The sequence below is a fragment of the Magnolia sinica genome, chromosome 2 (genome assembly GCF_029962835.1).
Source record: "Magnolia sinica isolate HGM2019 chromosome 2, MsV1, whole genome shotgun sequence".
NCBI classification, from domain to species: Eukaryota; Viridiplantae; Streptophyta; class Magnoliopsida; order Magnoliales; family Magnoliaceae; genus Magnolia; species Magnolia sinica.
In genome coordinates, this window is record NC_080574.1 from 39863427 (window position 1) to 39935515 (window position 72089).

Consider the following 72089-nt stretch of genomic DNA (forward strand, 5'->3'; position numbering starts at 1 on the left):
CACCGAATTCACCTTACTTGCGATTAGGAGGTAAGAAACAAATCCTACTTCCTAACCTAGGTTTTTCTAAAATAAATTACATGAATCTCATATAGTTCTTGGCATTTATATAAGAATTTGTGATTTTCCTCAAATTCCTAACCCTAGGATCTCAAAATCGGATATTCATTTTTAGGGTGCGGATCATTATCTCTAGGTTGTCATTTATTGACCCTTGAGGGTTTCAGTTAATGATTAGATGCTTGTAGATGAATTTGTACATGCTATATGTAAATGTTTTGATTTGTCTATAATATATGCTATTTGTTGGATTTGAATGCTCACGTGTTTGATGAAATGCTTGAATGATGGAATGTAATACTTTTTTCGATGCTCATGTGCTTGATTTAATACTTAAGTGATTGTATTACTTTATGTATGCCCACATGTTTGATTTAATGTCTTAGTGAACGTAGTATCCTATATATGCTTACATGTTCGATGAAATACCTAAGTGGTTGTGTTGTTGAATTTATGTTGACGGCATGATGAATTGCTAAGTTTGTAGTGATGCTTAGGTTGCTTACAATATTGGGTCAGTCGATAAATTGCTCAAACCAAGGGGTGACCCGAATTAGGGCGGCTACCTAAGGCTTGTTCGATTGACCCAGGTTGAACGCGAACGACCGACAGTAGCTAGATTACATGGGCTGCTTGCACCTAATGTCAGTTGTGTCATGGTTCTCCCAGGTCGATCAAATTAGTCTACTAGCTAATTGATCACATATATTCATAATGTATGACACGATTAAATGGAATCTAGGATACTCCATTCCTAATGGATATGTTCATTCATAACCGTTAGTGCGATACGATCCCACTAAGACTCATGAGCCAGGCATGGTGGTATGGGACACCGTATCCAAGCTGTCGGCCTATGCTGGGGTGAAGAGCCTCCCCGTAATGACCGGTGAGCAACTAAGACTCATGAGCCGGGCATGATGGTATGGGACACTGTCTCCGAGCTATCGGCCTATGTTGGGGTAACGAGCTTCCCCATAGTGACCAGTGAGCACTGATGAAGGTGATAGACAATTATTTGAACGACCCCTGTCAAATTAATCGGTCGATGGTTCTGTGCCAAAGTACTAATCGAACAACTCGGGTATGAATGAAATTGGGTGATGAGCCCTTTCCTTTATGTGTTTTGATTTTATGTGACAAGCCTGTACATCGAAACTGAGTGATCATACTCGGTATTGGGTGACAATTCATACCGAGTCGATCCTCATACATTTAGGTATTATACTGTACCTGTAGAATTGTTGATTTGTGAGATAAATAGGTGATACCTAAAGTTGGATCAAGGGACACTAGTAAAGAGTTGCTATGTGCGGTGACGAGCCACGTGATTCGGATAAGGACTCGTGATATAACGCCGGTAACTTAGCTTCACCAATATGCTGGATGAATGGAACTTAATAATTACTAGGCTAACATGATCATTTATTACATCACATTAGTTGAGAATGCGGCGAAACAGGCGTTGGAGTCACATGTTGAGGAAGTGTTGTCATTTGCGAACCAGGTGGTCAAAGTCATGTGTGAGGGAGTGTTGTTTGAAAAGGGCATGCATCATGTCATATCTTCATATCCACATTTAACAAGATTATTTAGGAATTGTTTGATTTCTTGTTTATCATTAACTGCGTTGATTGTGTCGATAGCATGTGTAACTTAGAACTAATGGAACCACTAAGTTAGCTACTCGCTCCCACCTGGGACAGTATTTTAAAACACTAACGAGGTATATTTTTTATATAGGTTCCATAGAGGCCTCCGGCGGGTAGGATTAGATCGGTTTACGCCACCACCGTTATGTTATGGAAGATTTGGAATAAAATGAAACTTTACACTTTGATCATCTTGGATATGTATATTGTGACTTGTATAATCCTCATTAGGGCGGACACCACTTTTCAATTGTACTTTGACTGTTTGCCCTATATTTATTAATTTTTGTTATCTCTGCCTTGCTTTGGTTCCGCTAAGTTGAATTGCGGAACTCTGATTATTCATGTGTGGACTTAATGTGAATTAGAACGAAGACACATGTGCATTTTATTAATTTAACACCTAAAAACTCGAGATCGGGGTCTATGTACTCGGGTGTCGATTTTTGAGACATTACAAGTTAGTATCAGAGCAGAGTATTGAGATAACTAGGACCTTGGGAATGAGGAGTATACAAACTACAATAAATTAGTGTTGAGACACTTAAAATTTGAGGTTTAAACCTAAAAGAGGATTTTCCTAGTTTTAGGAGTATTTAATATTATAGGAAATACGGTAAACTAAGGACAATTGACTAAGGACCAAATTCCTTGCTTGGTTGTGTTTTGAAACTCAAAACTTAGAAACTGAATTCTAAGATAAAATCACATTTTGTTGGGAGATTTTAAACTTAAACTTAGAAATGATGAACAATAGGATTAAATCCCTGACTTTGTGATGCTTTCGAACCCAAATCTAGAAACATGAACATAAAGACTCATTCGGTTAGTTTCATCGCATAAGGAGTGTTTGAATGCATGTATTCCAACTTAGAATGAGTAAATTTGGTAAATTGTCGCTTGAGTGAGCAAGATTTAACATAGGAGTTCAAAGATTCAGTAGGATGAGTGATCTGGGCTTGATAGAAACTCAACAAGGAAGTACAAAGTTAACATTTTACAGAATATGGATAGTTGGGCTCTGTTCCTTGAAGTAATAGCTACGGGTTGTTTAACACCATGGATTTGAAAGGATTTTAAGGGATTTCAATTCTCCTGGTTGTTTAACACCATAAGGGGGCACTTGGTGCAAGGTATTAGATAGAATTAAGTGGTATGGAATTGCATTTGGTCCCATGCAGAATTTTTCTGACTTTGAAATTCACTACACATGTAGGCCCCACATTGATGCATGCATTCGTCCATGCTGTCCATCCATACTCCTGTTTTGGTTTTGGCGGGCCAAGTCATTTCTGCCTTGAGCTTGAGAGACTTCTGACCTACCTGGACCACCAAATGAATGACCTCTTGAATCCAAAAAGGGCTGCCGTCAACGTGAAGTCAACCTTCTCTTCCAAATCCATTTTTTTCATGAGAAGTTCCCTCTCAAAGCTAGTTTTTCAAATCTCATTCCCTCCATACCCATTAACCTTTAGGATCTCCCCTTCCAACCCATCTCCTTCAAAAATCTCACCTTCCACCGCTTTATTCTTGTAAATTTTCTAAGTACTTTTCATATTAGACACAACTCCTAAAGCTCAAAAGATGAAGAGCTATAATTAAACTAAAATTTACTATAAATAATAAAAATGTAAATAGAATGAATTTTTGACCATTAAACTTATGGAATCTCACAAAATAAACTAGTTTTTTTTTTTTTTTGATAAAGTGGCTTCTCCTACCTTAAAATCATATATGGCATGTCTAGTAACTTATCTCGGATTGTGAGATACAATGATTTCAAAAAATAGAGTGACAGGACCATGCCAAATCAGTGCAACCCTGCTGATTTTGGCCAGCAAGCGGCGGTGGGACTGCCAGATCGGCAGTCCGCTGCCGAACACCACAGCAGGCGGCGGTGCCATCCAGTGGTGCCACCGTCAGAATTTTCTGCAATTTTGGGTTGACTTCAAAAATTCATATCTCCTTTTTTACAACTCCGATTTAGGTGATTCAAAAGCCAGATTGAAACTTGATGAGTCTAGTAAAAATAAGAAAACATAAAAATAAAAATTATAATATAGTAAATTTTAAGATGTTTTTTCCAACTGTCCAAAAATTATTAATTTCAGATAGCTGTTACTCCTAGAATTTTAATAATTTATTTACAAATCCAAATGGAATGAAATTTTGTGGTATAACTTTAAACTTAATAATGAAACATTATTAAAATTTTAAAAATAATTGAGTTACCAAAAGTACAAGAAACCTTACAATAAATAGAGACATTTTGCAATCATACAAAAAATCGTTAGTTTCAGACAAATATCACTTTTAGAATTTTAATATTTTTTCTACAACTCCAAATGAAATAAAATTTTGTGGAGTGAGTTTAAACTTAATGATAAACTATTATAAAATTTTTAAAAATAATTTAAATACTAAATATATAAGAAACATTATAAGAAATAGAGACATTTTGAAATCATACAAAATTCATTGGTTTTGGACAACCGTTACTTCCAAAAATTTTTATAATTTTTCTGGAGCTTAAAATGAAATAAAATTTTGTGAGATAAATATCAACTTAATTATGTATTACTAAAAAAATATATATATTATAAAAATAATTTAGTAACTAAATGTGACAAAGATATTATAAACAATAGATGGGTTGAAACTAAAAATTTCTGTAACTTCGAGTTGTCGATAGACCGGACGTATCTTTTTTATATTTGAGTTTTAGAAATTTGTGCCTTTTTAGAAATTGCTTCTAATCATGTTAGGGATCATCCTGTATAATTAAATTGGAATATTTTAGCATATTTTTATACTTTAAATAGTTTATAGTATGGTTGAACTACGGCTCTGCAGTAGAGTTGAGTTTGATTGTTTAATACTCTCTAAGTTCGTATTTGGGGCGAACTTCACTAAAATAATATGAGTTCCTTATTCATTTGTGAATTCAAGGTTCATACCAAATTAAGGACATGATATTCTTCCTCTTTCATTTTTCTTGCCCTTCTTAGTGTCATTAATCCTCCAAACCTCTGAAATATCTTAAAACCCTCGATTCTTCATTTCCTCTTGAAATTAATGAAACCCAAGCACGATTTGCTCATAACTCACTAGCCATAGGATCGAGATGATAATATAAAGACATAATCTTAAGCCCTTGAAATTTTTTTTAGGATAATCGTTTGACCATAGGCATAGTGAAAGATTTATTAATCACTAATTTGAACATTAATTAAGACAAGAACTATCTTTGTACAAGACCCGAATGATAACCTTATAAATAGGAGATCTTAACTTTTCAATGATGTGTGATTTTTCCTAAACATTTAGGTTGATCGGACTATGGAATCACGAGACCATACACTTGCGAAGTATTCGCGGCTTGACTTAATTCTTAATCCTGGGTGACTACTAACGAACTCACTACTTTGACTGAGCAGAAGACCAGGATCCACCAAGACTAGGAAGGGATACAACGAGCATTCTACCCTGGTCAAGTAGATGATCTACGTATCAGTTTCAAGCCCACTACAACTATCTCTCCGTGTTGGCCGAACAACAAAAGCTAAAATTTTTACTCTTGATAGAGGGGAACAGTCGTCACGAATACAATTCTTTTGGAAAATTGTAGTAAATCGACGGTGAACACTTTTAAGGGGAGTTAGATTACAATAAGTTGGGCTAGTATATTTAGTATACACCCTAACACACATATGAACATGAAATTACTGAGACTTAGGTGTACAAATTAGAATATCTTTACTTATAAACATTAGGCAATTTTGGGGATGAAATTATTTTAAAGGGGGGGGGGGGGGGTAGATTGTAACATCTTGGATTTTCACTATTTTGAATTTTCAAAAACCTTTGAAAATCTTCGATATGACTAGCCTACGTTGTCGCTTATTAGCCCTTGACGATTGAAGTGAGCCTGTACACGGGTAGTACAAGTAAAGAGCCGCACAAATCCGATCAATCAACCATAGGAAGCCAACGAATCCACCCGATCACTTAAACATCAAGTTTAGCCTCGGGATTTGTTCATGTAGGGTCCAAATCTAGCTGACCTATCACTGACTAATCGAGACGATCGTAATTAAATAAAGATCTACTAATTAAAAGTCGAGATAATTAGGAGTCAAATCTTAATTAACAAACCAAACTGACCCACGTATCCTTTTAGCCTAAGAACTGACGGTTTAGAGTGATTATAATCGAATCGTCATTTCCATTGATTGTGAATAGGCCACACTATGATGTAACGTCCCGTCCAACCAGAACAGTATCCTGGGGCGTCCACGTAGGAATTGCCACCGGATTGTTCATTTAAGCCACTCGTAGTGATGTACCACTAATAAATTAAACCTAGATTAGCCCAATTGAATAGACCAGATGAGTCCTGATAGGACCTGGTGTGGGCCTCCAAGCTAGATGACTGTTTACACCTAGCAACAACCCGTGTCGGCTATACCGTAACACGGGAAGGTCAGAAAATTATAATAATTTAGGGAAGCATAGATCTCACTAGGCTTGGGGACCATTGTGGACCACGGACCCGGTGGACACCCATAAGTGGAATCTAGCACTTGCTAAATGCACCCCACCAATGTCAGGATTAGAATTTGACACTTTCAAATGAAACTGGGATTTCAGGCGTTTCAGCCGTCGAAACTCTTCTATATTTATGGTAAATGTCTAATGTATTTTTCTACACCCGTCCACAAACTCTGGGACCCGATCATGGAACGGTGACTGTTGATCCCAAATCGGACCCGTGTGACCAAACCCCATATCCGATCGTTCCCAAACTCTGTATGGCCCTTCATCGGGCCATGGAGCATCTATCCTATAAGTTTAATGGCCAGAGAGCTACTAGAACTGCTCCAATCACCGGAATGGACCCCACAGGTCCATTTAAAGATCGGAATCGTTTACTCAGACCCTATAACCGTTCATCCGTTTGTTTCTAAAATTTATATGGCCCCTCATTGGGCCATAAGGCACCTACCCACCAAATTTGGTGGCCAGGGGAGTGTTAGAGCTGCCCCAACACCAATAGAGAGTCCTAGCGGTCTATTTTGGGAACTTGTGGAAACTTGGGGCCAAAGGGCCCAAGTCTAGCAAATAAACCCAAACCCTTATCTCATAACTCCCACCACAACCACCATTGCCAAGGGAGTAAAGAGAGAGCAAGGAGAAGAAAGAGAGAGTGAAGGTAAGAAAGGTGGATCCTAAATCGAGGTAGGGCCCAAAGAAATCACACCCCACAACTCCCTACCTCTTCTCCAAGGAGAAACCCTCCTACTCGACGGCCCATTCGTCCATTGGTCATTTAGGTAAGATCCTTCATCTCTTTTTTCATGAAACCCATGTGTTGAGAAGGGATCGACATGGATTTCTCATATGCAAGAGCTTGTTTTAGGGATTTCGGCCGATCAACTCCCCCAAAGCCCTCATTCCTAGGTCGATTTTTGAGTCTCCAATGACCTGAAAGTGCGGACTATTATCCTTAGGTGGCCTAACACCAATTATAGTAGGAGTTTAATGATTTTGTTCGCTTAGGATGTTGTATAGAAGAATCTAGAGGAACTTAGGAATGGTATGTTGTTGGGATTGTATGAAATTGCATGTTTAGTTCTCCTTGATGTTAATCTTGCCTATCATGATCTCGTGTATGGATGATTACATGCTCATGTTTGTTGATTTCTTTTCTCACATGTGTTGCTTCATGGTGTGTATGATTCACTACTCTTGTGTATTTGATCTCTTGAGGTGTAGGAAGTGCTTAACTTCCTCCCTAATCCACACCACTCTCATACACCTTGTTCATGTGGTTATAGCTTTCTTGTTAGGAATAATCGAACCATATGTGGTGACGTATGTAAATATGATACTATTATGCTAGTTGATAATCTTGATGGTTGGGATGCTATGAAGTAACATTGGACCTTTGGGTTGGTCGGGAACATGAGAAGAGACGGTAGTCCCATTGGTAGGATTGTGCTAGAGCTAAACCCATGGGTTTGGATGGGTGTGTATGGACGACAGTAGTTCAACTACATGGGTCCCTTGTACCCGATGTCGTTCGTCGCATGCTCATCTGACTTGTGCTGTTGAGCCTATTTACTGTCTAACCCTGTTTGTTAACCATGTTTGCTCACTTATGTACGAAATTTGGAACACCCTATCACTGTTGTAGCCCATCGAACCAGATGAAATATTGATTCATAGTCTCGTGAGCCGGGCATGGTGGAATAGGACACTGTGTCTGAGCTGTTGGCCTACGCTGGGGTGATGCGCCTCCCCGTAGTGACCGCGAGCGATCCTTTTTTCTCTGCACTCCCCGTGTGCTTGAAGTCGGGGACGGGGAACCCGATGGGATCAAAGATCGTGGGGTCTTGGCCTCACATGTTGGGGGGTCTTGGTCTCGTAACTCGTTCAGGGCATTTGATACGTTTGGTATATCAGATTCTCCAATCTACTGGATGAAAGGACTTAACTAAGAACTCGGCTAATACTATCGCATTAGCTAGGGTAGCGACTCGGCAGTCGAGGTCGCTCTGAGGGAGTGTTGGTCATATGCGATCGTTAGATGGTGTCGCTCGAGGGAGAGTTGTGGCGAGGGCATGCATCACATCATCCGTCATGCATGCACATTAATAAGATTAGTTAGGTGTTTATGATTGATTGTTTTTCATTGAATTCTTATTATAATTGATGCTTATTACAACTTAAGACTAATAACACCCACTGAGTTGATCACTCACTCCCACTCTAGGGCGATGTTTTAAAACACCAACCAGACTTTACTGTAGCTGCAGGTGACGAGGGGTTCGAGGAGCTTGTCGGAGTGAACTTAGAAAAGGAGGATGAGCTGTCCTACTTTCAGTTGATTGGCGGCTCTCCGTCGATCTGATGGGCGGAGTTTAAATCGCTGAGTTGTGGACTTAGCCTTATTCTTTCTTGGACATAATATTCTTTTGTGATTTTGTTGGGCGATGCCTTGTGCGGCCCATTTGCATTCTTTTGGACCTATATATATTTGATCACCTCATTTCAGTAGACTTGTGTGATTGTGCTTCATGTTCCAGGAAACTCCAGGCTGCGTAATTAAATTGAATTAAATGCATAATTATGAAAAATCGGTTCAGTGACACTCGGGAACTCGGGAGTCGAGTGTATACATGACCCCCAATTTTCAGGGTGTTACAAGTTGGTATCAAAGCATGGTTTGGAAGTAACTGGGCCATGGGTCATGTACTCACTGACACGTCTGTGGACTTGAGAGTAGACGCAACAAAGACTTAGAAATATAACAGCCATCACGGACCTTGAATCGAAAGTCTTAGACGGATGGTAAGACTTACTAGGAATTAGGATTGGGTAGTGAGAGAAAGCAAAGACGCGAGGAAATGGATCCGGGAGTCATACAGGACCTCAACCCATTGATAGGAACGAGACGGAGACTAAATGATTGGATGGTAGAAGCCCTTGTCCAAGCCCAGATGAGCTAATACCAGACTAAACATACTAGTTCCGACCCATTCGGGGGTAATTAGCTTGGGGCGAATGAGAATTTACAGGAAATAGAGAGGACATAGAAAAGTCAGATTTTGGCCCCTAACGAAGAATGATCTTATGAAACTGATAGACCTAATGCGTAGATCAGCTCTTTCTACCCTGAATCCATATATAGAACTTCCCGGGGGACCTTACTGGCGCCTAGGAAAATGCCCAGAAGGTGGACCCCACTAGGGGAGCAACTGGCCGGCGGGACCCCGCACGTCCGCCTATGCCTGCTCGCGCACCCCACCCACGCACGCATCAACCCCGCCCGACCTCCAGGGTCCACACGGGACCCCACCCACCACACGTGGCCCCCGCCTGGGAGTTTAGCAGCTCCGCGGGACCCCGCCTGATTGGCGTGGGCCCCGCCCGACCTCGAAAATGGGGTTCTCCCCTCCCTTGCATTGCACACTCGTGTGAGGCCCACTTTCTTGTTAACTTAAGGGTGTTTAGCATCCTTTCCCCTCCACTCTCACTCCTTCACTCTCACTCTCCCATCCCCAAGCCCATTTCTCCAAGCCTACCCTCTTCCCCTTCACAAACCCAACACCAAAAACCACCTCCACTCCTTCATATCTTCCATTTCCTCTTCCTCATTTTCCAGCCATCTTCCACTCTCTCACTTTCAAAACTCACTCACATCTTCCATCTCAAATCCCAATCTCTATTCAAACCGCATATCCTCAACTCACCATTTATTTCATCCTACACAACCTCATCTCAAACCCATTCCCAAATTTCATTTTCCAAACCCATTCTCAAGTCCATCCACATAACCCCTCTTTCACTCCCAACATCCACCAAACTCATCCTCAACACCATCTCAAGCCCCATTCTTAAATACGTTCTCACCCCCAAATCCATCCTAGTCGGGGGAAATGGCCTTCCTAACAACCGTCATCTCTTTCTTCTCCAATATGACGATCCTTTCCCTCATGGGGAAGAAGAGACCGTCCCCCGCAGAGCCCGGACCGAGCTGAGAAAGGCGAAGTAAGAAAAGGGCTGATCCAAAGGGGCATGCAGTCTCGGAAGTTCGCTCCAAGTGGAGAAATGATTCTCAAAGGGGTCTCGCGATTCAAGCGTCCCAACCACCCGTTGAAGACATGGGAAATTTTTACGTACGCAACGTCGCCTTCGAAGCCTTTGTAGAGGATCACTTGTTCGATGATATCGCCCTACTCGGTTGGTTCATGGAAAGGGGATAGGGGCAAATATTCTATGGAGATTCCTAGGCAGATGAAGGACGGGTTAGAGCTTTCTACATGCAGATCAGAAACCCTCAATTCAAACCCTTAGGCTTTGATCTTGTAGTGGGAAGCAAGAGGTTTCCATTCGGGGCGGCAAACATTGCAGACGTACTTGGCGTGCCACTGGGGGAGGTGCAGATTGAGGAAGGGCACTTGGATACGAGTCAGGCCCACAACGAGCTGGCGCGCTTTCTGTATGGCCAGATTGTTCAATGGAGGCGAGAGGTCGGCTTGAATTCGTCCAACTTGAACCTGGAGTACCATGTGCTTCACCGCATTTGCACCCACAATGTCTATCTGAGGCTAAAGAGGTGGTCGGGACTGAGGAAATCCAAACAGTCAGTAGGGAGCCTCTTATCATACCAGATATACGCGAGCACTTGGATGCGCTCCAGGCCGAGGTAGCGGGGATCAAGGAGAGCCAGGCGAAGATTGTGGAGAACCAGGCGAAGCAGGATAAGTGGAACAAGAAGATGTACCGAGTTATAAAGGGCCTGATCTGCTGCAGCAAGGGGAAGAAGCACCGCCACTTTCGCCTGACTCAAACAAGTAGCGGCACCACCTTACTGATGAATAGTAGTTGCTTTAAGTTGTTTAGGTCTAAATCCCAGGGACTGGAAATAGTTAGGGCCTTTGCTTAATTAGATAGTATTTTCCTTTCGGCTGTCATGTTTAGTAATGCTTGTAATCCATGCTGTAACATGTAATTAGCCATACCTATGGCATTTTAAAATCAATGTGAATATATGGATTGCTTCAAAAATTTCTTGTCACCATGAAAATGCTTGTATGTATGTTGCCTATATGCATAAATGAAATATATATGGTTTCTGTATATGTACGCATGACCTTGGTATGAGCAATGTTTAATACCTAACCTATCTAAGGACGTTCTTCCAGGAAATGCCTCCACGAGAGGAGGGTCGATACGTCTGCCTGCCTTATGGCGGCTTGGTCGAGTGGGACTAACTCCCTGACAATCAACAAGGTCTCCAAGGGGGAACGGTTCCCAGAATACAGGTAGCACTACCCAAGAGGCGGTCTCGAGTGCTTCGTCACCGCAAGCCGCAGCACCCGTACCTCCTACGCTACAGGCTATAGATCGCGTGGACCAGATGTTGCTTCTCATGCAACAATAACAGCAGATGATGGTTACTAATATGCAACAACAACACCAGATGATGGCCACTATGATGGGATCCATGGCCCAGAACATGGGTATGCCGCAACTGGTGCAACCCGGCTTAACTGCGCCCACAAACAACATAAGCAATCTATCTGAGCAGTTTTAACGGTATAGACCGCCTACTTTTACCGGCACCCAGCGCCCCGAGGAAGCGAAATATTAGCTCAACTGGGTTACCAAGTTTTTGCGACCTCTCCATTGCTCTGAAGCGGAGAACGTTAAGCTCCTCTCATACCTCTTTGAGAAAGAGGCAGATTTGTGGTGGGAGAGTGTTCTCCGGTCTATTCCCGAGGACCACGTATGGACGTGGGAGGAATTTGAGGCCCGCTTCAATGAAAAGTATCTCCCTCAGACGTACCAACATGAGAGGAAGAACGAATTCCTCCACCTCCAACAAGGGGAGATGACCGTAACGCGATACGAGAATCGTTTTACCGAATTGTCGCGCTACACTTCTGAAATTATCGCCAACGAGGCGATTAAGATGAGGCAGTTCACGGCAGGGCTAAGGAGCGGCATTCGCTCAAAGATGTGTTGTGCCAGCATTAGAACATATGCCGAGCTCGTTGAGATGTCGATACGGGCAGAGAAGGATGAGGAGCGTGTCTCACGGACCTGTTCACAGCTAGGGCCACGAAACAGGATGAAAGGACCGTCCTCTTCTTTTGTCGGAAAGAGGCCATGCCCGAACTCTCTGCCCAGACTAGTTGTTACACTGGCTCCCTCTACACGACCTTCACAGATATATGACAATTGTAGGAAAACTGGCCACTCGGAGCCGTATTGCTTCACGAGGATGAGGGATCTTAGCTTCATGCCACCTCAGCGCAACAACAGACCCCCTCAGTAGGCACTGTAGATTTCGCCCCTACGGGCAATGGGGTCTAGTCAGCAGTTTCGTCGTCCAACGCTACCTCAAGTTAGGTCGCTACAATGGCCTATGTAGCGGCCGAACTTTCTACAGCAGGCACGGGTACATGCCTTAGTGGCCAAGGGCTAGGATACAGTCATCTCCATTCCAACGGCCTTTGAGGTGACGTCCCACGTACAAGGTACTCCCATATTTTTGCTAGTAGACACTGGATCTACTGCTTCTCTTATATCGCATGCAACCGTCAAGCGTCTAGGACTGCACCTACTCCCTTCGTAGGAGTAAAGATCATTGGTGTCGTCGGTACTTTCTCAGAGGCAACAAAGATATGTCTTGATTGCCTCACTGACTTGGGATGCAAGGTGGCGCTTGTAGATTTGATAGTGACCAAGATCTTCCATTATGACATCATCCTGGGCATGGATTGGTTGACCATGATGAAGGCAGAAATTGACTGTGACACGCTGACAGTGAAAATATACGAAGATAACGGCACTTTCCTCATATTCCCAGTCCAGGTTAGTCACGATTGTAGGATTTTGTATTATGCTTCATTGGAGGACGGTTATGATGGGCCCTCGATAACATACACACCCGTGGTCTAAGACTTTGGGGACGTATTTAGAGCCATACCTGGACTTCTGCCTCGACGTGAGATAGACTTCACGATCGATCTGACTTCGGGTGTCAAGCCCATCTCTTTGCCTACTTACCGCATACCCCCATGTGAGATGGAAGAACTATGATCTCAAATCGACAAATTGCTAGAGTCAGGCTTTATCCGACCTAGCGTATCACCCTGGGGAGCCCCGGTCCTATTTGTGAAGAAGAAGGATGACTCATTACGCTTATGTGTAGATTATAGAAAGTTGAACCAAGTGACAGTTTGAAACAAATACCCCTTGCCCAGAATTGATGATTTGTTCGACCAGCTGAGGGGTGCTCAGTACTTCTCAAAGATCGATCTACAATCAGGGTACCATCAGTTACGAGTCAGGGACGAGGATATACAGAAAACGGCTTTCAAAACTTGTTTTGGCCATTATGAGTTCCTAGTTATGTTGTTCGGGCTCACCAATGCTCCAGTGGTATTCATGGACCTCATGAATAGGGTCTTTAGGCCGTTCATATAAAGAATCGTCATCGTGTTCATTGACGACATATTAATTTATTCAAAGAGCCGTGAAGAACATAGAGAACATTTGAGAGCGGTCCTAGAAATACTTAAGAAAAATCAGTTGTTTGCACAATTCAGGAAATGCGACTTCTGGAAGGAGGAGGTCAAATTTTTGGGACATGTAGTGTCCAAAGAAGAAATATCTGTGGATCTCGCCAAGGTGGCGACCGTGCAGGATTGGAAGCAACTGAAGTCGATCACAGAAGTGAGTAGTTTTGTCGGTCTCGCTGGTTATTATCGAAGATTCAATTGAGACTTTTCGAAAATAGCTCGGCCGCTATCCCAGCTGTCACGGAAGGACCTTAAATTTGCCTGGAATGAGAAGGTGGAGGTGGCCTTCTAAGAGTTGAAAGATAAACTGACATCAGCACCTGTGCTTGTATTGCCTGAGCAAGGGGTCAAGTACACTGTCTATACGGATGCCTCCCGAGTGGGCTTGGGTTGTGTACTCATGTAAAAAGACAGGGCAATTGCTTATGCATCTCGACAGCTGAGGAAGCATGTGGAGAACTACCCTACACATGACCTCGAGCTTACGGCTGTAGTTTTCGCATTGAAGATATGGAGACACTATCTCTATGGTGAGGAGTTTGAGCTCTTCTCTGATCATAAGAGCCTCAAATACATCTTCACCCAGAAGGACCTGAATATGAGACAGCGTTGCTGGATGGAAACGCTGAAGGACTTTTAAGTTTGATGTCTCATACCACCCTGACAAGACCAATTTGGTGGCAGATGCCTTGAGTCGCAAAAAAATGATTGAATTTGCGGCCTCGCTAATGGTGAGAGAGTTGGACATGGTAGAATTTATAAGGGACTTCGACATGAAGTTGACCGTGGAGGAGCCGTACGAGGTCGTAGCCCATCTTCAAACCCAACCAATGATTAACAGCAAAATGATTGAAGCCCAGGAGGGTGATGAGTTGTTGAAGAAGATAAAAGAGAAAATAAGGAATGATGTAGGGTCTGAGTGGAGGATCGGTACCGATGGGGGATTGCGGCACCGAGGCCCCCTTTGTGTTCCAAATCTTCTAGAGCTACAAGAAGAAGTTCTAAATGCCGCTCACAACTCCAAGTTGGCGATGCATCCTAGTAGTACAAAAATATACTGGGATCTGAAGTGAACCTATTGGTGGGACAACATGAAAAAGGAAATAGCGGAGTATGTGTCCCGATGCCTCACCTGTCAACAAGTCAAGGCTGAACATCGCCGACCACTGGGCCTATTGCAGCCCATGCCCATAGCAGAATGGAAGTGAGACTTCATATCTATGGACTTCATTACCGGTTTGCCCAAGACTAGGAAGGGGCATGACTCGATATGGGTGATTGTGGACAGGCTAATCAAATTAGCCTACTTCCTGCCGATCAAGACTTCTCGCTCCGCTGATGATTTGGCCAAGTTGTATATCAAGGAAATCGTGCGGCTCCATGGTGTCCCGTTGGAGATTGTGTCGGACCGGGATACTCGGTTCACGTCGATCTTCTGGACCTGCATCCAAGAAGCCATGGGAGTGAATTTGAAGTTTAGCACTGCCTTCCACCCGTAAATAGATAGGCAAACCAAACGAGTGAATCAGATATTGGAAGATATATTGCGGGCTTGTGTTCTGGACTTTTAGGAGAGTTGGGATGATTGTCTCCCGTATACTAAGTTCGCCTACAACAATAGCTTCCAAGCTAGCATCGGTATGACGCCTTACGAGGCTTTGTATGGGCGTCCGTGCCGAGCCCCACACTGTTGGGAAGAAATTGGCGAGAAAAGCTTGTTAGGACCAAATTTGGTGCGGGTTACAACCGAGAAGATTGGAATTATTTGGCACTACCTCTTGACGGCCCAAAGCAGACAGAAGAGTTATGCCGATACCAGACAAAGGGACTTGGAATTTGAAGTTGGAGACCATGTATTTCTCAAGATATCCCCAATGAAGGGCATTTTATGCTTCGACAAGAAGGAAAAGCTCGCACCACGATTTATCGGGCCCTTTTAGATTTTTTACCGTGTTGGTGTGGTTGCCTATCGCTTGGCCCTACCCACACCTCTTGTCGGACTGTATAACGTCTTCCACGTATCAATGCTAAAGAAGTACGTCCCCGATCCTTTGCATATCATCAAGTGGGAGTATGTTGAGCTTAAGAAAAATGCCACATACATTCTCCAACCCACTCGAATATTGGACAGGAAGGAGCAGGTCCTACGTAATAAGGTCATCCCATTGGTCAAGGTATTATGGACCCACCACGATGAAGAAGAGGCCACTTGGGAGACGGAGGCAGAAGTCCGCAGGCAGTACCCAAGACTTCTTCAGCAATATGAACAGGTATAAATTTTGAGGATGAAATTTATTTATAAGGGGGGTAGATTGTAACGTCCCATCCAACTAGAACAGTGTTCTAGGACGTCGACGTAGGAATTGCCATAGGACCATTCGTTTAAGCCACTCGTAGTGAGGTACTACTAATAAATTAAACCTAGATTAGCCCAATTGAATAGACTAGATGGGTCCTGATAGGACCTGGTGTGGGCCTCTAAGCCAAATGACCGTTTACACCCAGCAACAGCCTGTGCGGGCTATACCGCGATAAGGGAAGGTCAGAAAATTATAAAAATTTAAGGAAGCATAGATCTCACTGGGCTTGGGGACCATCGCGGACCATGGACCTGGTGAACACTCAGAAGTGGAATCTTGCACTGACTAAATGCACCCTACTAATGCCATAATTGGAATTTGACACTTGCAAATGACTGGGATTCTAGGCGTTTCAGCCATCGGAACTCTTCTATATTTATGGTAAAGGTCTAATGTATTTTTCTACATCCATCCATGAACTCTGGGACCCGATCATGGAAGGGTGACCGTTGATCACAAATCAGACCCGTGTGACTAAACCCCATATCCGATCATTTCCAAACTTTACATGGCCCTTCATCGGGCCATAGAGCATCTATCCTATAAGTTTCATGGCCAAAGGGCCACTAGAACTGCTCCAATCACCAGAATGGACCCCACAGGTTCATTTAAAGATGGGAATCGTTTACTCAAACCCCATAACCATTCATCTGTTTATTTCCAAATTTTATATGGCCCCTCATTGGGCCATAAGGCACCTACCCACCAAATTTGGTGGCCAGGAGAGTGTTAGAGCTGCCCAACACCAATGAGAGTCCTAGCGGTCTATTTTGGAAACTTGTGGAAACTTGGGACCAAAGGGCCCAAGTCTAGCAAATAAACCCAAACCCTTATCTTATAACTCCCACCACAACCACCATTGCCAAGGGAGTAAAGAAAGAGCAAGGAGAAGAAAGAGAGGGTGAAGGTGAGAAAGGTGGATCCTAGATCGAGGTAGGGCCCAAAGAAATCAAACCCCACAACTCCCTACCTCTTCTCCAAGGAGAAGCCCTCCTCCTTGACCCCCCATTCGTCCATTGGTCGTCTAGGGAAGATCTTTCATCCCTTTTTCTATGAAACCCATGTGTTGAGAAGGGATCGGCGTGGATTTCTCACATGCAAGAACTTGTTTTAGGGATTCTGGCCGATCAACCCCCCCAAAGCCCCATTCCACTATAAGAAAAATGGGTAAAGGCTACGGCCAAAAATCGTAGCAAAAGCCCTTTTGCTACGGATATAATTCGTAGCACGTCCATCGCTATTGGTGGGATAGCTAAAGGTATAGCTACGGATTATATCCATAGCAATATATACCAATAGCTACGGATATAATCCGTAGCAATCAACACCAATAGCAACGGATTATATCCGTAGCTATAGATACCAATAGCTACGGATTATATCCGTAGCAATACCTTTAGTTACCCCACCAATAGCGACGGACGTACTACGGATCATATCCGTAGCAATAGATACCAATAACACCAATAATATCCGTAGCAATAAATACCAATAGCTATGGACAAAAGCCGTAGTTATAGCTACGGATTATATTTGTAGCTATTTTTTAAAAAATTGTAATAATACGACCTGTTTCTATTGCAAGAACCTGCTATGATTGATAACTCATCTAAGCTTAATGCTGATAGAAACAGTACATAAAATGCAATCAGGGAAAAAAATGATGCATTTATTACAAATAGCAATCAAATCATACAATGCATCCTACATTTACATTTCTAAATAAACAATACTTCACTGTGCTTAACCTATCATAAGAATTACAACTAAGGCGTGCCCTCGTGTGTAAGAAATAAATACACTCTAACACAGTAAACACCCTCCATATGCATTCAATAATGCTTACATTTTTACAGAATTTTCTTCCTTCAGACAGTCAATTTCAGCAAATGCAGAAGATAGAGCTTCTTCTTTCCTTAAAACTGCAGATGTAACTTCTATGGACTTTGACACAAGATCACTTTCAAGTTCTGAAACCCTTGCCTTGAGAAAATGAATTTCATACTCTACCGACTTCTTTAGCTTGTCAGCCTGTATAAAACAGAATTTGTAGATACAATCAAACAAGCATGCCTTTATACACATCTCAAAAGGAAGAAAGACAAAAAAATACTTATATATGAAGAAATAAAAAATGTACCTACAAATCTTCTAAACTATGGCAAAATCCAACATGAGTAATGTGTTTAAACCTAGGATGGACTTTTAAACTCAAAACCTAGGTTTAGGTTAAGGTTATAGGTTTAGGTTTAGGTTTTAGGTTTAGGTTAAGGTTTTAGGTTTAGGTTAGGTTTAGGTTATAGGTTATAGGTTATAGCTTTAGGGAATTGAGAATAGGTTAAGGTTTAGGTTTAGGAAATCGGGTTCGGGTTCGGGATCGGGTTTAGGTTTGGGTTTTCAAGTTTAGGTTTAGGTTTAGGTTAGGGAGTTGAGATTAGGATTAGGTGTAGGTTTAGGTTTAGGTTAGGGAGTTGAGATTAGGATTAGGTGTAGGGATTTGAGAATACATTTAAGTTTTAGGTTTAGGTTTAGGTTTTAGGTTATAGGTTTAGGTTTAGGTTTTAGGTTAAGGTTAAGGTTAGGTTATAAGTTTAGGTTATAGGTTATAGGTCAAGGTTTAGGTTATAGGTTTTGGTTTAGGTTAAGGTTATAGGTTTAGGTTTAGGTTATAGGTTTAGGTTATAGGTTAAAGCTTTAGGGAATTGAGAATAGGTTAAGGTTTAGGTTTAGGAAATCGGGTTCGGGTTTGAGATCGGGTTTAGTTTGGGTTTTCAAGTTTAGGTTTAGCTTAAGGAGTTGAGATTAGGATTAGGTGTTGGTTTAGGTTTAAGGATTTGAGAATACATTTAGGTTTTAGGTTTAGGTTTAGGTTTAGGTTTTAGGTTTAGGTTAAGGTTATAGGTTTAGGTTAGGTTTAGGTGTAGGTTATAGGTTATAGCTTTAGGGAATTGAGAATAGGTTAAGGTTTAGGTTTAGGAAATCAGGTTCGGGTTTGGGATTGGGTTTAGGTTTGGGTTTTCAAGTTTAGGTTTAGGTTTAGGTTAGGGAGTTGAGATTAGGATTAGGTGTAGGTTTAGGTTTAGGGATTTGAGAATATATTTAGGTTTAGGTTTAGGTTTAGGTTTTAGGTTATAGGTTAAGGTTATAGATTTTGGTTTAGGTTTTAAGTTTAGGTTAAGGTTATAGGTTTAAGTTAGGTTTAGGTTTAGGTTATAGGTTATAGCTTTAGGGAATTGAAAATATGTTAAGGTTTAGGTTTAGGAAATCGGGTTCGGGTTTGGGATCGGGTTTATTTTCAAGTTTATGTTTAGGTTAAGTAGTTGAGATTAGGCTTAGGTGTAGGTTTAGGTTTAGGGATTTAAGAATACATTTAGGTTTTAGGTTTAGGTTTAGGTTTTAGGTTATAGGTTAAGGTTATAGATTTTGGTTTAGGTTTAGGTTTAGGTTAAGGTTATAGGTTTAGGTTATAGGTTTAGTTAGGTTTAAGTTTAGGTTATAGGTTATAGGTTATAGCTTTAGGGAATTGAGAATAGGCTAAGGTTTAGGTTTAGGAAATCGGGTTCGGGTTCGGGTTCGGGATTGGGTTTAGGTTTGTGTTTTCAAGTTTAGGTTTAGGTTAAGTAGTTGAGATTAGGCTTAGGTGTAGGTTTAGGTTTAGGGATTTGAGAATACATTTAGGTTTTAGGTTTAGGTTTAGGTTTTAGGTTATAGGTTAAGGTTATAGGTTTTGGTTTAGGTTAAGGTTATAGGTTTAGGTTTTAGGTTTAGGTTAGGTTTAGGTTTAGGTTATAGGTTATAGGTTATAGGTTATAGCTTTAGGGAATTGAGAATAGGTTAAGGTTTAGGTTTAGGAAATCGGGTTTGGGTTCAGGTTTAGGTTTGGGTTTTCAAGTTTAGGTTTAGGTTAAGTAGTTGAGATTAGGATTATGTGTAGGTTTAGGTTTAGGGATTTGAGAATACATTTAGGTTTTAGGTTTAGGTTTATGTTTTAGGTTTTAAGTTAAGGTTATAGGTTTTGGTTTAGGTTTAGGTTTAGGTTGTAGGGTTAGGTTAAGGTTAAAGGTTTAGGTTAGGTTTAGGTTTAGGTTATAGGTTATAGGTTATAGGTTATAGGTTATAGGTTATAACTTTAGGGAATTGAGAATAGGTTAAGGTTTAGGTTTAGGAAATCGGGTTCGGGTACGGGATCGGGTTTAGGTTTAGATTTTCAAGCTTAGGTATAGGTTAAGTAGTTGAGATTAGGATTAGGTGTAGGGTTTTGAGAATACATTTAGGTTTAGGTTTAGGTTTAGGTTTTAGGTTTTAGGTTTTGGTTTAGGTTTAGGTTTATGTTTTAAGTTATAGGTTTTGGTTTAGGTTTAGGTTTAGGTTTAGGTTAAGTAGTTGAGATTAGGATTAGGTGTAGGTTTAGGTTTAAAGATTTGAGAATACATTTATGTTTTAGGTTTAGGTTTAGGTTTTAGGTTAAGGTTATAGGTTTTGGTTTAAGTTTAGGTTTAGGTTTTAGGTTTTAGGTGTAGGTTAGGTTTAGGTTTAGGTTATAGGTTATAGGTTATAGGTTATAGCTTTAGGGAATTGAGAATAGGTTAGGTTTAGGAAACCGGCTTCGAGTTCGGGATTGGGTTTAGGTTTGGATTTTCAAGTTTAGGTTTAGGTTAAGTAGTTGAGATTAGGATTAGGTGTAGGTTTAGGTTTAGGGATTTGAGAATACATTTAGGTTTTAGGTTTAGGTTTAGGTTTTAGGTTTTAGGTTTTGGTTTAGGTTTAGGTTTAGGTTTTAAATTATAGGTTTTGGTTTAGGTTATAGGTTTAGGTTTAGGTTATAGGTTTAGGTTAGGTTTAGGTTTAGGTTATAGGTTATAGGTTAAGGTTTAGGTTTAGGTTACAGGTTTAGGTTTAGGTTTAGGTTAGGTTATAGGTTATAGATTTAAGTCATAGGTTATATGTTATAGGTTAAAGTTTAGGTTATAGGTTAAGGTTTAGGTTTAGGTTATAGGTTTAGGGTGTGGTTTAGGTTAAGGGTGTTGTCCTTGCAAATACAGATATAAACACAGCCTGCTCCAATTGGCCAGACCCTTCCAATGTTGTCCATAGGAAATGGATAGCTTCATCATGGTCATAACAGCAGTTCTCACCTTCTAGGGACCCCGCTCAACATCCGGTAGCTCCGACGCATATCCGGATCTGCTTCATCAATTTCGAGATAATATATAAACATGGGCCTGTCTAAATGGCCAGGCCACCCATATTATTGTTCATAGAAAATGGACAACTTCATCATGGTCATAATAGTGGTTCTCACCTTCTAGGGACCCTTGCTCAACATCCAAATAGCTCCGACGCACATCTAGATCTGCTTCATCAATTTCAAAATAATATATAAACATGGGCCTGTCCAAATGGCCAGGCCACCCATATTGTTGTCCATAAGAAATGGACAGCTTCATCATGGTCATAACAGTGGTTCTCACCTTCCAGGGATCCCCGCTCAACATCCAGATAGCTCCGATGCACATCCAGATCTACTTCATCAATTTTGAGATAATATATAAACATGGGCCTGTCCAAATGGCTAGGCCACTTCATCAGTGAATCATATAGTATGAAGGAAAGAAGACTCACCAATTTAGCAAGCAAGGAGAGAAAGTGTGAGTGCTTGGAATGTCGCCCTTTCTTTGAATAATGGATGCATATTCCACAATGCAATCTGAGAATGAGTAAGTTTTTTAGTTTCTCCGACAATGCATATGGGCACATATTTACAAATAAATAAAATAATAAATAAAATTTAAATCTGCCTTCTAAATTGTACTTACCGATAGTTGGAATTGTGGTAACAATCTCCCCCAGCTGGAGCTTGAGTCTGTTTTCTATTATAATTAGCAAAATCAATACGAACTTACAACAATAGGTAACCAGGTCTTTGGTCCAGGGCTGATCCACAATAAAAGGTACCATTTACCATGAACTAAAACCATATATTATCTATACCTTAATAGGATTCACTACAAGGGTACTCTTTCAATGATGGCCCACTGCTTCTGATAATCACTACAGGGGTAAGAAAATTACAAATAGTAAGACTCATGAGATGACATATGTACAAATAGTGAAAAGACTAGCTGGTAATGACAGGAGGCTAAGACATCAAATTATTTATGAAGAACAGGAAAAAACAAAGATAAAATAAGTAGTTAAAAACTTTACCATTTCAATATTGAACCTTGTAGTGGCAACATTAAATAACTAAGATAGGAAAAGAATATGAACTTTCAACTAAAGGATGAATATGTACCAATTTGAAGCTCATATCCTACACCAACTTGCCAAAAGGAAAATACAAGAGGACATGCCCAACTAGAAATGGAGCATAGATCTGTTATGTTTGTAATAATTCTGAGAGACTGGTTTGCATAAACAGCTTCCTAATCCCTGAAGAGATTTCAAAAGCAAAATTAGTTCTAGCTTGCTAAATTATAAAACATGATATAGCTAAAAAAAAACTTCATAAATGCCCATACCAACACAAGTACCATTCAAAACAATGCAATGCTGAAACCAAATAGAAAAAATGGTGGAAAATATTCACAATCTAACTCAACTCACACAAAAATGGAAAAGTTCCTTAGTTATCTTGGGGTTTGTTGTTTGAATGCTAGTATAGCACAACAATCCATAAGCATGCACAAAGCCACTATAAACATGGCATGTGTACCACATTACACTTTGTAGTTCCTAAAATTGAGCATGGTTGTGCAAGCCACTATAAACAAGAGACCATTGACATTGTTATATATACCAAGGATAGTAGTATATTCAATTCAACTCACAGTATCTTCATGTCTATCATATTCTCCAATGGAGGGAAGCCCAAATGCAATCCACTTGGATTAAACATTTTGTTTGGGAACATAAACCAACGTCCTCCTGATCCAGCTGACATTGTCTAACAAGCAATCTCACCTATGAACCTTCACTAGCTTGCTAGATTCACTTTTCTCTTTTTTCTTTTTTCATTTCTTCTACAATTATAGACTTCGATCCCCATTTATTTCTTCTACAAATCCGACCAATGTTAACAGATTTAGCCAACATGCAGTCTAATCATAAGGAAATGGAAAAAGAATTACTTAGTAGTACACGACATGATAGACACGTCAGGGAAACCTGCTGCATCCAAAGCTACTCGAATTGTTGCAACACATATCAGTGGGACTGACAACATCTATAACTGCTCAAGCCTATTTGAAGCCGAGACATAAAAACAGATGAGGAGAAAATCAGTGTAAAATCATGTCATAAGATTTGTCTTCATAGCGTCTGTTATTACCTATGCAACAGCCTGTTTACAAGCAATTAGATATAAAAGCCTAAACTGTATTTTAATTAACTAAAATGACACAAAACTGAATCATGGAAAGAAAAGCTTTTGACAGTGATACTTACATTCCTTTGGATGAGGAAACATTTGATGATTTCAGTCACTGGAAAAAGGTTGAACACATTATATTTCATTCTAAAAATTTACAATTTAGCTAAAGAAGAAAAGATTGCTCTATAATACATACATCAATACCTTGCTAGGATCAAAACCTTCACTAATAAGCTCCCCCTGCTCCTTATAAAACCTAAAAACTTCCACATCTCCATCATCATATAGTATCTTTAAAGAAAATATCATTCAACAAGTAAGTCTTCAAGAAAGGGGACAATTTGGACAGGGATAATTAAGAGAAGTACACAAGTCTCATGGTTTACCACATGTTTCTTTTGTCCTGGGTTATAGGGTTGCACAACACCTTCATAAAATCTGCAGGTAAGAATGGTAGAGTTTACAAATTCAATTGTCTTCACTGGTTCAAGATTAGTGATAAAAAATACCTGCAAGACATTCACACAATGGTCCTCATCATCAATTGAAAGTTTGTTTTTTTTTTTATATATACTAAAATAAGCAATGATACTAATTTTATGAAATCAATAGAAAACAGAACAGGAGTATTGGCCAGCTTGAAATACATTTCTGTCTAGACATGTTTCCTCTTTGTTATCCAATTCTAATTGGATCTGATATTCAGTTGTCATTAGAGCAATGGATCTGAAAATCGAACCATTATGCCTGCATACCTGAATCCTGAGCACTTATACCTTATGCACATGAAGTAGTTGGTAATTACCAGCTGCAAACCTGTTTCTATTTTCGCATGTTGTCAATTCAATTGCTGGTCATTGCATCTGAATTTGTGTAAGAGCAACCTAAATAACCAAATAAATGATGAGGAGTAGCCAAGGAAACTTTTCTCCAATTAACCTAAAATTCAAAAGGCAAAGTTGCTTATTCATTACTTCAACATAAAGTTCCTATGGCAACCATATATCTAGAAAATGTGGGACAGTTCACCTGTTCAATAGTGGAGATTTAAAGGAGTATTTAAAAAAAAAAAAAACTTTTGCAAGACTTGGAGGAGATAATTGCAGAATGATCCACAACAATCCAAAACTAAACATACATAAGTTTATTGAGGCAACAAGAAATGCATGAATATGAAGTGAACTGCAGCTTCAGATCTAGAACTCATTGGTTGTCATTTTCAAAGCCACCCATTTCTTTAGACATCCATTGCCACCTAATAAATGGACCAACTTGATTCTTGGGGATGAGAGGGGCGTTCGTCCATAGGGGCCACCTTATGAATGTCCAGGGTTGTACATAAATGTGTGTTGGAGACACATCTAACTGATGAGCAATGAACTTCATATGAAATTTTGTCTAATTGGTTGATTAAATTGTGAGATCTCTACATCAAACGATTACCAAAAGTAGAAAAAAAATACAAAGGGCCTATTTGGATGACTCATTGTGTTCCAGGCAAGAAGTTAGAAAACAAAATGATCTGTTATAACATAATTCATTATATATGCTCAGAACAGTAGATCATTGGTTTGTAGGATGTGGACAGTCCAATCACTCTAATGCACGCAACACAAGTTGACAGGGGTAAATGTTTGGTACAATTAGTTCCTTCATTAGTAAAAACCGTGCATTATGATGGGATCCAGATATTGTTAGAGTGAGTATGTACCATATCACGTGGTCTTACGGAGGAAAAGTACTCCAAGGACTGATTTTTAAATTTACATGATATCATACTAAAGCTTTTCAAAATAATTTCCTGGCACATGTTTCAAGAGCTTCAGGATTAATGTCCTTTAAAAATTATAGAGCCTCCTTATCTATTATTGTTGTTTATGTGAAGGGGATTGTAGTGATAGACAACCCTTCATACGAACATCTCTTAAACAATTTTACCTCACCAGTTTTAAATAATTAAAACAAAAACCTTAGGCCATTACCTTATTTTTTTCTGAATTGAAGTTAGTAGTTTCATTAATATTAATTTTTTAAATAAAGTATTGATCTCTTGAAAATCATTGGTATGCTTAAAATGAAAAAGTCCCCGTTGCCTATATGGAATCAATCCTCGACTTCACATAACCTTGTCATTTCCTTTCAACCTATTCGGGGGATGTGATCCAGACCCATGAAATTGTATTCCGCCATCATCACTATGCAAGCAGCGGAACCGTCTGATTCAAGAATCTCACCCGAGTGCCTACAGTGTGAAGATGGTGTGGGACACCGTTTTGAGTTCCCACTTATCAATGGCTCAAAGCTGACCTCAGCTTGGCCACTAGCTGATCCCAACTTGAACTCAGCTTGGCTCGGTTTGGTCAGCAGGTTGGGCCAGTAAAGCCGAGTTTCATCCAAAATTGAGCCTAGCAGCGTTTTCACAAACACATACAGGGCACTTTCAGTTTCTCACTATTTGTAAAACAGCAGCAAGTATTCCTTAAACACCTTATATGCAACATCAAAATCAAGGAAAAATGGTATTTGTTTGGTGTGCATACCTTCCTTGTCACTAGCCGTCACTTCGTTGAGTCATTTCATCAAACACTTGGTGAGCAACATCAATATCAAAATAAACGAGTCATCGAACTTCAAAGAAGAAATCCGGAAAATAAAAAGGAAAGAGAATTTCATTTCTTGAATTTAGCACTATCAAACAATCGTGAATATATTAAAGCTAAGAAGATCAAAAGAATATCACCTTCCAGAAGTGGAAACCCTAATCCGTTGGATTTATAGGCCGATGAGGTGTGGTCGGAGCACCGTTACAATGCCGTTGTAGGGCAGCTGGGTTGCAGTAGAACAGGGCAGCTAGGTTGCGGTAGAGAGAGAGACAGGGAGAGAGATTGCGCGAGAGAGAGAGAGATAGGGAGAGAGAGTGCGAGAGAGAGAGAGAGAGAGAGAGAGAGAGAGAGAGAGAGAGATGGAGAGAGTGCGCGAGAGAGAGTCAAGGAGAGAGAGTGCGCGAGAGAGTGTTTGGGCGCTGATATTTTTAGACCGCGCGCCCAAATTTGGGGCTTTTTGACGAACGGACCAATTAGGGACTCCGTGGGGCCCACCATGATGTATTTCGTTAATCCATCCTATATATAATTTTAATAAATTATTTTAATTTAAGAAATAAAATTTCAGGTATATTTAAGACCCAACTAGACCACACCATAAGAAGCAACTGTAATTTAATATCAATATTTCCTGCCGTGTGGTCCACTTGAGCCTTTAATCTAGCTGATTTTTTTTCAACCTCTAAAGTAATATTTACAAATATATAGACGGCTTAGATAGAATATATAGTTTTTTTTAAGTCTCATAGAGCCCCTTACAACACTATTCATTATTAATGGTGTATCCAATTTTTAGCTACGGATTAAAACCGTAGCAAGTATAGCTAAGGTTTATATCTGTAGCAAAAAGGTAACGTGGTCTGAATCCTTTGCCCCTTTTTTAGTAGTGTTCCTAGGTCAATTTTCGAGTCTCCAACGACCCGAAAGTGCAGACTATTATCCTTAGGTGGCCTAGCACCAATTATAGTAGGAGTTTAATGATTTTGTTTGCTTGAGATATTGTATAGAAGAATCTAGAGGAACTTAGGAATGGTATGTTGTTGGGATTGTATGGAATTGCATGTTTAGTTCTTCTTGATGTTAATCTTGCCTCTCATGATCTCGTGTATGGATGATTACATGCTCATATTTGTTGATTTCTTTTCTCACATGTGTTGCTTCATAGTGTGTATGATTCACTACTCTTGTGTATTTGATCTCTTGAGGTGTAGGAAGTGCTTAACTTCCTCCCTAATCCACACCACTCTCATGCACCTTGTTCATGTGGTTATAGCATGCTTGTTAGGAATAATCGAACCATATGTGGTGATGTATGTAAACATGATAATATTATGCTAGTTGATAATCTTGATGGTTGGGATGCTATGAAGTAACATTGAACTCTTGGGTTGGTCGAGAACATGAGAAGAGACGGTAGTCCCATCGGTAGGACTATGCTAGGGCTAAACCCGTGGGTTTGGACGGGTGTGTACGGGAGGCAGTAGTTCGACTACATGGGTCCCTTGTACCTGATGTCATTCATTGCATGCTCGTCTGACTCGTGCGGTTTAGCCTATTTACTTTCCAACCCTGTTTGTTAACTATGTTTGCTCACTTATGTACAGAATCTGGAATACCCTACAACTATTGTAGCCCATCGAACCGGGTGAAATATTGATCCACAGTCTCATGATCAGGGCATGGTGGAATGGGACACTGTGTCCGAGCTGTCAGCCTATACTGGGGTGACCCGCCTCCCCGTAGTGACCGTGAGCAATCCCTTTCTCTCAGCACTCCCTGTGTGCTTGAAGTCGGGGACGGGGAACCCGATGAGATCAAGGATCGCGGGGTCTTGGCCTCACACGTTGGGGTTTCTTAGCCTCGTAACTCGTTCAGTGTATTTAATACGTGGGGTGTATCAGATTCCCCAATCTGCTAGATGAAAGGACTTAACTAAGAACTTAGCTAACACTATCGCATTACATCGCATTAGCTAGGGTGGCGACTCGACAGTCGAGGTCACTCTAAGGGAGTGTTGGTCATACACGATCGTTAGATAGTGTCGCTCGAGGGAGAGTTGTGGCGAGGGCATGCATCATATCATCCGTCATACATGCGCATTAATAAGATTAGTTAGGTATTTATGATTGACTACTTTTCATTAAATTCTTATTATAACTGATGCTTGTTACAACTTAAGACTAATAACACCTACTGAGTTGATCACTCACTCCGACTCTGGGGCGGTGTTTTAAAACACCAACTAGAATTTACTGTAGCTGTAGGTGACGAGGAGTACGAGGAGCTTGTCGGTGCCAACTTAGACGAGGAGGACGAGCTGTCCTACTTTCAGTTAATGGGCGGCTCTCCGTCGACCTGATGGGCGGAGTTTAAATCGTTGAGTTGTGGACTCAGCCTTATTCTTTCTTAGACATAACATTCTTTTGTGATTTTATTGGGCGACGCCTTGTGCGGCCCATTTGCATTCTTTTGGACCTGTATATATTTGATCATCTCATTTCAGTAGACTTGTGCGGTTGTGCTTCATGTTCTAGGAAACTCCAGGCTGCGTAATTAAATTGAATTAAACGCATAATTATTAAAAATCGGTTAAGTGACACTCGGGAACTATGGAGTCGAGTGTATACGCGACCCCCAATTTTCAGGGTGTTACATATGAATTTACCTAATCCAAACCCTAATAATTGCGCACAAGAAATCTTGATACCAAGAAGTGTTGTCATTTGCGAACCAGGTAGTTGGAGTCGCGTGTGAGGGAGTGTTGTTTGGAAAGGGCATGCATCATGTCATATCTTCGTATCCACATTTAACAAGAGTATTTAGGAATTGTTTGATTTCTTATTTATCATTAACTGCGTTGATTGTGTCGATAGCATGTGTAACTTGGAACTAATGGAGCCACTGAGTTAGCTACTCACTCCCACCTGGGACGGTGTTTTAAGGGCCTGTTTGTTTTTGCAGGTAGGGTGAAATCACCGTGAAATGGCTATTTATGATCATTTCACGTGTTTGATTAATAAACGGGCGGCGTGCAGATGGCAGGGGTGATTTTACATTTCCAAGATGGGGGATTCGCTAGGAAATCACAGCGATTCAGGCGAGATTTGTTTCAAGACTACAATGTTGGATGGAAGGGAGGGTGGTCCGCGAGAGCACGGAACACCTGGGGCTCATCTCCATCTATATATCAGTGTCCCCACCCAAACCGCATATCCATCTCTCGCAACGCTCCCTCATAGGTACGCCTTATTGCAAACCTCATCTTGCATGTACTCCCACTCCGCTCCGACTTCGCATTTGCAATCCTGCTTGACCTATCGTCTTCCTCTAAACAGGTTGCCGTCCTTGGGCGGGAACAAGGCCGGTCGCAACACTGTGTGCTTAGGATTGAGGGAGAGAGAATGTGATAGCAAAATCCCGCAGAGCAGAGCAGAGGTGAGGAGAAAATCTCTTGAAGATTCCTATTCTCATTGGGAAATCAAAGCTTCAAAAACAGCAAGTTGGTTTTTGAAGCTTCATTTTTTTCTATTTCTATTTTTTCATTTGTTTTCTCCTCTATGGTGGGTGGGAGAGTATGGAAATTATGCTCGTTTTTAGCTGTTGCTTTGCTTCTCTCTCTCTCTCTCTCTCTCTCTCTCCATTTTTATTCATTTTGGTTTTGTTGCTGTGAATTTTGAATTGAGATTCTAGATGGGTTTTTTTTCTTTTTCTTTTTGTTTTGTTTTGTTTTGAAGAGAAGGATTACATGGAAATTGTGGTTTTATAGATGTCGGTTTTTAGTTTTCTGTTTTATTTTCTTTTCTGAGATGGGCTGTGTTATCGAGAATGGTGCGTTGGTCTGGTTATTTTGCTTTTCAGATTCTGTTATTCTTATTTATTTATTTAATTTATTTTCTGCATTCTGGAATTTTCTAGGGTATTTGGAGCATTTCTGATGTGGGGTTTTCTTTTTATACTCATTGCTTTTCCAAGTGCTTATTATTAGTAAAATCTTATCTGTGGTTTAGTTATTAAATATCTGTGGTTTAGTAAAATTGAGTCTTTGAGTTCACCCAACCTAACTGGATATCAAGTCCAGTTTTTAAACTATGCTGTTGTGATGTCCCTACCTAAACATCATATTCAAAAGGGTAGAAGATGCCTGTCACGCCCCAAACTCGGAAACCGGGCTCACAAAATTCCCGATCACCGAATCCGGCGCCGACAGCCTCCGTAGAACCCCATTCTCGGCTCCCAGCGCTCATTCGCCAGGTTCTGATCCTGGGATGCTACGAGGAGGATTTTCAACATCAGTTTGATTCATAATAAGCATAACCAAAGGCATAACCCACAAACAACAACCAAAAACTCCATCACATTTCCACTATGATCAAAAACTTTACAAGTACAATGAGCATAAAGGGAAATACAATGATGATGAACAAAAACTCCAAAATGATCTGCTAAGTGCTCCTGCCTCAGCGCTGCTGCGATCTAACGTCACCTGCACGCAACGGTCATGCATAAGCTTATAAAAAGCTTAGAGGGTGGTGTAAGTGTGTACGTAAGGTAGTGGTGCAGTTATGCAGTATTAGAGTAATGCGGAACATGCTGATGAAAGCCAAGAATGCTATTAGTCGTACCAAGGCCATGCAGTGCAAAGCATGAATGATATTGGCCATACCAAGACCATGTAATACGAAATGCAACTCAAGTATATAAATCCTCATCTAAGTCCACATATCAATACAGCTCAAATCTGCAATATCACCGGGGTCTAGTACACTCCAAGCCAGATTGCCGCCCCATCGCGCGCAATAAGTTGGATGGAAAAGACCTCACTATCCGCCTGCCAATATCGGGCTCGGCTCGTCAATAGTGGACCCATCCCTTGAGCTGGTCAGACTCAGCTTAGCTTTGTCCCCTCCTCTCGGGCGGGTAAGACCGCACCCCCTTCCAACCGACCACGACACAGAGGAAAGCTTAACCGTCTGGTAATCGACACTCGGCGCTTATGCACCCACTCAGTCTAGACGTTGGAGCAACCTCTTGATACCATAAGGGTTTAGGGACTTTCACCCAGAGATATCTATAACATCCCATGTAGAACAATATTTTCGGTATCCAATCTTGCCAATCACGATACGTCTGTGGAGGCTACGGCCCTGATGTCGCTAGGGCGTACAGTAACCATATCACATAATGCGAATGCATGAATCACACTATCCAGTCATACAATAATCCTGCACGTATCGTGCGCTCATGTAGGCAACACCCCCTATCCGGGAGCCCCTAAACAATCTGCCCGAAGGCATATGCTATGATCAGTCATTTCTCATATCAAGCATACGTATGATGCATATGATCATGAATCATAGAACTAAACATGTTATAAAGTAATGCACTATCCTTACCACGCAGATGGCCCAGACGGCTTACACACAACAGGTACGGGCCTATCAATGGGCCCTAGGGAGAGTTGTAATGTGGACATTTAACCAACATTATACTTACAATGTGGACGTCAAACCACCATTGCTCTCAAGGCATAGCCCGTCGTAAACATCGTTACATAAACCATGTTGGGATCACACATTGCAATGGACCTTAGGTACATCCCATTGGGCTTTCAATATATCAAATAGGCCGTATCACATGGGCCTTACATTCGTCAAATGGGCCACATTAATGGGCCTCACCAACGAGCCTTAAGTACATTGCAATGGGCCATAACCCATGGGCCTTAAAATACATCACAATGGGCCTAATCACATGGGCCTTATGTATATCAAATGGGCCGCACCAATTAGGCCACATGCACATCCAATGGGCCACAAATAAACTGAGATGGGCCTCATACATATGTCAAGGTGGGGTCTCAATGGGTGGCCACAATTAACTCAAGATGGGCCCCATACATATGACAAGGTGGGGTCCACTTGATCTATAGATTTGACTCAGTCCTTAGCTCATGCCATAAAATGAGCTTCTTAAGATGGTTGGATGGATTGAGTGCAACCCATGCATCATGGTGGGGGGGTGTCCACATGAAGGCCCACCACCCAATATATTATATATAATATAATATATAATTTATATATAGTATATACAACATTATATATAATATAATATTATATACACACACACACACACACATGCACACTCACACACCCACCGTCCCCTGGACGGTGGGGACAAAACACATATATCACAGTGGGCTCCACCGTCCGCCTGGACAGTGGTAATAAAACACATATATCACTGTGGGCTCCACGTGGGGCCCACCATAATGTTGATATGCCATCCAACCCATTGATAAGGTCACGTAGACCTAGATGAAGGGTAAAAACAAATTTCACCCTGATCCAAAACTTCTGTGGACCCCAAAAGGGTTCCAAGGGTAGACGTTTAATCCCACTGTTCCCTACGGTGTGGGCCACCTGAGCTCTAAATCAGGTTGATTTTTGGAGTAGGCCCACTTCAGGAAGTGGCCTACACGATGAACGGGTGGATATAAAATATACATCATGGTGGGGCCCACGGCAGGGGCCATGGGTTCCTATTTTCAGCCCGCCCGCTGGTGCGCAGGCAGCGCCTGCTGCTGCTGATGTTATTTATTTATTTTTTTTTGTTTTCTGGTTTTTCTATGGTTTTGCTCATGTGGGGCCCACATTATGTGAATCTACCCCGTCCAATGGCCCTCCACGGCTCAAAACAAGTAAAACAAGCCCAATATTGGACCTGTTTCGGTGTATAGAAACAACAGGGATATTTCAATGGTAAACCCGCTGTTTGCCATGTTATGGCCCGCCTGAAAGTCTGATTGGTCCCATCTTTCGACTCAACGCCTAAAACGAGCTTGGGAAAGGAATGGACGGCGTGGATTGAATACATACATCAAGGTGGGGCCTACATAGATCACCCTCCCAAAAGTTTTGAAAACAAAGCTGAATTGTGCTTTCCATTGACGTCCAGCGTCCCTGGACGCTGGACGGTCTGGGCAACCCAGGTACATAAGGTGGGCCCGGCTAGGTGGGCCACCAAATGGAGTATGGTGTGGGTACAATACACACAAAGTGGGCCCCACTTGTAGATGGTTTGGATAGAATACATGCCTCACGGTGGGGTCCATTCAAGTGGGCCATACAACCATGTTATGATCACATAAGAAAAATATGAAATAGAGAGGGAGAGAGAGAGAGATAGAGAGTGGGACACGCAAGATGGAGGGACCCCGACACTATGGGCCCTCCCTTCAATGATCTACAACATAAATCAAGTGGGCCATTACATGTGGGCCCATTAAATCGAAATCCAACGGTGGAGATCCCTTCTCCACTAAAATAGACGGTCTAGATGACCCTAAGTATACAAGTAAAATAAACATCATGATGGGATCCATGGAAAATGGCCCTATCATGGAATGATCATGATGATCCAAGTGGGCCATCGGCCATAACTTAGGGTCCAAAGTGAGATCCAAACCATTGATCGGTTGGCCTCACTTGGCCCATCTTGAAAATATTAAAACTACTCTATCAAAGTACCCATCGCTTGATCTTCTTGCTCCCTTGGCTTCCTTAGCTCCTTAGCTTCGATTCCAACAGAGGAGATGAGGTTTGGATGATTGAGATGAGAGATGAAGGGGTAGGAAATGGGCCACACTTGAAGCTTGGGAGGAATGAGAGAGGCTTGGACGGATGGTGCTCTTGGGTTGCTTGGATTGGATTTGAAAATGAAGGAGAGAGAGAGTTGTAAAGAGAGATGGGTGATGTGTGATGGAGTGATGGATGGGAGAGAGAGGGATGGGTGTGTAAGGCTTCTTTTGACTTTTGTGGCAAATGGTGTAAGAAAAGTATGGGCTTTATAAGAACTTTTTAACTTTTGTGGTTGCTTGGGAATGGGTGAGAGGTGATGTGTACTTGACATGATGGGATTGATGGGTTGATTGATTGATGTGACATCTCGTAGAGATTCTCTCGAAATTCACACGCGCGGCATTTTTCTCGCACCGAACGCTAGCCCACATCTCCTAACCACGGTATCGCCTTGGCGCACGAGTCGCGGCATCAGAACCACGGCGATGACGCGGTCGCTAAGGTATCAGTCTCGGGTTAAGTCGACTCGAGTTGACGGCAAGTGAATTAGGGTCGCCCGTAAATACCGGTTAAGGGTCGAAGGTTGCTGAAATTCGATCGAAAAAATTGTGGAAGTCTATGGAACGGTATGGTCTAGGATACGGGGCTTACAGCTCTCCCCTCCTAATAAAAATTTCATCCTCGAAATTTACATAATCATCGCAAATAGACATAACTCAAGAAGAAGAAGAAACATAGCATCACTATATAAAATCAGAGATAACACAACATAATCAATCATCAAAAAGATGGGGATAACGCTCTCGAATCTCAACCTCGCGCTCCCAAGAAGCCTCTTCGATAGAATGGTGACCCCACTGAACCTTCACCAACAGAATGATCTTAGTCCGGAGGACCTGATCTTTCCGATCAAGGATACGGACTGGCTGCTCAATATAGGAAGCATCCTCTCGAACCTTTAACAGCTGCCAGTCAATAATAGGAACGATGTCTGACCCACACTTTCTCAACATGGAGACATGAAAAATGTTGTGGACGCCAGACAACTGAGATGGCAAGATAAGCCGATAGGCTACGACGCCAATGCGCCCAGTGATCTCAAAAGGTCCTATGAATCTCGGGGAAAGCTTGCCCTTCGCTCCAAATCGAACTATGCCCTTCACGGGCGAGACCTTGAGATACATATGGTCCCTTACATCAAACTCCAAGGGACGACGCCGACGATCAGCAAAACTCTTCTGCCGGCTCTGAGCTGTGCGCATCCTCTGCCTGATGATATCAATAGCCTCTGATGTCTCCTGCACAAGCACGGGACCTAGGAGACGACGCTCTCCAACCTCGGTCCAATAACCTGGTGATCTGCATGGTCTGCCATATAGTGCCTCAAAAGGAGCCATGCTGATGGTCTCCTAATAGCTGTTATTGTATGCGAACTCAGCCAATCACAGATGCTCATCTCAGCTACCCTCGAAATCAATCGCGTAGGCCCGAAGCATATCCTCAAGGATCTGGTTAACCCTCTTGGTTTGGCCATCGGTCTGCGGATGGTACGTGGTGTTGAGCTACAAATCAGTACCCATCGCTCTTTGGAAGCTCCCCCAAAACTGAGACGTGAGCCTCGGGTCTTGGTCAGAAACGATCGAGACTGGAACGCCATGCAGTCTCATAATATCCTCGATAAATAATCTCGCAAGCTGGTCCAAAGTACAAGTCGCACGTATCGCAATAAAATGTGCCGACTTCGTCAGACGATCCACAACAACCCAGATGGCGTCATGACCGCGCTGAGTCCTCGGCAAGCCCATAATGAAATCTGTAGATATGTGCTCCCACTTCCACATCGGGACACTGAACGGCTGCAATAGACTAGGGGGTCTCTGATGATCGGCCTTGACATGCTGGCATGTGTCACACTCGGCCACAAAACTGGTGATCTAGCGTTTCATCCCCACCCAAAAATACTGTCGCCTCATATCGCGGTACATCTTTGTCGAGCCAAGATGGATAGAAAACCTCGATTGATGTGCCTCGGTCATAAGATCTCTGCGTAGCTCAGGAATATCCGGGACACATAATCGGCCTCTTAAGCGAAGTCCACCATTTGTACCAATCTGCCAATCAGCCTGACTATCAGATGCTGCCTCTGCTCGGTAATTCTGTAACGACTCGTCTGCCTGCTGAGCCTCGATCACCCTTGCGACAAGAGAGGGTTGAATCGACAGGCTCGATAACTGCACAATGGAAGACTGCAAGCCAAACTCAAAGTCGTACTCTGCTATATCCTTGAGCATCCGCTACTCCTAAATCATCATATGCGCCACCAGGCCTCGTGGCTAACGGCTGAGGGCATCCGCCACCACATTCATCTTACCCGGGTGATACTGGAGATCGAAATCATAGTCCTTCAGGAGCTCCATCCAGCGCCTCTGCCTCATGTTCAACTCAGACTGTGAGAAGAGGTACTTTAAGCTCTTGTGATCAGAAAAGAGCTCGAACCTAACCCCATAGAGATAGTGTCTCCACACCTTCAATGCAAAGACAACTGCAGCCAACTCTAAATCATGCGTGGGGTAGTTCAGTTCATGAACCTTGAGCTGACGAGACGCGAAGGCCACTGGTCTCCCGTGCTGCATCAGGACAACACCCAAACCAATATGCAAGGCATCGGTAAATATAATAAAGCCATCACTCCCAAAAGGAAGAGTGAGGACAGGAGTGGATTTGAGGCGGTCCTTCAACTCCATAAATGCTCGCTCGCAGGCGTCGCTCCAAATAAACTTGTGCCCTTCTGAGTCAACCTGGTCGGTGAGGCTACAATACGAGAGAAGCCCTCAATGAAACGCCGGTAATTGCTCGTTAAACTAAGGAAACTGCGGATCTCGGACGCGGTCATGGGCTGGCCCCACTAACGCACTGCCTCATCCTTCGTGAGGTCCACTGCGACACCCTCCCTCGTCACCACGTGACTGAGGAACTTCATCACCTCCTGCCAAAACTCGCACTTCTCCAGCTTCGCATATAGCTGGTGTGCGCGGAGGGTCTACAACGTAACCTCCAGATGCTGCCCGTGCTCCTCACGGGTCCTCGAATAAATCAGAATGTCGTCGATGAAGACTACAACAAAGTGATCGAGATAAGGGCGGAAGACCTCGTTCATCAACTGCATGAACACTGCGGGCACATTGGTCAGTCCAAAGGACATGACCTGAAACTCGAAATGACCATAACGCGTCCTGAATGCTGTCTTTGGAATGTCCTTCTCTCGGACCGAAATCTGATGATAACCGGAACGCAAGTCAATCTTCGAAAAGAACTGTGCACCTTGCAGCTGATCAAACAAATCATCAATCCTTGGGAGCGGGTACTTGTTCTTGATTGTGACCTTATTGAGCTCGCGGTAATCTACGCAGAGCCTCAACGAGCCATCCTTCTTCTTCACGAAGAGTACCGGTGCTCCCCACGGCGAACTGCTCAAACGGATAAAGCCCAACTCACGCAACTCGTCTAACTGCTTCTACAGTTCTCGCAACTCCAATGGTGCCATACGTTACGGGGCCTTCGAAATAGGCGTGGTACCGGGTACGAGATCAATCTGAGACTCGGTGAGTCGACGAGGCGGTAATCCCGGAATCTCCTGAAACACATTAGGAAAATTGCAAACTACGGGCAACTGGTCAATGTTCACTGCTATGGGTTCCTCTATGGCACATGACATCATATAAGACAACGGCTCTCCTCTGGGCTCAGCAATGAACTGGAACTGTGGCAAGCCGGGTATACAAAACGTGACTGTCCTCGCAGAGCAATCCAATATGGCATGGTACTCGGTAAGCCAATCCATGCCCAAGATGACGTCGAACTCGGACATCGGTAATGCAAACAGATCAGCAGGCAAAAAGATATCCCCAACTAGAACGGGGCAAGACTAGCAAAATCGACCCAACACTGCAGTCTTTCCCAAGGAAGTCGATACTGACAAACCCTCACGAGTAGACTCCAATGGCAAACCAGTCGATCGGCAAAAACTCTCGACCACAAAAGAATGCGATGCACCAGAATCAAACAACACACGTGCAATGCATGCGGATACTGGAAGTATACCCTCAACGACTCCTCCAGATGACTGAGGATCCTACTAAGCCGCATAAAACCTAGCCTGAGCCAGCTGAGGAGGTGCTTGTCCCTTCTGAGAGTGCTATTACTGCTACTAGGGTCGCTGAGGTGGTCGAAACTGCTGCCTCTGCTACTGCGATATCGGAGGCTGGTGCTGATGCTACTGCTGAGGTGGCCTCAGTAGTGGGGGTTGCTGTCGCTACTGCTGTGGGGGTCTCTGATGTTGCTGTGGTAGAGATTGTTGTGGACCTCTCGGCTACTGCTATTGCTGCTGGGGGCGGGGGCACTCCCACATACGGTGTCCCGTCGCACCGCACCTAAAACAAGAGCCGGTGAACTGCCTCGGAGGTGCTGCTGGCGCTCGGAAGGCTAGGCGACCTGTGCGCCTCTGCTGTGGTCGACCCTGCTGGGAATCACTAGAAGGAGCCTACCTCTTCCGGTCCCTCCTCTAACCGCGATCAGACTGAGAACCGTCCTACTTAGCCTCAAAAATCTGGGCCTTTCGTACCACTCCCTCGAAAGTCGAGAGCTCATGCTCAATAACAAGGCCTCAAAGACCGTAACGCAAGCCGCCCTCAAATATGCTATGATCAGTCATTTCTCATATCATGCATACGTATGATGCATATGATCATGAATCATAGAACTAAACATGTTATAAAGTAATGCACTATCCTTACCACGCAGATGGCCCAGACGGCTTACACACAACAGGTACGGGCCTATCAATGGACCCTAGGGAGAGTTGTAATGTGGACATTTAACCAATATTATACTTGCAATGTGGACGTCAAACCACCATTGCTCCCAAGGCATAGCCCGCCATAAACATCATTACATAAACCATGTTGGGATCACACATTGCAATGGACCTTAGGTACATCCCATTGGGCTTTCAATATATCAAATGGGTCGTATCACATGGGCCTTACATTCATCAAATGGGCCGCATTAATGGGCCTCACCAACGAGCCTTAAGTACATTGCAATGGGCCATAACCCATGGGCCTTAAAATACATCACAATAGGCCTAATCACATGGGCCTTATGTATATCAAATGGGCCGCACCAATTAGGCCACATACACATCAATGGGCCACAAATAAACTGAGATGGGCCTCATACATATGTCAAGGTGGGGTCTCAATGGGTGGCCACAATTAACTCAAGATGGGCCCCATACATATGACAAGGTGGGGTCCACTTGATCTATAGATTTGACTCAGTCCTTAGCTCATGCCATAAAATGAGCTTCTTAAGATGGTTAGACGGATTGAGTGCAACCCATGCATCATGGTGGGGGGGGGGGGGGGGGGGGTGGCCACATGAAGGCCCACCACCCAGTATATTATATATAATATAATATATAATTTATATATAGTATATACAACATTATATATAATATAATATTATATATATATATACGCACATACGCACACGCACACACGCACACACGCACACTCACACACTCACCGTCCCCTGGACGGTGGGGACAGAACACATATATCACAGTGGGCTCCACCATCCACCTGGATGGTGGTAATAAAACACATATATCACTGTGGGCTCCATGTGGGGCCCACCATAATGTTAATACGCCATCCAACCCGTTGATAAGGTCACGTAGACCTAGATGAAGGGTAAAAATAAATTTCACCTTGATCTAAAACTTCTTTGGACCCAAAAAGGGTTCCAAGGGCAGACGTTTAATCCCACTGTTCCCTACGGTGTGGGCCACCTGATCTGTGGATGGCGTTGGAATTTGGAGGGGGCCCACTTCTGGTAATGGCCCACCTAAATATACATCATGGTGGGGCCCATGGCAGGGGCCATGGGTTCCTTCTTTCTGCCCGCCCGCTGGTGCGCAAGCAGCGCCTGCTGCTGCTGATGTTAATTTTTTTATTTATTTTTTTTTGTTTTCTGGTTTTTCTACGTTTTTGCTCATGTGGGGCCCACATTAGGTGAATCTACCCCGTCCAATGGCCCTCCACAGCTCAAAACAAGCAAAACAAGCCCAATATTGGGCCTGTTTCGGTGTATAGAAACAACAGGGGATATTTCAATGGTAAACCCACTGTTTGCCATGTTATGGCCCGCCTGAAAGTCTGATTGGTCCCATCTTTCGACTCAACGCCTAAAACGAGCTTGGGAAAGGAATGGACGGCGTGGATTGAATACATACATCAAGGTGGGGCATACATAGATCACCCTCCCAAAAGTTTTGAAAACAAAGCTGAATTGTGCTTTCCATTGACGTCCAGCGTCCCTGTTTGGTCTGGCACAAGCATTGAGGTGGGCCACCAAATGGAGTATGGTGTGGGTACAATACACACAAAGTGGGCCCCACTTGTAGATGGTTTGGATAGAATACATGCCTCATGGTCGGGTCCATTCAAGTGGGCCATACAACCATGTTATGATCACATAAGAAAAATATGAAATAGAGAGGGAGAGAGAGAGAGAGAGAGATAGAGAGTGGGACACGCATGATGGAGGGACCCCGGCACTATGGGCCCTCCCTTCAATGATCTACAACATAAATCAAGTGGGCCATTACATGTGGGCCTATTAAATCGAAATCCAACGGTGGAGATCCCTTCTCCACTAAAATAGACGGTCTAGATGACCCTAAGTATGCAAGTAAAATAAACATCATGATGGGGTCCATGGAAAATGGCCCCATAATGGAATGATCATGATGATCCAAGTGGGCCATCGGCCATAACTTAGGGTCCAAAGTGAGATCCAAACCATTGATCGGTTGGCCTCACTTGGCCCATCTTGAAAACATTAAAACTACTCTATCAAAGCACCCACCGCTTGATCTTCTTGCTCCCTTGGCTTCCTTAGCTCCTTAACTTCGATTCCAACGGAGGAGATGAGTTTTGGATGATTGAGATGAGAGATGAAGGGGTAGGAAATGGGCCACACTTGAAGCTTGGGAGGAATGAGAGAGGCTTGGACGGATGGTGCTCTTGGGTTGCTTGGATTGGATTTGAAAATGAAGGAGAGAGAGAGTTGTAAAGAGAGATGGGTGATGTGTGATGGAGTGATGGATGGGTGTGTAAGGCTTCTTTTGACTTTTGTGGCAAATGGTGTAAGAAAAGTATAGGCTTTGTAAGAACTTTTTGACTTTTGTGGTTGCTTGGGAATGGGTGAAAGGTGATGTGTACTTGACATGATGGGATTGATGGGTTGATTGATTGATGTAACATCTTGTAGAGATTCTCTCGGAATTCACACGCACGGCGTTTTTCTCGCACCGAACGTTGGCCCACATCTCCTAACCATGGTATCGCCTTAGCGCGCTAGTCGAGGCATCGGAACCGCGGCGATGACGCGGTCGCTAAGTTTTCAGTCTCAGGTTAAGTCGACTCAGGTTGACGGCATGTGAATCAGAGTCGCGCGCAAATACCGGTTAAGGGTCGAAGGTTGCCGGAATTCAACCTGGAAGACCGTGGAAGTCTATGGAACGGTATGGTCTAGGATACGAGACTTACAATGCCATATATGGCCTCGTCATTATCCATGGAGAAGTGGGCAGAGTTCAGTAATGGAGCAGATAATCAGTCAATGGAAAGGTCAGTTGCTAGTTTGTTCTGGCCTATTCTACAAAATCCATGCATTGTATCAGGTTCCTATCTTGACCTAGTTATTTGCTAATTTAGTGGATGTTGGCAACTACAAAATCCATGCATTGTATCAGGTTCCTATTTTTTATTTTTTTTTATTTGAGTAATTTGGGTTCTTGTATTGGTGGATTACTACAACTTTTTGCTTCTGATTGCTGTTGGGTTTTGTCGTGCTATTCAGGTTTTTCTTTTTCTTTTTCAGGTGGGTGTTTTGAAAATTTGGGATTACCACAACTTTTTGCTTCTGATTGCCTTTTCTTTTTCTTTTTCTTGGCATGCTCCATCTCTTCAAATTATTATTAGTGTTTTTTTTTAAAATTTTATTTTAAGGATGAAGACATTTGATTAAGATTAGATTCTCAGAACTAATGGCATACACATATGGCAATCTAAACAACCAAACCTATTGTGGATGAACTTAGCCCAAAAATCATACTGAATGGGCAATCTTAACCATTTGATTTCCCATTACTCTTGCACTGGTGAATAATTTATTGAGTAGTCCCCACCATTTGGACAGTTAGGAAGATTTAACCACAGTGCAATTTTCAGCTCACCGCTAGGAGCTGATCCAATATCTTGTTAAAGTCTAGCAAGATCTTGTATGGGGCACCATTACGGGTGGCATGATCAAGTATCGTCTCTTATTTTCATTTACTGCAATTGATAGAAGATTGAAAATGTCAAAAATTAGGATTGTTAGGTAGATCCAGTAACTTCTCTTCTAAATTACCAATAGACAAGCTCTGTTATGGCTACTTGCAAGAGCAGGATCTTCAATCATACTCTTCCCACAAGTGCTAATGTGGCATTACCATTTGAGAGTGATTTGCTTTATGAGTTTTGATTTCGGTAGGCCTGAGCCTGGCCCATTGACAGCCCTATTCACTGCAACCTGGATGGCAAATGCATTAAAATTTGTCAGATTGGAAAATCGTAGTAATAGATTTTTTTATCTTTTTTCTGGTTGAATCAGAGACATTACTGTATATATTTTTTATAACCATTACTTATTTTTTGAACCACAACTCTTCTTCTCCATTAATCTGTTTCGGTTTTCATGACTTTTCTATTAAAACCCATTAATGTAATTTTTCTGTCCCAAAATACATATTGTCGTGTCCTCGTCCTAATCAAAGTCACATGCATCCTATATAAAGAGGGGTGAATCAATATGGCTGGGAGCGACTGGTCGAACGAAGAGTTAGAATTCTTCACGGTTATATTGGCTGCGAGATCTGCTGCAATTGCTGCTGGGGAGTATTGTTGCACGTACCTCTTTCGAAACCCTCCCAGGTCTGCTGATTATGACCGTGCCCGTATTATCAATGGGATTATTAGGGCAAGGGAGACTGATTGTGTTTCGCAACTACGGATAAAAAAGATCACGTTCTTCAATCTTTCCTTGATCTTGCGAGATAAGGGACTGTTGGCAGATGCGAAGCACATAAGTATGGAAGAACAACTTGTCATGTTTCTTCATACATTAAGCCACAATGTCTGGAACCGAGTGATTGGACATTATTTTATAAGGTCAGGCGAAACCGTAAGTCGATATTTTAATCGAGTCTTGGATGCAGTCGTCTCTTTATATGCAGACTTTGTTACACTACCTACACTCGATACCGCATTTGAGATTTCATCCAACCCATATTGGGCAGATTACTTTCAGGTATGATAATACATATACTCATTACAATTAATTACGATCTGTCGAGATTGACTTACATATGCCAATATTACATAATGATTAACAAGTTTAACTTAGGATTGTATCAGAGCAATTGATGGGACACACATCCCAGCTTTCGTAGCATCCGCGGATAGTGTTGTCTATCGAAATAGGAAAGGATATATATCACAAAATGTCCTGGTTGCTTGTAAGTTCGACATGAAGTTCATGTACGTGTTAGCGGGATGGGAAGGTTCCGCATCAGATGCACGCGTTTTGCAAAGTGCCTTGACTCACTCAAGCGATCCTTTCGTAATACCCAGTGGCAAAATCCATGGACATCAAATAGTCTGATGGCTTTATAACATCAAATGAATAAGAATTGATATTGATCAGAAATTATTTTTAAAATGTAGGTAAATACTACGTAGTTGATGAAGCATATGCGTACTCACCCGGTTTCATGGTCCCATATCGCGGTGTACGTTAGCATCTCAATGAGTATCGTACCGGTCGAAAACCATCCAATGCTCGGGAGTTATTCAATTATCGCCATGCACAACTGAGGAATATAATAGAAGGATGTTTTGGAGTTTTGAAAGCCAAGTTCTCAATTCTGAAGACTGCTCCACAATATCTAATACAAACTCAAGTAAAGATAATGCTAGTTTGTTGTGTGTTACACAACTTCATAAGAATATCTGGAGACGATGACATGTTTGAGGTTGAGGAGTCGTCAAGTTGTGGTGCCGATGGTGTGATCCCATCACCTACAGAAGTATCCGTCCTCGATGAAGGTCGTGTGCTGTTGAATGTCACTCCACATGAAAGAGAGGAGTGGGTCAGAAAACGCGATGAAATAGCTTCCAGAATGTGGAACCAAGCTCATCTAGTGAGTCAAACAAATTAAATGCATTGTAATGAGATGTACATCAAAGATGGTTTAACTGAGTATCATTCAAGACTGTCAAATTAGACCACTATTTTCTGTGTGACATATTTTGTTTTATTTAATATGCAAGCTTTTTTGGACTTCATATTATTTGCTCATGCGGTAGAATAATTTTTTTAACTTGTTGTCGCATCATTTATCTTCTCATAGATTGAGGTAGACCAAAGTGGCTCCATGTCATCAAATAGAGACTCTGTACTATCTACTCTGACGAAATATTCCGTGGGATCACCTACTAGTACCCCAGGGAGATCGCCCAGGAAACATACACTGAACAGTGGAACTGAGGACCAGTCCTATGGAGGTGTCTTTCGTTGGACGGACGACATGGACGACATCCTAATTGACGGATTAATGGAGTTAGTCATTGCTGGAAGACGAAGTGGTGCTGGATTTAAAATAGAATCATTTACAGGAATCGTTGAAAATATGATGTTGAAGTTACGCCTCAAGATCACTAATGCGAACTTAAAAAATTGCATCCGCATAGTGAAAAAAAACTTCTTCACTGTCAAAGATCTACGGAGTACGTCTGGTTTTGGATGGGACCCAGACCTACAAATTGTCGTCGCATCAGATGAAGTGTGGATGGACTACGTTAAGGTGTAGTTTCTTTAACAGTTACATCATATCTCATCATACAAAGTGCAGTGTTAATGATTGGTTCTTTTTTTGTGTTATGTCTAGTCTCATCCAGATGCTGCCCAGTTTCGCGGCAAACCCATGCCCAGATATGATGATCTCAAGTTCATTTTCGAAAATGACAGGGCTACTGGTAAAGCATCTGCCACTGGTAACTTCCCTCCCTGTGCAACCACTCCTCGATGGAGAGATACAGATGTGTCGTCTAACCACACTGTTGATCTGAATGATGATATTAACATAATATCTTCTGAAGAACGTGGCGATGATGCACCGCATATCCATTGGTCTGACGACAGCCCTGGAGGCGACAACATTCTTCGTTCGAGTCCGATACAGCATGGGAATGCCTCCCGCAACACGAATTCCACGGTTAATTCTAAAAAGAGACCAAGGGTGGAGCGACCTGAACATCAGATTGGCACCGAGATGGTCGATATTAGGGGTGCCATGAAGTCAATTACCATTTCCATCGACAGGGGTCCGAACTTTGGTCGGATGGCACAAATTATACCGGCTTTGGAAGAGTTGGAGGGACTGACGGCTGATGAGGTCTTATAGGCAACGAAGTTGCTATCAAAAGAAGAAGCATATGGGGCCTCCTTCCTTAACTTTGCCAAAGAGAAGAGAATTTCATTCATAAGAATGTTGCTGAATGGGGGTGGACCGCACGTATGAAAGAACATTTTCCCTAGTTTGATTGGCTGGAAGTAATCATTCGTAGGCTTTGCCTTTAAGACAAGTCATTACCTATATTATTTTTTGGACTTGTAAAAATTAATTTTGGATATTTCTACTTGTTTCTTGTTGCACTTTTGGGTAACACATCACTTGTTATTAATACTTGAACACAACACGTGCATTGATAGAGATTATTGTTATTAAATTAAACTATATGCAGGCTTTTGTTTCGTGCAAGTTATGGCGACACTTGCGTCACTGACATATTACCCAGTAGGTAATTGGTTATAATTATAGATACTATAAAGATCATTAATGACTTGTACCAATTAATGATATGTCAATGCAGATGGGCAAGGAGAAGTATTACGTCGTGTTGGTGAGACGTAGGCCTGGAATATACGTGTCTTGGGACAACGCGAGGTTGGAGGTGGAGGGATTTTCTGGAGCGAGACACCACGCATTCAAGAACTGGAAGGAGGCAGTTGCATACTGGGACGATCACTTCAGTAAGGCATGTGCACCGTCGAGACCTTGTACGGATTCTCATACAGTTCAGTATGCTGCATTTTCTAATGACCTGGACATCCATCATTGTATGTCGTCATCCATCCGACAGACGATACAGACGACACCGGCGACCCCGACCATGGTTTCCAGGGCCATGTCGACTGATGATCTTGGCCCAACAGACAGAGATATTCTGTGCCCTTGTAGTTGGCGTCGGTGTCCTTTTTCTTGCTTTCCTTGTTATTTTTAAATTATAGGATGATTGTATATCTTTATCCACCACTTGTTTCTTTTCTATTCCATCTGATCCCGCACAACTTATGATAGACATTGTCTTTTGCTTCTCATGTTTTCATATATTTGGACATTTTCGACTGGCGTACATCTGTTGTGATATACCTATATCACACCACCATGTCTGATGCGGTCCATGCGGATATATGGCTATGTTCTATGGTGATAGTGATATTGACCACAATGCATCCATCCATCCATTAAATTAGTTTACTTTCGTGACCGTTCATTTTCCAAAGCATCCACGTATAGTTACCATCCACATTCCGCATAGCAGTCGAATTGCCAACAAGAAACACGTGTACAAGATCCGAGCTTTCCAAATGGTTGGACATAATGCTTAGATCTTTTGCTTCAAAAATTAGGCCATTTCACACCTTAGGTGGGCCACACTATTCAAAATAAATGGATGCATACTGAAAATTATTAACAATCAGTTTGATATATATGTTCAAATTGAAGGCTGAAATTTTTGAAAATTTCCAAACAGTGTGCCCTACCTAATGGAAAGGTAAGATCTCACACATGTTTCAAATTGACACGTGACATCCTTGCGTAACAATTCAAATGGTCTAAATCATGGGCCACAGTGTGGATGGAGCAGATCCCTAGTCCATCAATCCCTTGCAGTCTAATCGATGACGATGAAAGTATGAGATTAGTAGGACGGTACACCATGGTGGGCTAGATAGATGAACGATCTAGATTACTGAAAGGACGGTTGCTAGGACGTGAGAATCTTGCTCATCTACACATAAGCATACGTTTCCTGTAATGTGGTCCACTTGAGATTGAGATATGATTGCATTTTTTTTCTCATATCATATAATAATATATATAAATAGATGGACAGCATGGATGACACACATAAATCATGGTGGGCCCCATAGAGAACCGACCAGCCACGAAATGGTTGGTGTCAGGGCGGAGTAGCCAATCCGTTCCTACTCATTTTCCTTGCCTCAGCGAACGCGGGAATTGCCATTTCTCTCCTTTTTGGAAAATTTTCAAATACGTGAAATCCAAATGATGGCTTCCGCCACTTTACTGCATTTACCTGAGCAAGTAATAAATGCTCAGGGAAAATGCATTTATTAGTGCATTGAAAAAACAAACAGGCCCTAAAACACTAACCAGGCATATTTTTTTATGCAAGTTCCATCGAGGCCTCCGGCAGGTAGGATTAGATTGGTTTGCGCCACCACCGCTATGTTTTGAAAGATTTGAAATAAACTGAAACTTTACACTTTAACTATGTTGAGTATGTATATTGTGACTTGTATAATCCTTATTAGGGTGGATACCACTTTTCAATTGTACTTTGATTGATTATCATATATTTATTAATTTTTGTTATCTCTGCCTCGCTTTGGTTTCGCTAAGTTGAATTGCGCAACTCTGATTATTCGTGTGCGGACTTAATATGAATTAGAACGAAGACGCATGTGCATTTTATTAAGTTAACACAATGGAACTCAGAATCGAAATTTATGTACTCAGGTGCCGATTTTCGGGGCGTTACGAGCAGCTTCCTTTCCTGGGCCTAACAACCCTATTAAACTGTTCTCCAGGGAAGCTCGTCGGAGGTTGTGCCGACCTATGATCTGCCGAACTATCCTATGGTCGGCCCTTTTCTGGTAGTAGTTATCTCTCAGGTTAGGTCGGCCCTTTTCTGGTAGTAGTTATCTCTCAGGTTGCTTAACTCATTGGTTTGTGCTGATTGTTGGTTCGACCTCCTTTCGTGGGTCACCTCATTTTTCTCATGACATATGTAAATTTAGGGTGAGACCTATCTAATGAATGTACTGGATTTTGCATCCACATGGTACAAAGTCATTGCCTACTCAAGTACGTACAACTTCTAATTGATATCCCGAGAGTAGGTGAGAAAGTGCCAAAGTTAGCTGAACTTTGGATTCCTCTTACAACAAATCCAATGATGTGGATGGTGAAATCGAAGTATCTACAATTTCCAAATTTTTCCTCAAGAAAATATCGTTCAAGCTCGAAGGCCTATCATAAATCCATTCTGTCCATTAGGTGAGAATTCTCATCTAAACCCTAAATATAAAAATCAGCCTATAAAAAAACTCAAATAGACTGCACTAGTAGAAAAAATGTTAATTAGCTCCTTAAACTCTTAAGTAGGAGTGCTGTGGCCCACTTGAACTTCTCTTATTTTACACTCTTACTTCATCCTGTTGAGTTACACCTTATTAATGGATTTGATGAAAGATATACACCATGATGCTCTATGACAGAACCTATGATTGGGTGTGGTCCACCTCGGTGCTGGGTTAATGGCTTAGGATAGAATATGATGGATGGATTGAGTTTTACATATCTAATATTGGTGGGTCTTGGGTTTTTGCATTAGGGCGGAAGCAGATTGCCTGGTGTGCCCCACCTTGTTCGGGTGTTGATGTCACCAAGTTCTATGGGTCCATCATTATTTATTTCTTATATCCACACCGTCTATTCATTTTGTGATATTATTTGATGGCATCAGCCAAAAAAAGATGAGGCAGACCCAAATCTCAAGTGGACGGCATCAGAGAAAGTAGTAGGGATTGACCACCTACCACGGAAAACTTCTTGGGTGCCACATAAGTTTTGGATCAAGCTGATATTTTTGTTTTCCCTTCATCCAAGTTTTGTGGCGTTATAAATCGATTGGATGGCAAATAAACATCATGGTAAACCGTAAGAAGGTTTCAACAGTGGGTGTCATTGTATATATTACATTTTGTGGTGTGGTCCATTTGAGCTTTGTATCTATCTCATTTTTCGACCCATGCCATAAAATGATCTTGAAAAATCAATGAACCGTGTGGATATAACATATACACCATAGAACTTGGTGACACCAACAAGCGGCACACCAGGCAATCCACTTCCTTAGAATCTAAGGATAGAATCTGATGGACGAAGTGAATTTTACGTATTTAATACGATGGGCGCCACAGAATAGAACGGATCCAACGGCCAATGGCTGGTGGTCGGTGCTCTGTGGGCCCCACCATGATATATGTGTTTCATCCATGCTGTCCATCTATTTTTATTGATAATTTTATGATATGAGACCAAAAATGAGGTATATCCCAGTCTCCAGTGGACCACATTATAAGAATCAGTGTTGAATGAACTTCGACCATTAAAAACTTTTTTGGGCCCATAAAAGTTTTGGATCAAGCTGATATTTGTTTTTTCCCTTCATCTAGGTCTGTATGACCTAAAAAATAGATTGGATATCAAATGAACAATGAAGTGGTCCTTGGGAGGATTTTAATGGTGGATATCCAATCACATTGTTTTCCTGTGGTGTGGTCAACCTCAGATTTATATCCCTCTCATTTTTGGGTTCGAGCCCTAAAATGATCTTTAAAAATGGATGAACAGCACGAATGAAACACATACATCATGGTAGGGTCAACAGAGTACCGACCACAAGCCGGGGGGGTAAGCCAATCCATTTCCTCCACAAAGCTTGGGTGTTTTATGCCCTGAGTAGGGGTGTACATCAAGTCGAACCAAGTCGAGCTAGCCTCAGCTTGACTCAGCTTGGGCACTAGCTGACCTCAGCTCGAACTTGGCTCGGCTCGGTCCTCGAGCCTAATTGGCTAGCTTGTCTTGATTCGGTCAATAGCTTAGGCCAATTCGAGTCAAGTTCGAGTCAAGATTGAACCAAGTTCACCATTCAGCATTTTCACAAACACCTGAACCGCGCCTTCAAAATCTCACTTTATTTGAGATAATAGAAATGTTTTTACAAGTATTTTATCAAACACCTTCTAAGCAACATAAAAATCAAGAAAAAAAAAAGGGTGTTGGCTTCATATACATACCTTCCTTGCCACCGGCCACACTTCTTTGAGTCATTTCATTAAACACTTGGTGAACAATATCAATATCAAAGTAACTGAGTCACTGAACTAGTTCGATCCAAGTTCGATTCGAGTTGGGTTCGATCTAAGTCGAGTCGAGCTGGGGCCCACTCGAAATCGGCTCAAACTCATTTTCAAGCTCAAAAAATCAGCTTGACTAGGCTTGAACTCAGCTTTGAACCGAGTCGAATTGAGCTTTTTCGAGTCGAGTCGAGTCAAACGAGCTAACCAAGCTAGTTCGGTTCATGTACACTTCTAGCCCTGAGTAAGACATGTGGTGTTGGTTATTCCCGTGATGCTCGCTACCAATGGAAGTAGATTGCGTAGTGAGTAACTCATTACACTTAGCGTCGCGAGTAAACTCCATGAGGTCCACTATAATTTATGTATTTTATCCCCCCATTCCATCCATTTTATTTTATCAGATAATTTTAGGGCTTGGGCCAAAAATGAAGCATATACAATATTCAAATCTTCAAATGTACTGCGTTGCACGAAACGGTTGAATTGAACATCTACCGTTGAAAATTTTTTGCGAGCCAGGTAAGTTTTGGATCAATCTTATATTTGTGTTTTCCCTTCATCCATCCATGTCTATATTATCTTATGAACAGGTTGGATAATAAATAAACATCATTGTGTCGCCTAACAAGGTTTCAACGATGGAAATCTTTATAGCCACTGTTTCCTGTGGTATGATCCACTTGATCTTTGGATATGCTTCAATTTTGGGCTCAGCCCCTTAAATTAGATGGAAAAACAGATGGACGGCGTGGATAGACCACTTACATTCAAGGTGAGCCGAAATGAGTTTACTCAGTACGATAAGAAAGTACTGACTAGCTCCAAATCCGATTTCACTACCAATAGGCTGCCTTAAATCCGAGCAAGACTTAGGCTGCTGGAACCAGCGATGTGGGTATGATATTGACAGTAGGGCTCACTTGAAATATAAATGTATATCCACGCCGTCCATCTGTTTTTTCAACTTATTTTAAGGCATCTCCCAAAAAATGAAGCAAATTCAAATTTCATGTGGACCACATCACAGGAAACACTGATTATCGACAATTAAAATCCTTTTGTAAACCACAATGTTTTAGATGAAGCTGATATTTATTTATTTTCCTTTCATTCAGGTCCGTGTGACTTTATCAACAGGTTAGATGGTCAATAAACATTACGTTGGAGCCCATGAAGTTTTAAACGGTGGGCCCTCAATCAGCACTGTTTCCTGTTGTGTGGTCCACCTAAAGCTTGTATCTGCTTCAATTTTTGAAGAATGCTCTGAAACAGAATGGCAAAACAGATGGACGGCGTGGATATACAATACATTAGCTCAAACTAAAGGGGAGCTATTCAGCACAATGGCTGCATTTGAAGCTTGACATGCAGGTAATCAGAAACTGTAACGTGGCATGCATTAGGTCAACCTAAACCGACTAAGCTGTGAATCTCACTGTCCATCAGTCACAGACCCAAAGTCAGATTGGTTGAATAATCCTAACTCTGACGTAGCAACTTGTTTATTGAAATATGACCATTGGATTTTATTTTATTTTATTTTTCTCATTTTTAACTCTTCAAAATATATATATATATATATATATATATATATATATATATATATATATATATATGCACCAATCGGATTGTAAGATAATCATACATGTAAAGGACCCATAATTTGGACGGTTTAAGTTGATTTAGTTCTATTCCACATACGGAATTTATATATAAATTTTAAGATGGGAGTGCTTTGCATCAAGTACTTGGGTGGGACCCAAGGTTCGGTAATCCGAACCATTGATCTGTCCCTTACCATTCCTACGTTGTAAACGGATCGGATCTTGCACGTGCCTGCCAGGATGGCATGTGTCCAATCGAATCTCTGCTTAGAACTTGCAGAGGTCACATGTGAGTGCAGGTGTCCGTATGTGGTTGGATAGTACACGTGCCGATGGAATTGGGAGTTAGAAGTTGAGATTCTAGTAACCGTACACCTGTCTGGAACCTACCTAACACTGAAACTTTTCGGAATCCAATGAGAATCAATGTTGGGATTGTTGAAATGGCCTCCAACCTCGAGCCTAGAGCTACTGTGGGTCCCACCTCTTGAGATGACATCCCAACCGTCCAAATGGGTCCCTCCCTCCATAAAAATCAAACAACACGCACTGTAGAAAACAAACGGACAACAACTCGCTGATTGGTAGGGAGGTTTTGGCAGATGGTTGAATTTCGTACGCATGAGGTGGGCCCCACAATAGCCCGAGAATCCAGGCTACATTAGGATTTCGTTTGTAGTGGTGCTGCTCTCTTCGATCGTGTGTCCAAAAACAGACAACCAACAACCTGTCCTGATGCCTGGAATCTTCATTTGCAAACGTACACGTGGCCGTTTATCACGTCAGATCTACCGTGGACCGTCCAATTCCCTATCTTAGAGGTACCCCCGAACTCGGCACATGCCGGGCACTTGAGGGCCACGGTGATGTATTGGTTTTATCCACACCGTTCATCCATTTTGCCATATTATTTTAATAGCATAAGTAAAATTTGATATAGATCCAAGACTTAAGTGGGCTACTACACATCAAGTATTAAATGCCTACGGTTGAAAGCTTCACAACGGCCAAAAAATAGTTCTAAGAAACATCATGGTGGGTATCAATATCCTTGTTGTTTTATGTGGTACTGTCCTCATGAGTAATAGATCCGTCTCATTTTTGTGCTTATCCTAAGTTCACATGGAAAAATGAATTAAAGTGGTAGAAAAAATCATACATCAGAGTGGGCCCCTCAAAGCCTCAGCCTGTGTGGAGCGCGGGTCAGCGGATAACATGGGTGGTATCCAATCCACTTCCATTAGGGGAGCAAAGCTTGTCTAATATATTATTATTATTATCAACATCTCACCTAAGCTTTTTTGGGCCATCACACTTTACATGTGAAATCTACTCATTCTAATAAGGTGCTACTTGACTATAGGACCCCGGTCGAAAAATCATCCAAATCCATGAATTAGGTGGACAACATGCAACAATGGGGATGTGACACTAACCCTAGGTTTGTGTGGGCTCACTGTAGTGTGAATCTTTCGTTAAAGCAACATTTTAAGGAAAATTAAAGTTCCAAGAAATCCCTCCACCCTTTCTTTATTTATAAAAAGAAAAACAAGTGACAAAGCCTAGGCCTAATGGACTGAGCATTGCAAGTCTATTAAGGGGTCATTTGGCACCTTGGATTGGAGAGGATTGGAGGGGGTTTCAAATCCCCTGGGTTGTTTGGCGCATAAAGTAACTGGAGTTTGCAAATCCAGGGGGTTTCTATAATCCCCTCTTTGAAGGGGTTTGCAATCCACGGTGACAGCTTAGATTACACCTAAAATCATTTCAATAGTTGTAGGTTTGACATGTGTGTCACTGTACACTATCATTCTATTGGGCACATGGCCCACTAATGATGATCAGAACCGTCAAAATATTATCCATGTAAATCAGCACCGTCCAAACAGTCCCTATTAATCAACGATTAAAAATCATTGGTTAGTCACTCACACATGATCTTGTGCTTACAGTCCATCCAAGACTTGGAATTTCATCATTTTCAGGCAAAGCATATATTTCAGCGTGCTTATCACAACCATACTGTCAAAAATTATATATCTCACTAATTAGATATATTAAAGTATATTTAGTAATTAAATTGAAACTACTGTAAATATACCATGCATAGATATTTTTGCATTAAAGTTGATTCACACTCCCAAGTGCCAAACACACTGTGAGGATTGCAAATCTAGGGGGTTTCCAATCCTGGGGTTCCGAATCCATGGGGTTCCAAATCCATGCTCCCAAACATGCCCTAATACTCTCCTTCAAGTTGAGACGACCGCAACATACTTTAATTAGTACATTAGCTCAAAAGCATGTAAGTTAGAGAAAAAAAAAAATTATAATAGTTTTCTCTTAGATAAATTAGCAGCTGTTTAGACACATTTTTGATGCCTTGGCATTGACTAATGGGAAGATATCATGTGTTTAGTATAATCATAATCGTACTCGTAATCGAAGGAGATTTACATCTGATTTTTCTTCAACATTACACATTTTGTCTTTATTATAAGACAGACTCCTATCAGGTCCTTTAGAAAGACTAACCGGCGTACACCACATGGCTAATGATTAATGTGCCCATTAAACTAGGGACGTGCGCGACTATAAAAGACCTGTTGGATGAGCATATACTACATCACAACTAAATATGATCTCATCTACGAGATTGTTTCTTACGATCCTTTCAAAATGGGAGATTTTCCCAAAAACTTTTGGAGAGCCAGCAACAATACAAAAGATCCTAAATGTCGAAAAGTCGAGTCAGTATGCAAGCCATCTTGGACCTTGCCTCAAACCAGGATTGTAGAGTGACAACAAACTTACATCGGATCCCATTCTACATGTTAATCGGAATTAAGAGAATGAGAGATCTAATCTATCCAAATTATAGATCAATCTTGAAGATCAAATCTCTCCAACACTCTAAACATTACATTCTGGGTGATCGGACAAAAAGGGGTTTGATTCGAGTCGTCCAACATCTGAACGTGAACAAGGTGGGCCACCAAGAAGTGTTGGATGACTATGTTTGATAGAGATAAGCCATTGAGGTTCTTAAGCTCTAGTTTGATTGTTTCCAACAAAGAAACTTGTGAGCACCAGGCTGGACCTTTAGTAGACGACAAACATCTATGCAAAGAACCAACAAGGAAAAGAAGATCCAAGAAGCCACGAGTCTAGGGCTCTTCCATTCCTAAGCAAATCCAGATCTATTAAGGGAGCATGTGTATTCGGAAAGATCACATGAAGAATCTCGATGGATCGCAAAGCCTGGTAAGGGGCTTCCACCACTTCGAGAAAGTTATAAAAGGATCATCTGAAGAAGAGGTCGAGGCCCTATGTAAACACATCTACACACATGTCTACTTTATTTTCATGTCTATTTTACTTTTCCTAGCTTAGTTTGCTACTGCCAAGTAGCTCCCGCTACAGTACGTTTACCTTATAAGTATATTAAATATCTATAACCTTAATTTGTCAGATCTATATATCCATTTGAGTTCCAATTCAATTGTTCATAACTTGGTCATATCCTGCTAACTACCCATATGAATCACCTGTTCTAATAGGCACGTCAGGTATTTATCTTTTCCTTTTCTTTTTTTCTTTTAATATTTAGAGTGCGAGGTATGACGATTGTAATAGGGCAAGTATATTAATAAAAGGTCAATCATGTTCATATTAGTCTTTATTTCGTGATGTGTGAATATTTTACTTTGATTGAAAAATACCACATTAAAGTCCTTAAACCAACTAATGCCATAATCACTAGTACAAGGTAAAAAAAACTCATTTGCGAAAGTTTACTCATTCCTTTGCTCAAATCGTCTGAATACGACCCGCACTTCTGAATCAGTAGGTGATTGAGAGGACTTTGGGTTATGATTCAGATTTCAATCTATCTATCTTGACGCAGGGGTATCGGCCAATTAAGTCAATACCTTTGAGTTGCTTAAACTCTAGCATGCCCATGCAATCATATACACACACGTACTTTTGATAGAGGCCCTCGGTCACACAAGTGGCCTTGATTGGCTAAACTGAGGTCAACAACAACCCATCTTTATATATTTAGCGTGCTCATGAAAATAAACTAGCCGCACTTTTTTTTTCGCACCCTTCCTCGGTTTTAGCATTGAATTACTTTCAATCAACAAAGTTGCCAACATCTGCATTGAGAATGCTGCCGGAATTATGTGGGTAAATGATTATTATAAGGATTTATAAAGGTAAAATTTATAAAAACATTAAAAAAAAATCAAATAATAAAAATAATAATAAAAAATAAAAATAAAAATTGGTGAGCATAAACTATCTTGAAGAAATTAAGTGGGTTATCACTTCATTATCAGAAATAACAAGTCTAACATAACCCAACCGATTTCACCCCTACATTATTCTATGACAAGCAAGTGAAAATTGTAATTGGCATGGACCCACAGGTTCAAATAAATAAATTTGAAAACCCAACCACTTGTGGGAACTTAAGCTTGCAAAATGTATTATAACTTCACCAACCACAAGACATGTGGTCCATGAGAACTGATCACCTACAGGCGCCTACATTGCTATGTGGTATTAGGCATTTTTAGCTAACGTATCTTGTGATTAAAAAAGCCCTGTACTGCAAATAGTGGTGCAGGAGCTTGTAGGTGAACCGTACGTTCACCCTACCTATAGCCGTTTTTAGCTTGTTGGGTGTGGTCTTATTTAATCATTACTAGTGGAAAAAAGGTTTATTTTCCTTTCTGTAGCTGATTATTACATAGTTGGAATCTTTTGACCAAAACAAGGCCCATGGTTTGGTAAAAGGGTAGAGCCCTCCCTATATCTCACTATCGATCAGATCCGTCCATCTAGTTTCCCTACTGTGGATTGAAAATGATTGGTGAAAATGAGCATTGATTGGATGTTTATGAATTATGCTATCAAAGGGACAGGAAAGTGGTGGATAAGATTGGTTAAACAAGCGTAGTTTTTGAAACATAAATATCCATGATGGGGCCCGGTTTTTGATCCATACCCCCCTTTGTATGTTGCTCCATGATCAAGGTCTTAGATTGGCCTACCTATATTCTGCAATTTTATAACAATTGGCAGATGATGTTGTTCATCTAGGCCTTCTTTTGCTTGATAAATAATCGAGTGGTCGTGGATTTGAATGGCTTAGATTGCTTGAGATGGCCCATGACAGACGATGTACGGTATGGATCAAGTGATATGAGATTACTTACTTTGGTTTCTCTTGGGTGGGCCCCACTAGGAAATACTAGTTCTTTGTGATCCATGATGCCCGTGGCCGACCACATTCTTTTATTAACTATTGTCTTATATATGTAGCCGTGTATGACAACGGGTTATGAATATAAACCCCAACGCATGTGATTGCAACTTAAGAGTATTTATACCATGCATTCCCCAAGATGCCCTCAGTCATTGGAATTGAAAACTAAAAACCCATGATTTTACATGGTGTGGTCCCCATTAGTTTTGGATCGTCTGAAATTTTAGTCCCTATAGAGAACATGAGCCGGCCCACATGATGGACGGATTGAGATGGCCACACACACCATGCTGTAGAATCAGCTTATTCTACAAATTAATGTTGTAAAGAAACACTCTTTCGCAGAGAATACTGGTTAGTGTGGCTCGTGTGGAGCAAAGGAGAGGGTGAAAGAAAAAGAAAGATGAGAGAAAGGGTTCAGCCATACGAAGAGAGAGTGTGTGTGGGGTACATGCGGAGAGAAACCCTCTATGGGTCTGCTTTAATACTTGCGTGACATCGAGTCCATTCATGAGTTGGATCATCTCATGTTTGGAAGTGACCCCAAAAACCAATCAAATCTAAAACTCAAGTGGGTCAAACCACTAGAAATAATTACGATGGAGAAACCTACATTTGAAACCTTGATCTTTGGGTCCACCAACCTATTGGGTTGGGCTGATTTTCTTTTATCCCATTGGAACTCACCTTATAAGTAAGTTGGAAGACATATAAACAGTATGATAGGCTCAGGGAAAGTTTCAATGGTGGTTGTCTAATTTTATTATATCTCTTCCATTGTAGCCTGCTTGAGTTTTAGATTTTACTCATTTTTCAGCTTGCATCCTTATTCGAGGCATTACCACCGATGGATACATTGGATAACACACACACACACATATATATCAAATGAAGAGAAAGGTAGCTGGCTACACCAATGAGAAAAAAAGACACCAAAGGCTCTTTAAAAAAAAATAAAAATCCAAAGTTTTTAATTCATCTTCTAAGTAGTTGTGTTGGTAAAATTGTCCAAATCTACCAGTGTTATCTATAATAGCGAAAGAGATAATAAACCATTTATTCCCCAAATACACAGACATTAGATGCGATTTTGTAGAGGTTTGCCACCTCACATAGCGTATGTGCCAATGTGGCAACCGTGTGGGACATCCAAGAATTTCATAGGGTGGACCCTACAATAAAGAAGACAGCTATCAAATAATGAGAACCATTTTCTTATTAATTCTGCATTCTTCTCATATAGGGCTCACCGAGCTAATGAGTGGACCATACTAATTTTTTTGCAATCATTTTCAAGGTGGGGCCAATAAATGCACCGATTCACTCGCTAGGTTGGCACCGATAGAATAAAAATGTAAATGTGCATGTGGGCCGGGCTAGCAAACGTCCAAATTTATAATGTTCTAAAAAGCTCATATGACAAGCCTCCATTTGTATTGTGAGAAGATAACAAATGAAAGCTTTCAATTCTATTATTTCAACCATTTGATAATTTAGCTCTTTAACTTTAAATATAAATGATCATCGTAACCTTTGTATAATTAATGAATTGAAATATTCAATTTAGGATCGCTTGGTATAAAAACAAGGCCAATTCACTCAGCATGTTGGCCACACCTGTACTTTAGATCATATCAAAGACTATTCATTGTTAACCTGCTTGGATCAATTTGAATTTTGGACCAAGAAATCCTCAATGGGGCCGACCTATTGGACGGGTTGAATGCCAAATGCACATGATAATATGGAATTTATTTGCTAGTGGGATGGTAACTCATCATCCAATAGTTGAATATGAATATATCTATACACAGTTTAAAAGACGATTAAACCAAAGTGAAAGGTATTTTAGAAACTTGAAAATGTAATTGGTGTCTAATGTATGTTGAAGATGTAGTGTCTAGATGCAGATTTGCTGAAAAACCTTGCTATGCATTGGATATGAAAATTAGAAGAGGGAGATAGTTTACCTATCTGCGTCGCTGGATCTTCCTTTCCTTACACCCTCTAGAGAAGACGGGATGGAACCATGACTTCTGTCATGGTGTAGGATTGGGGACCTAGCTCTATTTTATACCAATGAGGTCAGAAGAGTTTGAAACCCATTAAAACTCATCTCCCTGAAAGTCTCCACATGAATTGATTACCCCAGCTCTATTGAAATAGTGTGCGTATCACGGTAGTAGCATACCACCTCTTATATGAATTCTGGATGTATCGCAACTTGGTGAGGCTCATTAGTGCACCCAATCACATTATCCAACCTTTAGAAAAATATAAACCGTTGATCAATAAGACTCACCTTATGGGATTCTTATATAAGATTTTTTCTGTAATAAGTCATTTAATAGCTTATTTTATCTTAAAAAGAAAAACGCGTGACCAACATAGCCTATCTCTCCTTATTTGTTGTCCATGTGCTTTACACCATGTACCATACCCCTATTCTTTATAAATTGGTTTTATCCAAAATGGCCCACCTATATAGATTCTTATTTTGGAGTACCATCTATGACTAAAATGCTCCCACTCAAAGCAAGGTCCCTCCTTTTGGGCTTGTCTCAATCCATTGCACCTAACAAAAGGAGAAGTAGTAGAAAGAGAGGGGTAGATGCTTGACCTTCACTCTTTTATATTTCAAACATTGAAATTCCATCCTTTCTATGAGCCTTTGTTTGGAATGTTGTGAGTTTTCTCTCTTCCAACACTGCCCAAGCATCATGCAAGATTCCACATGGGTGGTGTCATTTTCTTTGGAAATCTTGTTGCGTCCATGTCAATTACAAGATCACCCACGTGCAATCCACACCTCTAATCCATGTGATCTTATTTATCTTATGCTCTAAGGCTGTTTTTTCGCTTTGATCTTATCTTATACAAACGATAATATAATAAGGTCGGTCATCCATCCATCAACTGGACAGTACAGATGGGAAATGTGTGAATTATCCAGGCTGTCCATCTGATGCCTTCTTGCCCAAAAATAAGGCTCATCCATTCATCGGTGGGCCGCAATGTTAGAAACATGCAGGAACCGTAGAAAACTTGGACGCAGTTTTTTCAGCCGTAGATTTTTTTTGGTAAAATGTGGCCGTATTTGATAAGTGGACCAATCTGATTACTGGGCCACGATGTCTATAAATACATAGCCTCATGATGGATGGATTAGATCATGTAAGTCTGTGACATTATGGCACAAGTACTGACGTGCACACGAGCTAACTTACACATGCGTGTGAGGTTAGCGAAGCTGTTGTCTTTGTACGCCACCATCCAATTGTCATATTCGAGGAGATTTTCAGGAACGGTACGCTGGGGCCCACCATACAAAACAATTTGAATCACGGAAACATAGCCTATTTATATGATACTCGGGATTACACTGTATGTGTATACACGGATTTTGAATTCTAATAAGTGGGACCCATGGTCAGTGATCCAGATCATTGGTCCTCAAGATCCCAAAGTGGAAGATCCTTGCCACTAATCCTGGATCTTTTCAGTTGTATGTACACCGAATTCTCTTATTGGCCATCTGTTTCCAGGATGCAAATCAAACGTTAGGATTATCCAATCAAGGACATTTTTGGGGTATGGCCCATCTATGTAGTGAATCAACAGTCTAACCGGTTAGATCACAGAACCATGGGGCCCACTTGTACAAACTAAAAACCGAGTAAAACGCTCATATCCTCGGGTGAAGGATCATATGATGCTACCTCCCTTTGGAATCTGTGGTTGGTTTAGGAGCCTTCGTATGCAGATTCAAAGGTGCTTTGTGATTGGCAATTGGTTATTTTTTGACTAATCAAAACCTTTAAATCCATATGAAGAAGGAAGTTAATAAGGTAGAGCCATCTCTCCTTAGCACACGTGGCGTGGAGATGCATGAATCCGGACCGTCTATATAGAGAGCCATTTCTTGGATGGCCCATATTTCCAAAATCATCATTATTGGACGCTTCTAGACATAATATTCCTTCATTTTACCAGACTGTTATGCTGACCATTAACAATTTCTATTTTCTACTATCATTTTAAAGCAACTGATCAGATGTCAGAGATCATTTAATTTTTTGAATTAATAGCCATCCATGGTGTGGAGAAATAGATGGACGGTTCTGATTGTTACATCATCCTACCATTTGTGATTTAGAAAGATGGCTCTACCATATTTGGGTGTCTCCCTAGAGAGTACCAAGAACACTGCTCTTCCCTCCACCGAACAAACCTTTTATTCTTTTAAAAATTACTACTCAACGGACAAGTAATATTCTGGACCGGAATCGTCCACAGTTTTACGCAGCTGCGTAAAACACCCTATCTCTGTGGGCCCACTATATTCTATATGTAAATCCAATCCGTTCATCATGAAAAAATCACTATTTTAAGCGTACAAACTGAACATCAAACTGAAAGAAAATTCTGATGGACCATACCAACGAGAAAAATGTAAAAATGCTGTTAAAGCCTCTAAGTCTACATAGTGCTGCCGCATAATATTAGGATGAGGCTGATTTTTATACTTTTCAATTCATCCATATGATTTACACCTGATTAACGGGTTGGATGAAAAGATACACACCATGGTCGCCCCACAAAGGATTCTACGGTTGGCATCCCATCTCCATTGTTCCCTGTGGTGTGGCCAAACGGAGTGTGTATACGGCTAATTTTTATTTCTATTTCTATAATTGAGGACAGAACCTGATGGACGGATTGGATTTTAATATACAAGATGATGGGCCCCACAAGCTTGTGTATTTCATGCGCTGGCTAGAAAAGGTGTTGCAGAAGATTCTGGTCCTAATACACGGGGAATTAAGATGTATTTAAGATGTTTAGGTGGGTCCCACATCATCGGTCGGCCATCTTTTCGGGTCATCTGGGATTTCTAGGTGCAGAGAATGTCCGACATGTCATGTGCGTCCGCGTCGGACCCTGTAATCGAGTCCGAGAGCGACGTTTCGGGGCCAAAAGTCATGTCCTGTCACTTGTTTTACACCGTGAGTGAAAGACCCAATCTCTTTAGCCCACCGTATTGCATACGTGTGAAATTTACACCGTTCATCACTACTGCCACTATCATAGATTAATTGGACACAGGATCTAAAAATATAGTTGAGCAAGAAAAATGAAAATATTGTGGCTCACTTGACTTTGGATCAAGCTGATTATAATCTATTCAACTCATCTTGATGAACGGTTGTGATGAAAGATACAAACCATGGTAGCTCCACACAATTTTATGGTTGGATTCCCATTCCCATTGTTGTCTATGTTGTGGCACAATTAAGTTGTGGATCGGGATAAAAAATTTTCCTCATGGCCCAGAATTGAGGATCACACCTGATGGACGGAGTAGATTTATCATATATATAACCGATTGGGTGTATGACGCTTCACGTTAAACGGGTATTGTATAGGATTGCGTCCTGTTATTAGGCCCTGGTTTCTCTTAATCGGATTCTTTAAAAAGAGCATTACTAAGTCCACACGCGTGTACAAGTTAGCTAATTCACACGCCATCCTACATGCCAGCTTGGAAAACACGTGCAGTATCCAAGCCATCCAACAGAAGGGTAACACCATTTAGATTATGTATCCAATAACCATGTGGGTCCACTAGTAGGTGGTTCACGTTAACTGAACAAATGTACGGTCGTGAAAAAAATAGCTGAATCCGTCCATTTATTTCTATTATTCTATCATACTTAATAAGTGAAGCACCTTTTTCTTTGGGAAGTAACATCTATACAGTGAGGTTCACCTATTGGATGGGTTAGATTTTTTATCTACCTGACAGGTTGGCATATGTGGTGACGTGTGCATTAGCTGACTTGTACACACGTGTTGGCTCTTTAGTCTAGCTGAACCGCCGGGAGATGCCTAGGTCAATGCATGAATAGTTGTTTAATGGGAATGCCCCATCTTGGAAACCATCAACGGTTACTATTGATGGTGTGATGGTATTTGCAGCTGGATTCAGCGATCCAGACCGATTGTGTATTGAGCCCTTCCCTTGATGGGGCAATTTAGATCTGGGCATCAAGTTGAGTCAGATCGAGTTAGGGTAGACCCGACTCGATATGGTTTTGAAATATGCTGACTTGAACTTGACCAGACTCGGGACTGAGTCCAGCATGCCTAGCTAGCCTGATTCGAGTCCAGTATGCTCTAGATTGATCGAACTAAGTCTGAACCGGTCAAAAGTACCAAGTCGAGTCGAGTTGACATCAAGTTAGATCGAGAGATGAGGAAGGGAGTGGAGAGGAGAGAAGAGGAGGAGAAAGGTGGTGATGGTGGTGGCTAGTTGTCGGACTTGGAAGAGGAGGATGAGAGAGAGAAAGAGAGAGAGAGAGAGAGAGAGTTTAGGTTTGGATTGGGATCGAGTGTGATAAGTAGAATTAGAGATACTTTATATATATATATATATATATATATATATATCCTGTTAGGTTTTGGATTGAGTCGATTATGACTAGATCGAGTTTCGAGTCGAGTTACTAGGTAACTCGTACTTGAGTCGGTTTAAGTTCGGATTGGGCGAAACCGACTCGCACGATTCGGACCAACTCACCCACTCAGATCAGGTCGAGTCAAATTTGAACGTGTCGATGAGCCAAGCCAAGCAAGTCAAGTAGTCTCGTGCCCAGCTATATGGGCCATGACTCAAAAGTTTCCTCAATGGAAAAATCCTAGCCTTTGGATTTCAGAATAGAAAATAGACGGTTGGAAAAAGATATATTGGTCCACATTCAGCTTTAAAAACAGCCCAAGATTGGTGGCTTGGGCCCATTGAACCATGGACCCTACTTCTACAAATTTGATAACCTAAAGGCGTCGAGCATACTGCTAATATCATTAGGTTGTGGATCGAATGATTCTTCGTGGCCTCCTTTAGGTGGGACCCATCCTGAACCTGGCCACGTTGCACTGATCAGGTGGGCCACTTTATCTGACGGAAATGGACGGTTGGAAAGAAGTGGGCAGATTGTTTAAATCCATCGTACCTGCGAGCTACCTATTAAGTGGGTGTTGTCGATTTTTTAGGCGGGGCATGGTCAGGGTGTGCCCCAACTGATGACTGATCAACGGTCTGGATCCCACGCATGTGTGACACGCAGGCGCGTGCATTGTGAACAATCTCTCCGCGTGCCACCAATCTCCTTACAGGAATTACATGATCCTACACGCGACCATACTTTTATTTTTCATTGCATGTAGACCATGCTGTATTATTTCAACCGTCTCTTGCAGGCCAGTGGTTGGACGGTTAGAATCGTGCAACGGTGGACATCTATGGTGCATGTTCTATCCATTGTGGTTCCTTATCAACGGCCTGGATTTTCCTAACTGAGGGTCCACTTTTAAGGACTCAGAGCCCCAGGTTCTATATAGCTATTTAAGTACGAGGAATGAATAATCCAGTGTAGTATGGTAGAGAGAATATTCACCTGGTGCTTCCTATCCGAACATTTGACTATCTGATCAATGGAATCTGGTCCGTTGAATGTGGAGTTCTGCCCAACATGTAAGGTTATCTGCAGTCACTGACTGATTTCTAAATATTCTAATCGTCCGATCAATAAGATTGCAGCCGTTGAATTTGAACCATTGACTATGTTTAATTATATACCTAACATCTCCAGCTGTTGACTGATTCAAAGCATCTGATCAGTAATGGGCCCATCCATTCGATTGCAAATGCAAACACCACCGAGAACATGCCAACGGCCCAAAAATCAGGTCGGTCTGCTCATCCGAGGGCCACACGTGTATGAGCAACATTAGTTAGAGATATGACCAACGGTTTACATTTGATGTACACGTGAAGCCCACCTGGTGCGTGAACCAGTCTGATTTTTTTTTATTTTTTTATTTTTATTTTTTAAATTTAATGAAGAGTATTTTGAAGGTCAAATACCTGGATGAAAGGAAAACAAGAATATCAGCTTCATCCATATTTTTTAATGCCCACGATGAGTATTTAATGGGCAATCACCGCTGTGTTTCCTGTGACGTGGGCCATCTGAGATTTGTATCTAGTATATCTGTTGGGGAAAAATCTACTGCGTCCATAGCCTAGCTTATGGAATGGACCAACTCTACTGAGCCAGCATAGGCCATGGAAACCCAAACCTCCAAGAATAGGCTGACCTCCAAGTCCAAGGAGGTTGATACAATTCTGAGGACACTAAAAGAGCTAACAAGCTCACATAAGTGGCTGAAATACCGATCTAATCTATAGGTCGGCTAAAGGACAGTTATGGATCGTCTATAAATCAGTCACGTGTCGATTACGGATCGACCATAGCTCGGTTATAAATCGGTCACAAATCGGCCATAGATCGATCGCAGACCGGTCATAAATTGGTTATAGATCGGCCATAAATCGATCGCAGACTGGACATAAATCGGTCACAGATCAGCCATAACATGATCATAGATCAACAATATCCCTGACAAGGTCGAAAGGGCTCAACACCCAGATGAAGGGAACACCAACCTCCTAGTTCGTTTGATGGTTGAAAATGGTGAATGCGGATTTGTCGATCATGTCGGTGTCATTCATTCCCAACTCAGCGCCCGCCTTAAGATCCGACCTAAAGTCGAGCTACAGATTCAAAGAATCCTCTCAAGTCTCGAAGATCTCTCCCAAGATCTTCGGGAGATAAGATTGAGTCCCGACAATCTTAAGAACCTGCAATCTCAGGAAGATCTTGGATCATATTAGATCTCCAAGATATCAGGAAAGAATCCTCATATTATGAGATCCTCTCTCTCATATAAATGTATCAGCATTTTCCACCGTTTGAGGTACGTTCACACAAACCCTAATATTCGATTAGTCTCTTTTCTGAATACCCTACCCTACTTTAAAGACCTCAAGCCTAACTTAGGCGTTGGAGAGTCCCCTATACAAGCCAGGGCCTCCTTTGTCCATCACCTTCACTTGTGTAGGTTCAAGAAGGTGCACTGCAGAGGGTCTGCCAAAAAACTACATCAACAGTATCTATTTAGTTTTTTATGGACAATCAGCACTGTGTTTCCTGTGTGAGGCACCTTGATGATGTTTATATATATATATATATAGGAAAAGGATCTATACGGTCGAGCTCATGGGAACTTCCCATAAGGTCTAGCTGTGTGGGCCCCATTGTTATGCGTGCCGAACATCTACTCCATCAGTTAGATACAACATTCCATGGTGGGCTTCATGCTTAAAAATCAAGTCATTCCATGACTTTTGTAGGCCACACTGCGTACAAAAGTTGAAGGGGGTTATCCTCTTATTAAAACATTCATAATCATTTGTTGGGCCTACTGAGGTGTGGTTAACAAATCCAGGCCATCCATTATGTGTGTTCCACTTGCACGAGGGGTTAGACTAAGTTTCAAACGCATCCAAATTCTAGGTGGGCCCCACCAAGTGCTTTTATATGTTTTAGGCATGTCTTTACATTATTTCAGATGGTATGGCACACCTGACTTCCTTAGTCGGCTGATTTTTGAGATATCCCATCATTTAAAGGGGACCGTTCAAATGCATGGTGTTGAAGTTTAGCACACATAACGGTGGGGCCCACACAGCTCGACCTCATGGGAAGTTCCCATGAGCTCGACCATAAAGAACCTTTTCCATATATATATATAGGAATGGTTCCATGCAGTCAAGCTGTGTGGGCCCCACCGTGATGCGTGTCGAACATCAACACCTTGCATTTGATGGGTCCCCTTTAAATTATGGGATATCTTAAAAATTGGGCCATATACGGAACTCAGTTGGGCCATACCATGTAAAATCATGTGAAGACATGCTTAAAACATAAAAAGGCACTTGTTGGGGCTCACCTGAAATTTGGATGCATCTAAAACTTGGTCTGACGTCCCCTCATCCAAGTGGGGCACACATAATGGATGGGCTGGATTTGTGAACCATATCTCGGTATCTTGGTGGGTCCAACAAATGATTATGAATGTTTTAATGGAGGGAAACCCCTCTCAACTTTTATATGTGGTGTGGCCCACGCAAGTCACAGATTGAGTTAATTTTTAAGCCCTAGGCCCACCATGAAATGGTGCATCAGACTGATGGGGTAGATGTTCGACATGCATCACGGTGGGCTGACACAACTCAACCTTATGGGAAGTTCCCATGAGCTCTACCGCATAGAACCTTTTCCACAGAGAGAGAGAGAGAGAGAGAGAGAGAGAGAGAGAGAGAGAGAGGAATGCTCACCTGCGCACCTTCTTATGTGAGCACTCGTGAGCACTTTTGTACACATATTATGGGCACGGAATCTGAACGGCCCACATGATGTGGCACCCCTTGGAACTTTGTGAGTCCAATTTCCAGCCTCATCCAAAACTCTAGTGGGCCATGGCAAAGAGAAATGCAAATCAAGGAAGGACATTATTTCCTTTTACCATGGCTCATTAAAGTTTTGTATTGGGGTGAAAATTGGGCTAGTGAGGTTTCAAGGGGCGCCACATCACGTGGGCCATTCAGATTATGTGCCCATGATACATGTGCAAAGGTGCGTAGGTGAGCATTCCTCACACACACACACACACACACACACACACACACACACACACATGGGAAATGGTACTATGAGGTCGACCTCATGGGAACTTTCCATGAGGTCGAGCTATGTGGGCCCCATCGTGATGTATGTCGAACATCTACTCCATCAACGAGATGTACCATTCCATGGTGGGCCACAGGCTTAAAAATCAAGTCAATCCATGACTTGGGTGGGCCACACCACATACAACAGTTGAGAGGGGTTACCCTCCCATTAAAACATTCATATTCATTTATTGGGCCCACTAAGATGTGGTTCACAAATCCAACCCATCCATTGTATGTATCACACTTGGATGAGGGGCCAGACCAAGTTTCAGCCAAATCCAAAACTTAGGTGGGCTCCACCAAGTGCTTTTATATGTTTTAGGCATGTCTTCACATGATTTTAGATGTTATGACCTACTTGATTTCCGTATACGGCTGATTTTTTAGATAGCCCATAAAGTAAAGGGGACCCATCAAATGCATGATGTTGATGTTCGACACACATCACGGTGGGGACCAAACAACTCGACCTCATGGGAAGTTCCCATGAGGTCGACTTCGACTCTTCGTAGTACCATTTCCATATATATATATATATATATATATATATATATATATATTATTGTGAATTCAATTAAACATAGCCACTCATGTGAACGACGCCCCATATCCGGTTTTCATGTGTGGGTATGATGTGCAGGTGTGCTAGAGTTTACTCGGCTCAAAGTTTAATTGAAATGTTGGTACTCCTGATCTTGAGATAGACAAATTGGAGACTCAATTTGGACATGAATCTAATTATCCTATTAACTATCAATTGAGCTCAGTGTTTAGGCGATTTATGAAAGGATAAGGGTTAGCCCTTCTAAATGGATTCTTTTTGCCTTGTGATAATTAATGTTCGTTTATGGACTTGAGGGATTGTTCTTTTACTAGTACTTTTAGCTTAATATTTCTTAAACTGATAGGAATGTATAGATAAATAAAAACAAGCTAAACAATGTCGGTTTTATTAATATTTGAATATATGACCCATTATAATCAACAATGTTTCAAAAACTATAAATTAAAAAAAAACGAAAAATAAAGATAAATACCTAATTCTCCTATTAAAACAGACGATCGAGGCAGGTAGTCTGTAGGACGTGATCAAATGGGATCAGTTAAATCAGAACTTAGTTGATCATGATCATATAACTTAAGCTTGTGGATATTTAATTTACTCCTATGGTACTAACTATAACGTGAGCTGCAAGGCAGGAGCAATCTATGTTAGAACTAGTTTAGGCTATGTTAAGATAAATTGTAAAGTAAATAGATGTGTTTGACATAGGGGCCCAAGCTCTTTTTTAATTGCTCATTTTATAGCTCGTCAAGGCCGAAAAACTCTTGCTAGGTTTTCTTATTGATCTTTGATCTTTCACTTATTCGAGATGTTTTTCGAATAGGAAAGTCTTAGGATAGATTCAAAATTGTTGGCTTCTCGGATCTTCTTTTCCTAGCCAATCCCTTCAATGGGAGATGTTTTTGGCCCACTAAATGGATTTGAGATCAAGCCTCGAAATGTCAAGATTCCTCTAATGAAGAAAATGGGACCAAGATCATGGAACCTTAAGGGCTAATCCCAAACCTCAAACAGGTTAAGGCCGCTCATTTGGTGGCCTACCTCCACTTTTAATCGAGGTGTTAGATGGTCCAGATGGTCTGGAATGCTAGTGGGATTTAACACCTGATACTGATTTGTTATCAAACCATATTAGACCTAGTTCTCCTATTCTCTTGATTCCAATCGAACCACGACCACTAGATTAGGTCTTCAAGCTCCCCATTCTTTTTATTGTGATCTATGTACAACTGGAGACCTGATCTAGCTGATGTGTTCCTCTCCTGGTTTAGGACCAAACCATAACTAGATTCACTAAGATGTTAATCCGATCTTTGGATCTTTAGAACCTTCTTAAATGTTATAGACTCTTCGAACATCTTTAAGAAGATATTTCATTTTAAATGAATTGTGAGAGATGACCTCGCCGAGTATATCATGGCCAGATATGTGATAAGATTTGTTCTCTAAATGTGTCTCTTATAGACATGTTGGGCACACTACCTCATTATTGGCACGAAAAATGTGGCCGCATAGCATCCGTCAATTTATTCTCCTAAAGGCGGACGTAAGGGTCTGTGCCTTCGCATTAATAACCGAATGTGTAACGTCAAAGGGAGATCAAATGAAGATACTCTCGGATGAGAGTATGATTTTTGTTAGTTCTAGCCTTGTAGTGTCAACACATGGTAGCCTTTTATTGGTCCATAACAGGGCATAAAAAATGGGTGTAAAAAATGCCCCCCCTCACGTCCCTTCGTATAGAGAGATGCGATGGGACATTTGACATTCAGGTTTCGACAACCGTTCTGACTTGTGATGCGTGACAACACATGGTTTATGTTCATCCATCATACAAATTAATCCAAACGTCATATTTCACTTGGCATGATTACTAGCTTTCAATGTGAATGTGAATTGAGATGTTTCATTTCGCTTTTATACGGTTGCATTTTCATCGCAATCATTCTTCCTGGTGTTCTTCTAACAGTTTTGTTCTTTCTTCCTACTTTTCTTCGACCACTACTACCATGGCTTCTAGAAAATCTTCTCAGGATGTTAAACCCATACTTGGTTCAACTGCTTAGGAAATCCTGACACTTGATATGCTTAAGACTATTCTCGCTTGCCTTGGAGACTCTATTTGTCTAAATACTTTAACCATTGACTCTTCCTTATCTGTCTAAGGTCTCATGCTTGACCCTTCTTTCATTCTCACTACTAACCTTAGGCCTCTCTCTCTCTCTCTCTCTCTCTCTCTCTCTCTCTCTCTCTCCTCTTTTTCTTGAAGAAAAACTTTTAATCTAAAGTTGTTCATTATCATGGAGTTGATGGTTGGTTGTCGGTTCAAAACCTAGGCTCTAGCTTAACCCAACTCCCTACTAGATACTCTTGCATGAAAGAGTCTAATATGCATTTGGTTGTCTTTGGCAATGGATCGAAATTTTTTATTGTATTTAAGTTTCCTATTTCAATACTATCATACACTCTCCTTTGCTTGTTGTGGTTGTTTCCTTTGGGAGTCAGTCAACCAATACTTTTCATTTTTCCTGTGGGTTCATGAGTTTGACTATCCTTGATATATGTACAGTCAGTAGGTTACTGATCGAGGGCGAATATGTTGAACCACCAAGTTCTTCGTCTTTTAGTTACTTCAACAATCAGAATGACGGCGGGGCTACTTACAACGCGTTCATTCAAGCAGAAATGGGTGAAGTTCCTATTACCCATCAAGAGCACTATGCTTTCCTCCTATTGTGGCTCTGTTGTTTTGTCTTCTACGACAAGGTTAGCCAGATGACTAAGGAGTATAGTGCATTGGTTGGAACGTTAGCTTCTGGTTGGAAACTCGTGCTTGCTCCTTTCGTTCTCTCCCACTTGTACTGCTCTCTTTTCTTGCCTGCTAGTGAGAATCTTCATAGCTATGGGGGACACCTTTGGCTCCTCCAACTATGGTTGTGTGAGTATTTCACTTTTTCCTTTCTACTGATGTTGAGACCCCTCCAACCTGTTCTCCTACTTTTAGTCACCGTCGGTTGGCCCATTTTCGTATTATAAACCATCCATTCTGGGACTGCATGGAATTTTTTCTTATTGAACCACGGATATTTTCTGATGCATGTTTCTTTCCATTTTATGAGATGTCTCATGGTCCTTGGTTTCGTCATACGAGAAGTGGTCCTATTGAGAATGAAGGTCTTTAACTTGTGTATGATCTATGGTCACATATTTTGATTGCTCATGCTCTTCCAAACAGAGGCACGCACCTTCCTGGTCCAAAGCCTTAATGCAAAAACTAGGGTAGAATTTTATCCATATTTTTTTATATGCCCATCAGTTTATGTTGATTCAAGGTCTTCCACCTTGCCTTTTCTTCAAAAAATGAACATCCACTTTCGAGGGAGAAATTCCATTATATTAAAGAGATGGAACCTATTCAAGCTAACTTTGAGGGAGCAGTCCTTTACATTTCTTTCGCTCCTGATCTTTCCTTCCATGTGTATGATATTCCCTAGTTTCGAAATTGGTGGGGGAGCATATTGGAAGAGGTATCCTTCTTCAGTTACAGACAAATGGACTTGCCTATTTCCACCACTTCCTTGGCCAGCGAAACCGGTAGTTTCCTTCGGTCAAGGTTCCATTCCCTAACTGGTCATTTCAGGATGTGGCTTTATTACCACGATAGGCCAAAAATCTTACCCACTTACTGGACCACCTCTTGCCAGGCCGGCTTCCTCGCATTTAAGGGGTATCCTGGTCGCTTCAAGCTCATCCATCAGCATTCCAAGGCCCAATTAGTATAAGTATCCACCCTTTGGGTGATTGGAATCCTTGGACAACTCTTGCCTTACTAGAGAAAGTTAATAAGGGAAAACAACCGATCAAACTGGTTTCTTCTCGGCCT

General features: G+C 41.6%; 1 protein-coding gene and 1 long non-coding RNA gene across 2 annotated transcripts; one reads left to right on the forward strand and one right to left on the reverse strand.

Moving 5' to 3' along the window:
• Positions 1 to 17964: 17964 nt before the first annotated feature.
• LOC131228543 (uncharacterized) lies at positions 17965 to 22407 on the reverse strand. Its single transcript, XR_009162999.1, has 4 exons — positions 22375 to 22407; positions 22174 to 22218; positions 21790 to 21874; positions 17965 to 18198 (listed from the first exon to the last, which is right to left on the reverse strand). It is a non-coding gene; the product is annotated as an uncharacterized LOC131228543 (long non-coding RNA).
• A 22167-nt stretch (positions 22408 to 44574) lies between these two features.
• On the forward strand, positions 44575 to 45450 carry LOC131228546 (uncharacterized). Its single transcript, XM_058224282.1, has 2 exons — positions 44575 to 44691; positions 44776 to 45450. The coding sequence occupies exons 1-2, from the start codon at positions 44677 to 44679 to the stop codon at positions 45289 to 45291; spliced, it is 531 nt and encodes a 176-aa protein (XP_058080265.1). The 5' UTR covers positions 44575 to 44676; the 3' UTR covers positions 45292 to 45450.
• Positions 45451 to 72089: the final 26639 nt, after the last annotated feature.